Below are 72,089 nucleotides of genomic sequence, written 5' to 3'. Positions count from 1 at the left end.
TCTCCAATATTCAAAACCATTTAACTGGCCAGGAATGGCACCTGGCTAATGATACTTTAACATTCCCGGATGATGTGGTAGCAGTGGTTAGCGTATCTGGGTTTAAAAAAGCTTTGGACAAATTCCTGGAGGAAAAATCCATAGTCTACTATTGAGACAGACATGGGAAGCAACTGCTTGCCCTGGGATTTGTAGTAGGGAATGTTGCTACTCTGAGATTCTGCATGAAATCTTGTCACTCTTTAGGATTCCAGAATCTTGCTACTCTTTGGGGTTCTGCATCAAATCATGTTACTCTTTAGGATTCCAGAATCTTGCTATTCTTTGGAATTCTGCATGGAATCTTGCACTCTTTAGGATTCCGGAATCTTGCTATTCTTTGGGGTTCTATATGGAATGTTGCCACAATTTGGGTTTCTGCCAGGTACTTGTGACCTAGCTTGGCCACTGTTTGGAAAACAGGATACTGGGTTAGATGGACCATTGGTCTGACCCAGTATGACAGCTCTTATGTTCTTATGTTCATTCAGAGTGAGATAGCCGGTTATCTTGACTGAATGTTAGTACCGATATTCAGTGGCTGGACGGCTACGTTTGACAGCCAAATACGGCCACGTCAATAGGTAGAACCGGCCAAAAATAAACCAGATATTCAATGCCGGTCACCAGAAACATTCCGGCATTGAACATCCGGGCTCAGTGCCAACCTAACTCCTGCGGTCTGAATATCGGGCCCATAGTTGCCAGCACTGCATATCCCAGTAGGAAGAGAGGTCAGCACCAGCTCTAGCTGGACAGCGACAACATACAGCCTTTTACTCTCCTAACTATGGGTCCATTTTACTGACCAGCGTTAAAAGTGGTCTGCGCTAAACCAAGTGTGGGCCTTTACTGCGTGCTAAGGCCACTTTAAGCGCTGCTGGGAAATGGCCAATAAGCCACGTGCTAATTTTCCCATTAGCAGGTGGACTTCTGCGCGTGAACCCTTAACTACATTTAGGGACCCTTTTATTAAGCCGCATAGACGCCTACGCACACCCAATGTACGTCAATTTGAAATTACCACCCGGCTACCTCATGGCCCGGGTGGTAATTTAATTTTTTATGTGCATCCACTACGCATGCCAGAAAATAATGTTTATTTTCTGGAACACAGCGCTAACGGGCTGTAAAAGACATTCTACATGCGCAGAACATTAGCTCCCAGTTAACGTGTGAGACCTTACCACTAAGTGAATGGATGGGGGTAAGGTCTCAGACACAACATGGATGTGCACCAATTTTCATTTTGCCGCACGTCCATTTTTGGCCAACATTTTTAAAAGGCATTTTTTTACAGGTGCACTGAAAAATGGATCTGCGCACGTCCAAAACACACACTTATGCTAGGCCATTTCTCAGCACACCTTAGTAAAAAGACCTCTTATTTTCTAGGCAGTAAGGGCTCATGCGCTAACCTCGTACTAATCAGTTAGCGGGCAGCAATGTCGATTAGCGCAGAACACGCCTACTCTCTGCTCCTGATCCCGCCCCCAATGCTAACATATAAAAACAATTTTTTAGAAAACAGGTAGTGAATGTGCATGCCAAAACTACCACAGTAGCGCTTTTTCACCTGCAGTAAGCATGCATTAGTATAAGAAAGGGGTCTCAAGTGACATAGCTGGTCATCCAGCTAGCCGCTAAGCACTAATATTCAGTCAAGATAACCGGCTATCTCGCTCTGAATGAACATAAGAACATAAGAGTAGCCATACTGTGTCATACCAATGGTCCATCAACCCAGTATCCTGTTTTCCAGACAGTGACCAAGCCAGGTCACAAGTACCTGGCAGAAACCCAAATCGTGGCAACTTTCCATGTAGAACCCCAAAGAATAGCAAGATTCCGGATTCCTAAAGAGTGACTCCATGTAGAACTTAGATAACTGTCTTTGAATATCCACCCAGTCTTCTTTGGATCTCCCCTAAATATTGTCTCCACCGCTATTTCCACATAACAATTCATTTTGCACTGGCTCCATCTTCAAAATGTTAATATAGACTTGGAGAGTTAGTGACAGCGGTGGGATTGGAACCTGGATCTCCAGTTTGTTGCAGTTCCCAAAACAGAAGGCACTCACTCATTCAGGGCCATGGAGCTGACCTCTGAGAAGGTGTGTTCATTAAATTCACATAATATCGCTAGTAGATAAGCATGACCTGCACTTGCAGCCACCGTCAAACACCCGATGCAATCTCATGCTCTGACTCAACCTCCCGTGACCAGTTCATTATAGTGAGAAAGCAAGACTGGAATGCCACAAAACATGTATGGTTCGATTCTAAAGCTGTGACATGTCAGAGCTGAGAAAAAAACGGTGTCACCTCTGCTGAGACAGAAAACAGAAAGCAAAGCATCCCATGGACAGAGATAATATTGCAATACTGCCATGTCACGTCCTGCCATCCCCTGGTATCTCAGTTCCAATCCCCTGCACTGACATTCTGTTTCTGGCCTCAGGGGCAAATCATTTTATTTATGTGTTCCTTGGTTGTCAATCACAGCTTTGTTATTGACTTTAGGGTAGATATTTAAAGGAATTTAAGCCAGTTAAATACCAATGAACGACCCTAGAGCACAAATTCAGCAGTACTTAACTGGATGGTACAGTTAAATACCAATGGACCCTAGAGCACAAATTCAGCAGTACTTAACTGGATGGTACCACTGAAAATGCCCTCTGATTACCACGGAACAATCCAGCTACTGCTGAGATACCAGTCTGAATATTAGCTGATACCCGGATAAGTCCTAGCAGTTGGGCATAGCTAAATATTCAGCACTGGAATCCAGGTTATATCCGGCATTAAATATCCAAACATAAAAGCCCGTGGCAACTGACATTTAAGAAAACACTGACTGCCGACCGTTGCCAGTGAAACATCGAGGGTCTTTTTGTCTGCGATCTCGGGTGAGGTCATTTTATCTCATAAGAGCATAAGAACATAAGAGTAGCCATACTGGGTCAGACCAAAAGTCTATCTAGCCCAGTATCCTGTTTTCCAAAGTGTGGCCAAGCCAGGTCACAAGTACCTGGCAGAAACCCAGATCGTGGCAACATTCCATGTAGACCCCAAAGAATAGCAAGATTCTGGAATCCTAAAGAGTAACAAGATTCCATGTACAAGCCCAGTAACAAAATTCCATTCAGAATCTTAAAAAGTATCAACATTCCATACTACAAATCCCAGGGCAAGCAGTTGCTTCCCATGTCTGTCTCAATAGCAGACTATGGAATTTTCCTCCAGGAATCTCCCTGTGCTTCAGTTTAAAACCCCAGTGCTGCTGTTGACTCTATCTGTCTGACCACAAGGTCAAGTCACTCTAGGACTGATATAAAGCAGCGTCGCTTGCGGTAAAATTAACAGGACATCTTTATCGGGATAACTTTGCCTTATATATTCAGAGAAAAAATTGTCAGTTCATTTTTTTATTTCTGCCCTGTTTTCCCGATATCTGAACTTCTTTTTTTTTTTTTTGCTCCTTTCACCCATTTCACATTTTTACACATGCAATTTGACTTTGTGCATGTTAATTCATACATTAATAGATGTTAATTTGATTTTGCATCCACTAATATTGAGCCATGGTGCTCATCAATGTTTAGAAGTGGTAACACTTACCATTATCACCCAAAGGTCTTTCTAAAGACCACTTCCTTTAAGAGTTCACAAATTGTGGATCCAGATCTTTAGACACAAGCAACAAGTCTCCTGAAGAAGGCACCCTGAGTGCCGAAACATGATACCCTGTTGAGTCATCCCTCATTAAAGTTTTCTACCTACATCCAGCGTCTCCGGTCTTTTTGGAAAAGCCTGACTCCGTTCCTACTTCTTGAGTAAAAATGTACATACGCCTTTATCCGGTCACACTAGTATTCTATTATAAAAAAGTAGGCACCCCTTTATAGAATTATCCACCTTTCCTCAAATTCTATAAACATAGAAACATGACGGCAGATAAAGGCCGAATGGCCCATCCAGTCTGCCCATCCTCTGTAACCCTTAACTCTTCTTTTTCCTAAGGGATCCCACATGCTTATCCCACACTTTCTTAAATTCTGACACAGTCCTCGACTCCACAACCTCCACCGGGAGGCCATTCCACGCCTCCAACACCCTTTCTGTGAAATAATACTTTCTTAGATTACGCACACAATTTAATTGAATAACAAGCTAATGAGCACCGATAATCCATCTACATAGCTGACTGGAAAGTTAATCTCTAGACCTCATTGCTGGAGGGTGTAGTAACAGCAGTTAGCACATCTGGGTTCAAAAAAGTTTTGGTCAAGTTCCTAGAGAAAAAGTCCATAGTCTGTTATTGAGATAGACATGGGGGAAGCCACTGTTTGCCCTGGGATTGGTAGCATGGAATGGTGCTACTCCTTGAAGATTCTGCATGGAATCTTGTTCTTCTTTAGGATTCTGGAATGTTGCTACTCTTTGAGGTTCTACATGGATTGTTGTTACTCTTTGGGGTTTTGCCAGGTACTTGTGACCTGGATTGGCCACTGTTTGGAAAACAGGATACTGGGCTAGATGGACCATTGGTCTGACTCAGTATGGCTACTCTTATGCTCTAATCAGCTTGTTAACCAGTAATTATTGCCACTAATTAGATTTTTTAATAATGTTTTTATTTAGCATTATGCATTTTACAACATAGAAGAAAAAACAAAAGACAAAAGTCAAAGGAATAAAGAACAATAATAACAAGAACCCCCCCCCCCCCCCCAAGGTTAACAGCTGAATACAAACTGTCATTCTTCAGTACCTGGCTCACTATGCGAATACTCACCGGCACTAAGTAGATTTAATTGAAATTTATGCACATTCATTTAGGCACAGGATACAGGCCCAAGTTTTACATGCAAGCTCAAAAGGGGGTCATAGAAGAACTGGGGCATTCCTAAAATGTACACGTGTAGTACATGTGATAATCCGCACCACATTTCAATTGGTGCAATGATCACGCCTAAAGTTAAGTGTGATCCCCAGGTATAAACGCTATTTTATAAGCTGCGCCTAACTTTTAAGTGCGGTATATAGAATAGCGCTTTTTTTCGACACTGGTTTTATGGGCTTCATATATAGAATCCAGACCCATGTGTCTGACCTTGGGTCAAGGTCCCTTTTTTCCCTCTGTGTCTCAGATTCGATCTCCAGTTCTGTCAGGGACTGTGTGATATTGAGTGAGTCACTGTAACCGCCTAATACACAGAAGCAGTCGTTAAATAACAGAATAAATATAAATATTGAATATATCCAAAGCTGGTTTAGAAAGTGCCACGCACTCTGTGTATGTTTGTTTTATTATCTAATAACCTCCCGTGTTGTCACTTTTTCACTCTTTCTCCTCCTACACTTTATTATCCTTGGGAAATTGCCTGTTCTTCTTTGAGCTTCCTCCATTCTTGAACCTGGCCCGCTACCGTGCCACCCTAGCCTAAATCCACTCACAACACTCACCCAGGGATTTCCGGGAAGTTTCCAGGGTCTTGTTCAAAACATGCTGGCTTTTTCCGGAATCCGGAAGGTTTGAGACAAGCCTGTTGCTGGCAGGAAATGCTCCATTTGGGTTCACAATAATCTCTTCTGCACAGGGACAGGCACTGTGGCCTAGTAGTTAAAGCAAGGGACTGAGAAGTTTCAAGTCTCGCATCTGTCACTGACACCCCTCGTGAATTTTGGAAAGTCAGTTTGGGCTAAGCCCTGCTTAAAGTTAGGTGTGGTTTATAGAATAGCCGGTGGTGTGCCTATGGGTGGGCCTGGGTGGGCAGGAGCCCACCCAGTTTCACGTCAGGTCCTCCCAGTAGCGACGCACATCGTCCGTGTAGCTGACTGGGATCCCTGGGCCTTGCCAGTTGAAGAGTCCCTTCTGGAGTCCCCAGAGCAGTCTTATCCCCGTGGCAGTCAGCAGAGGGTTTCCAGCTGCTGACGTCGGCACTGGTCCCCCACCCTCCGCATGCTCAGTTCAAGAGGTACCCCTGCCAGCCAAGTTATTCATCTTTATGGGGAGGGGTGGGAACAGAGAGGAAATGTGAAGGTCATGCCCATCTAGTCCACCCGAAGCCCACCCAAAAATTGAGGTCTGGCTACGCAACTGAAACATGGTGCAAATATGCATGTCAGATCACGCGTAAATTTTTAGCGGCGCTGTTGCACCTAAATTTCCGTACATAAATGCTAATTAAATTTAATGAGTGCTAATAATTGCTTGTTAAAAAGCCAATTATTGGTGGTAATTAGAACATAAGAACATAATCATTGACATACTGGGACAGACTGAAGGTCCATCAAGACCAGCATTCTGTTTCCAACAATGGCCAATCCAGGTCACAAGCACCCGGCAAGATCCCAAAAGAGTAAAACAGATTTTATGCTGCTTATCCTAGAAATAAGCAGTGGATTTTCCCAACTCCATCGTAATAATGGCTTATGGACTTTTCTTTTAGGAAATTATCCAAACTTTTTTTAAACCCTGCTAACTCCATTCAATGAAACTGCACACACAAAGGCGGGCAGGGCCCAAATTTTTTTGGTGACTTTCATTGAATTAGGGGATTTGAGGATAATTCTATAATGAAAGCATCAAGTGTGCATGCATATAGCTTGAATATCAATCATTCACCCACGCCAATCCCAAAATTCTGGCTATCAAGAAAGGTACTAGATGTGTCATCTTTTCACACAGTCGGCCTCCACAAGCTTCATTCAAGTACCTTCCAGATAGCGGGACCCCAAATGTGGAGCACACTCTGCCTTAAGAATTGCCTAGTACATTTTGAAAAGAATGAAAAGCTAATCTATTTAAAAAAGGCTTTCTCTTTGGAGACCTCTACTGAAGAAATGGTGTCAAGATCAACATTATTAGTGACTGTCAACTACTAGCCCAATGGTACAGAAAGTGGGGAATGTGCACTCAACTCGCACCCCAGGATTTACACCAGGTTTTGGCTGGTGTTAAGTCCAGTGCCTGGAGTTGGGCAAGTGAATTCACTCTTAAGCACTGTTCTTTATCCTGATATCTATTTGAGGCATCCTTTCGAGAATTACCCCCTCATGCGAAAAAAAATGGTTTCTAAAATTATCTTCAGAATCTCCCATTGCCTCGGGCGCCCTGTTGGAATGTAAGCGCTCCGGAATGGGGACTTTTTGCACCCAAACAGTGCATAGTAGTGCCATAAAAATGATAAATATTATTATTACTGTCATTTAATGTGCTATGTGAAAGAATTTCAGTCCACAGGCAAATCCTCTCGTGCAATCACAATTTTAGTCCTGAGGAGTTACAAGTATGAGGTGAGTGCTAGAGAGCATTAACAAAAATACAGCAAATTATCTTAATAATAGTCTGCAATCAGGCCTCCACATTATTGGCTATTAAAATACATTAGTTCACAGCAATTGTCTTCCTCAAAGGGTAATTATCATATCATTCCTTAGTAAATGTCCTCATTTAAGATTCTGCGAGCACTCTGCAAGAATATGAGATATAGGGTAATGTTTGTTTTACCATTTTGCTTTCATGTTTGTACTGTGGATGTTCCACTGTACCTCACAGAGAACAATAGATCAAGCGAGTTATAAATTGTTTCAATAAATAAATAAATGCTCAGAGGCCTCATTCATAGGCATCAGTGGAAGGATTTTGTTAACCAGAAATGGAAACTGAAGTCTTTGCACGTTGGGGGTAATACTATAAGGGGTCAAAATTCAAAGTGATTTAACCAGCCAGACATAGGGGCCCCTTTTACTAAGCCGCTTAGGTGCCTACGTGCGCCGAATGCACGCCAATTCAGAACTACCACCAGGCTAACGCGTGGCTAGGGTGGTAATTTCATTTTTTACGCGCGTCCAGTAATTTAATTTTTTACGGTGCTAACCGGGCGGTAATCAGCATTGCATGCATGCTGATGATTACCGCCCGGTTAATGCATGAGACCTTACCACTAAGTGAATGGGGGGGGGGGGGGGTAAGGCCTCAGACCCAAAACGGATGCATGCCAATTTTCATTTTGCCGCACGTCCATTTTCGCCCCCCCCCCCCAAAAAAAAACCTTTTTTGCAGGCGCGCTGAAAAATTGACCTGTAGTAAATTTAAAATGAATCGGAGGGTGTAATTAAACTCTGGAATTTCTTGCCAGAGAATGTAGTAAAAGCAGTTAGCTTAGCGGGGTTTTAAAAAGGTTTGCATGGCTTCCTAAAAGAAAAGTCTATAAGCCATTATTAAAATGACTTGGGGAAAATCCACTGCTTATTAAGCAGCACAAAATGTATTGTACTATCCTGGGATCTTGCCAGGTACTTGTGACCTGAATTGCCCACTGTGGGAAACAGGATGATGGGTTTGATGGACCTTCGGTCTGTCCCAGTATGGCAACTTATGTACTTATGTTATGTATGTAACTGAATATCGACCTTTAAGTGAGCACCTAAATGCCCAAAGGGTGCTTGAAAAGTGCAAATTCTATAAAGTAAAGTAGGCACCTCCTTCCATTTATAGAATACTGGCTTAATCAGGTAAATGCGCACGTAAGTTTTAAGGTGCGATCTCTTACACATAGAGCTGGCAGAAGGGTGTGTGTCTATGCTTAAGATATATATTGTAACCTACTGCATCCTGTAAATTAAATGTACAACTGTGTGCCCCATCTATACCACACCCAGTCCACCTCTGTATATGTCAACCTGAAAACTACGCACTATTGGAGATACGAACATCGTCATAAAATAGTGCATAGGCTACATTCCAGCATATTCCACCTTGGGTCAATTTTTCCAAACAGGTGGTATATAAATCCTATAAAATAAATAAATACACACATCTGTGCACATAAGTATGCATCTATGCTAATATTTCAGTCCTATGCATGTCACTGGCACGTAAAGGTTAGCGTCTACTTTATAGAACCACCCCCACTGCATGTCCTTCCACCCCCATTGCGAGTCTTTCCACACCTGTTGTGTATCCTTTCACCCCCGTTGCATGTCCTTCCATGGCACGAGTAGAAATGATTTTGGAATTATGGAGTTTTTCGAGACCTCCCACATCCGGTCCTCAGATGAAATGGAAACTGTTGGCCAACATTCAAGGCAACTTGTGCATTCACCAGTGGCCAGTGAATGCATAACTTGCCTAGCCATGAATTATTGGCTGTCGTATGGATAGTATTGCTCAAAAGTCTAAGAGTCCCAATACTGTATGTACAGTAAAGGGGCAGAAGGAAGGTGGGGTGAGGGCAGGCAGTAAAAATTATCTGGCTAGTTATATACGTTGTTGAGGTTACGTGGAGGGGCGTAATCGAATGTCGCCGGCGAAAGACCCCGGTGAAATGTAAGGCATTTGGGCATGGGAGGAGCCAGCATTTCTAGTGCACTGGCCCCCCTGACATGCCAGGACACCAACCGGGCACCCTAGGAAGCACTTCTAAAAATTTAAAAACAAAATACAAATAGCTCCCAGGTGCATAGCTCCCTTCTCTTGGGTGCTGAGCCCCCCCCCCCCCAAACCCACTCCCCACAACTCTGCACCATTACCATAGCCCTTATGGCTGAAGGGGGGCACCTACATGTGGGTACAGTGGGTTTTGAGGGGGGTTGGAGGGATCAACGATTAGCACCACAAGTGTAACAGGTAGGGGGGGGGGTGGACCTGGGTCTGCCTGCCTGGAGTGCACTGCACCCATTAACACCTGCTCCAGGAACCTGCATACTGCTGTCAGGGAGCTGGGTGTGACATTTCAGGCTGGCATAGAGGCTGGCAAAAAAGTGTTTTATTTTTATTTTTTTAGTGTGGGAGGGGGTTGGTGACCACTGGGGGACTACGGGGAGGTCATCCCCCATTCCCTCCGGTGGTCATCTGGTCAATTGGGGCACCTTTTTGAGGTTTGGTCGTGAAAATTAAAGGACCAAGTAAACCCAGCGAAATACTGCTTAACGCTGCTTTTTTTTCCATTATCCACAAAACAGGCCATCTGGTAGCCACGCCCATGCCCGCCCATGTCCCGCCTTCGCTATGCCGCCGACACGCCCCCTTCAACTTTCGCCAGCGAGGTGACAGTAAAGCGGTGATGCTGTAAAAAAAGCCGCTTTCCATTATACCGATTTCGCCGCTTTTGAGAGATCGCTGGCCATCTCCCGATTTATGTCGGGAAATGGCTGGCGATCACTTTCAAAAATAAGCCTGATAGTAACATAGTAGATGACGGCAGAAAAAGACCTGCACGGTCCATCCAGTCTGCCCAACAAGATAAATTCACGTGTGCTACTTTTTGTGTATACCTTACCTTGATTTGTACCTGCCATTGTCAGGGCACAGACCGTAGAAGTCTGCCCAGCTCTAGCCCCGCCTCCCAACCTCCAGCCCCGTCTCCCCCCACCGGCTCTGCCACCCAATCTCAGCTAAGCATCTGGGGATCCCTTCCTTCCGAGCAGGATTCCTTTATGTTTATTCCACGCATGGTTGATTGCCATTGCTGAATAATGACTCTGTGCTACTCCCAGCTATGGTCTGTGACCACAGTCACAGAAGTCCAGGAAGGGAGGTTTACAGTGGTCATGTATTTAATATACCGCCTTTCTGTGGGTGCAGCCAAAGCGCTTTACATATATTATTTGGGGATGCGGTGGTCAGAATTGCACACGATGCTCACAGTGCGGTCTCACCAGGGAGGGACACAGAGGCATTGTAATATTCATTGTTCCTTTTCTTGCTCTTTTACATGGGTTGGGAGTAGGGTGCAGTACCCTGTTGTGAACACTTGGTGGACGTGGAGGGTATTGTTGGGGTGGGGGGTGCAGGACTGGAAAACCTGATAGGAGAAAGAGAAAAGGGGAGGCTGGTTAAAAGTTGGAAGACTGAAACCTGGAGAGGGGTGTGGGAATACTTGGGACTGGGACTTAGCGGAGATTGGGTGGCAACACCGGGTAATTGGGATGCAAAGCTAATGCTGGGCAGACTTCTATAGTCTGTGCCCTGAAAATGGCAAGGACAAATCAAGTAGCACATACAATGAGTTTATCTTGTGGGGCAGACTGGATGGACCGTACAGGTCTTGATCTGCCATCATCTACTATGTTACCACGTTATATGCAGGTACTTTCTCTGTCCAATCTACGTTTTGTACCTGGAGCAATGGAGGATTACGTGACTTGTCCACAGTCACAACGACCTGCAGTGGGAATCGAACCAGATTCCCCATTGTCAAGCTGCGGTTGTTGAATCCTAGCTATGGTCAGTGGCCACAGTCACTGCTTTGTAACACTACACATTGTATGGAGCTCGGTATCTTTCTGAGGCAGCGGCAACGACCAGCATATACTGGAAAGACTGGAACATTGGGTCTTTGTGGTCAGTGAGACCTGTGGCTGAGAACATAAGAACTGCCATGCTGAGTCATCCCAAGGTCCATAAATCACATCGATATCTGAAAATTAAACCCATAAAACTTCCCAAAGTACAAAATAAATTACTCAGGCGCAAACCAACTCCCCTCTTTACTAAGCCACGCTAGCGGTTTCCACGTGGCAATGCCGACACAGCCCATTCAAAGTGATAGCGCACCGGCAGCCACTAGCGTAGCTTTAGTAAACAGAGGGGAAAGTCTGATCTAACATGCAAAATAATTCAATGTTATGCACATATACTGCAGCATTTTTCTTCACTTTTGCTGCAGAATCTGGGTGCTGTGTAGAGAATGACACAGGGACAAAGTTTGTCTCCATCCCTGCCCCGTCCATGTGGGTTCTGTCTTTGTCTCCCCATCCCCACAGGTTCTCTCTTCATCCCCGCCCCATCCCCGTGGGCTCTGTCCTCATCTGCAAAAGCCTTGAACACTTATGATTTTATATATAAATCTTTTTATTAAAGTATAAAAAGGAACAATATGCTGTGCAACTGTTGTGTATAAATTACAAATAGAAAGCAATAATAACAGCGAGCAGCTATTATAACCCTCCTTCCCACCACCACCCTCTACCCTTCCAACCCAACAATAGCTGATTTCTACTACCCCAAGGAATCCTAATTCACACTGTTAAAATGTCCAGGGGAAAAATATGCCCTATAAAGCACTGTCATGTTTTTTTAATCTGTGGATAAATAAGAAATCATCAACAATCACAGGATTCAATCTAGCTCTCCTGTCTTCCACAGTCCTTCCTGGAATAAAAGTTGTCTTCTTAGAAGATGTGCTGGTAGCAGGATGTATAGGATCCCCCATGCAAATGTTGCTAGTTGTGGCCAGTATGTTTGCTTGTTTTTCCAAAAAATCAAAATATCTTTGTAGGCATCACTTAAACATAAATAACAGTCCAGTTCATTAACAGGCTTCAAAGTAGAAAATGACATGGGGACAAAGTTTGTCCCCTGTCCCCGTCCATGTGGGCTCTGTCCCCATCCCCGCCCCGTGCCCGTGGAATCTGTCCCCGTCCCCACCCTGTCCCCATGGGATCTGTTCCCGCCCCGTCCCCGTGAGCTCTGTCCCCGTCCCCATCCCCGCAGTTACTGCAGTTCCCCGTCCCCGTATCATTCTCTAGTGCTGTGACTGTATAGCAAAAACAGCAAATGAGTGACACCCAGTGGTAGATTGAAAGACTGCAGGGTCAGGAGTGTTAATCACATCAATCTATAATCACAAGGATACAACCCAGTTAAATAATTAGGACCAGGGCCCCTAATCTCCCACAATGCCATAGATGCAGCAAAAACCACTTTACGTCTATTACTTATAGAATAGCTTAAGTTACGCTTCTTTGTTCGGCGTTTAAGGCAACCACACTTAAACCAACTCTATGGCAGGTGTTAGCTTCATTCTGGCAATGTGTGAGAGGGTGTTAGCTGCGGTAAATTGAACCTCTTCCCTGAGGAAGATTTGAAACCCGGCCATGTCGATGGAGGTTCTCACACTGTGGAAAACAGCAGCAAGCTAAGTAACATTGCTAAATTTGGGATACGATGGACTATTTTTGAAATTCTAAAAAGCTGGTTGGAAAATCTGATAATTTTGAAAAATTGAAATAATAATTTTTTAAAATTGAAAGAATGGATCGATGAAGATGCATAGCATTGCTTTGAAGACTTTGGATTGCAATGTATTTGCTGTGAATTCTTGTGATCCTTTAAAAAAAATTTTCATAATGTTATTGTATTTTGTTATGTTTAGAACAGATTGATGCATCTATGTAAATACGTTTGAACTGTTGGTTATTCTGCTGGCACTTGAATCTTGAAAATATAGCTGCTTGGGAACTGGATTTGTGATGCCTATGTTACAGTCATGTATCTCACCTGTTACATAATAAATGCCTGGGAAAAAATATGCATGCTGTGAACCAGAGAATGACACAGGGACAAAGTTTGTCCCCATCCTCACCCCATCCCCGCAAGCTTTGAACCCATCCCCACCCTGTCCCTGCAATTCCATTTAAAATTGTTACCGTTACCACGGATTTAACACAGATTACTGCATGTCCCTATCCCCATGTTATTCTCTACTATGAAGTTTTCCCTGCAGTAAAATATGAGCAGGGTTAGGTTGGGAAGGGATGAGAATGTTTCAGTAGTTACTGAAGAGAGTGGAGGACAGGGGCAGACTGAGAGTGGTCTGGGTCCCCCTATCGCCATACTGCTGCCCCCCGTATTACCACAGCGTGTAATTAAACTCTGGAATTTGTTGCCAGAGAATGTGATAAAGGCGGTTAGCTTAGCGGAGTTTTAAAAAGGTTTGGAAAGCTTCCTAAAGGAAAAGACCACAGACCATTATTAAATGGACTTGGGGAAATCCACTGTTTCTGGGATAAGCAGCATAAAATGTTTTATACTTTTTCAGGAGCTTGCCAGGTATTTGTAACCTGGATTGGCCACTGTTGCAAACAGGATGCTGGACTTGATGGACCTTTGGTCTGTCCCAGTATGGCAATACTTATGTACTTATGTATAGACTTAAATCCTGCTGCTTCTCCTTATATACCTGAATGCAACTCACCTTGAGCTACTTACTAATAAAGGCGTGAGCAAAAATCCAACTGCCAGTGCTTCTCAGCCCAGTCCTCAGGACACACCCAGCCAGTCAGGTTTTCAGAATATCCACAATGAACCTGCATGAGGTAAATTGGCCTGCACAGTCTCCTTGGTATGCAAATCTATCTCATGCATATTCATTGCAGATATCCATGCAGTCAAAGACTGTTCCATCCCCAAAATTACCTTCCAAATCACCTGTAAATAAAACGTATAGGGTATCTTTCAAGTTAGAAAACTTGGGGAAACTCCACTGCTTATTTCTGGGATAATTGTACTTTTTTGGGATCTTGCCAGGTATTTGTGACCTGGATTGGCCACTGTTGGAAACAGGATGCTGGGCTTGATGGACCTTTGGTCTTTCCCAGTATGGCAATACTTGTGTACTTATCCCCCCCCCCCCCCCCACACACACACACACACACCCACACACACCCCACCACCATCATTATAGAGGTAGTGGAACAGTAATAAGCTCCCTGGACAAACCTTCCAATTTGCAATCCCCTCACTAACTTTCAGTACATCCCCCTTCCTCCAAGATTGTGATAATTTTATTCATTTAAGCGTAACAGCCATGATCGTCATAACACCACCCTCCGAACACAATCATCTAGAAATGCATAATTGGACACCATTCTTTCAAATATTAAACTTATATATACACACACACACACACATAGAATTGCATATTGAGATGAATTTCCAAAAGCCATTTACCTGAATAAATACATTGTCTAAAATGTATTCTTTGAGTATCAGGGCGTTGCAGGTGGTGCTTGAGTAACAATAGGTATGTCGAAGTTTTCCCATGTAGACGCAACAGTTCTGAAATGTTTGGTGGAGTCCTGAAGAGGTGCTGAGAGAGGACCTGCTGAGGGGAGGAAAAACTTCACTGGTGCATCTTACCTCCTGGAAATTGCATTCAAGCTTGGGAAAAGGTCGACTCGTGGTTGAATAGACTCCTGAGGCAGGTGTTGGTTGCCAAAACACCGAGACGTATCGAGTCTTATCCATTGTATTTTATTCACACAAAGATCAACCAATGTGAATATGCACAACTCGCCCATCTATATTCAGATCTGTTTCTTAATATCTGCTTGTATACTATTACTTTGTTTTATTATCATCATGCTGACCAAGACCCTGCAATACTAAATGTTTATTTACTAACATTCTTCCACTACTCATGATGTATTGTAAGCCACTTTGAGCCTGCAAAGAGGTGGGATACAAATGCAACAAATAAATAAATAAATTTCACTATGAAAGAATATTCCCTCCATCTCTCGTCTCCTTGGTCGTACTAGGAAGTGTCCTGTTGATCATGCTACTCCCCTAGTCTCTGAAGGTTTCCCATGTAACGCATTTCACAAAGAAGACATTTCAAGGTACTGATGAATTAATCCGCAATCAAACCTTTTCCGGAGACGGGAAGGTGGTAGAACATGAATTGGGTTTGAAGGGGGGCAGACTCAGGAGTAATGTCAGGAAGTATCTTTTCACGGAAAGGGTGGTAGATACGTGGAATGTCCTGCCACGGGAGGTGGTGGAGATGAAAACAGTAATTTATTTATTTATTTGTAGCATTTGTATCCCACATTTTCCCACCAATTTGCAGGCTCAATGTGGCTTACATTTGCCGTAATGGCGGTTGCCATTTCCGGGTAATGGAATTCAAGCATGCGTGGGATAAAGACAAAGGAATCCTGTTTAGAAGGAATGGATCCACAGAATCTTAGCGGAGATTAAGTGGCGACGCTGGTAATTGGGAAGCAAAACCAGTCCTGGGCAGACTTCTACAGTCTATGCCCTGATCGTGACTGAATAGATAGGGATGGGCTGGAGTGTAAATTTTAAGGGGCTTTGACGTTAGCTTCAGAACTTTTAGTACAAGAACAGTGCTGGGCAGAATTTTACGGTCTGTGCCCTGAGAAAGGCAAGGACAAATCAAACTCGGGTATAAAGTATCACATACCATGTAAAATGAATTTATCTTGTTGGGCAGACTGGATGGACCGTACAGGTCTTTATCTGCCATCTTTTACTATGTTACTATGTAGACTTTATTTTCTGAGGTCCATTTTATTTGAAGCAAGCCTTAAATATTCAGCCAAGACGTGCACTGTGGTCAGAGACTGCTATGTGGCATTCTACTGATGTAGCGGTTCGATTACACCAAGCAGATATACGAGCTTCAGCCTTTGTTTGGCTGGAATCTCCCTGTGGAATACACTATCAGCTTCGTCACTGTGGTGCTTGCCACAGTTAAAAAAAAAACTTCTGAAGACACGTTTGTGTGTTTTTTTTATTGCACATGGGTGATATGTTTATTGCTGTTTATTTAATATTGCATATATGTTTGTTTTGTTTATTTTATTATGAATGTTTTTTTAAGGACACCACTTAGTTATGTGGTATACAAAAGGGTTTTTTTTTAAATAAATAAATATTCCCGCTCCCTATAGATAAAAGTACCCATTGATAGATCTTAGAGTTTGTGTATTTGTCAGGACTTATTGTTTTGTTTTGACTGCAGCTGCTCTGTGCCGCCCCTAGAAGTAGTCACCCTAAGCAACTGCCTAATTTCAATTACAGTTGGGCGGCCAGCCCTGCCTCTGGGTACATTTAGTGATACACCATTGACTGCCAGTGGCTGATTGATTGCAGGACTGAGTCTTTGCTGTGCAGCAGTGACACCCAGTGGTTGGCAGAGAGATAGCAGCAGCTGAAAGGTCTTATTTTATTTTACCGTACCACCTTCCTATATTAATAGAATTTAACTAAAGCAGTTAATTATATATACTTATTTACATACAGCATATATAAACCATCTCTCCAGGATGAATTCTGTTCAAAGCCATGAACAAAGGTTATAAAAACCAATCGAAAAACACAACAGTAAAAATGAAAATATAATCAGAGCTTACTTATTTAAAAATCATAATTAAAAAAAAAAAAAAAGAATCCAAGAAATTACTGAAGTACAGACTTTGACCCTGAAATTCTGAACTGGCTAAACATCCAGACTTTAATCTTTATAAAGCCAAGATAACTTGTTCAAGAGGCCTGGCGTTGTGAGATTCAGTGAATAAATCCGTCAGCAGACCCAGTTCAAAATGGATAACAAGCCTGCATGATCATTTTAAAATCATCAGAGCACCGAAATGGTCAAAATGCATTAGATTTTGCAGTCGCCGTGGCTTAACATGGGAAATTAACACACGATAACTGCATAACTGATGTAGTAATTATTGGAGGTGTTGTCTGCATTTTTCAATACAGGTCTGCGTTAAAAGTCCCCTTAGCGCATGCTAAGGAGGTAAAAGTTAACACAGAACCACTTAGGGATGGATTCAGTAAATGATGCTCAAAAAAATCGGTGCATAAGTACATAAGTAATGCCACACTGGGAAAAGACCAAGGGTCCATCAAGCCCAGCATCCTGTCCACGACAGCGGCCAATCCAGGCCAAGGGCACCTGGCAAGCTTCCCAAACGTACAAACATTCTATACAATGTACGCGAATGCAAAGACTTCCTGTAACTATGGGAACTCCACTGGCCAAACACACAACCCACCCATAACAAAGGACATACACTAGACATCATCACCCACAAATTTTCACCAGAACCAAATATCACACTAATAGACACAAAATGGACAGCCAGGCCGTGGTCCAACCACTACAATGCAAACCTCTCCCTCCACTGGAGAACAAAAAAGACACAACAAAAACAACAAACCTATAGTACAAGAGGCAAAATAGACCCACTAACATTCTGGCAACAATTCTACACTGACGAATGGACAATACCTACAGACTCACCCCAATTTCTCCAAGATTGGGATAACAGATGCAGAATAATACTAGACATCATAGCACTACTTCAAACCAGAACCTCACATAGAAAAAACTCAATACCATGGTTCAATGAAGAATTGAAAGAACTAAAAACACAAGTCAGAAGATTGGAAAGAGCATGGAGCAAGAAAAAAGACGAAAACACACACAAAGACTGGAAACAACTACAAAGAAAATACAAATACACGGTCAGAAAAACTAAAAGGACCTATTACAAAACCAAAATAGGACCAAACTACAAGGATACAGACAAACTCTTCTACTCGTAAACAATCTTCTAAATACTAACAAAGTCACCTCCAACAACGCGGATACCCCAACAGCAACTAACCTTGCGAATTACTTCAATGAGAAAATCATAAAACTCCGACTCATGATACCCACTACCACAACGGAATACACAAATATCCTTGAATGTCTAGACCCAAATCCCGGAGAATACCCAGCAGATCGATCATGGACCGACTTTGACACGTTCTCATCAAAAGAAATCTCAAATTGGCTAGGAAAATACGCCAAATCGCAATGCAAATTAGACATCTGCCCTAACAGTCTAATAAGATCCGCACCCAAACAATTCAAAACAGATCTCACGAACCACATAAATTACAGGCTTCAAAATGGACTCTTTCCTATGGATAAAGGAAACATCCTACTCACTCCGTTACCGAAAGATGCTAAAAAAAGCACAATGGACATAACCAACTATCGACCAGTAGCATCTATTCCACTCATGACCAAACTCATGGAAGGCGTGGAGGGGCATAATCGAACGCGAACGCCTATCTCCATGGGCGTCTATGTCCGAAAATGGGTACGTGAAGAGGCGGGACAGACTGTATTTTCGAAAAAATGGACGTTTTTCAGCTGGGCATTTGGTTTTTTTAGCGATAATGGAAACTAAAAACGCCCAGCTCAAAAACGTCCTAATCTGAGCCATTTGGTCGTGGGAGGGGCCACGATTCGTAGTACACTCGCCCCCCTGACATGCCAGGACACCAACTGGGCATCCTAGAGGTCAGTGCGGTGGACTTCAGACAACGCTCCCACATGCATAGCTCCCTTACCACGGGTGCTGAACCCCCAACCCCCCTCCCCCAAAACCCACTACCCACAAATGTACAACACTACCATAGCTCTTAGGGGTGAAGGGGGCACCTACATGTGGGTACAGTAGGCTTTGGAGGCCTCCCATTTACCATTACAAGTGTTACAGGTAGGGGGGGATGGGCCTGGGTCCACCTGGCTGAAGTGCACTGCGGTACCCACTAAAAGTGCTCCAGGGACCTGCATACACGCAGGCCTCTAGGACTTGTTGCTGCTATATAACATTGGCACAGCAGTTGACACCTGAAGACTAATCTCTCCGAAAACATCCTTTATTGGAATAAGCACGCTTACTCACAGTTAACTGCAGATCAGAGGTTGTGCCCCACTGGCAACGAGTCTCCCTGGTACTGAGATGAGCAGTAGGTCAGAGCTGGCAGAATGCTGTACGCCCTCTTTCAGCCACATTAAGGTAAGAACTAAGTTCTGTAATGTTGCTGACCTGAACATGTATACCCTGGAGGAAAGGAGAAACAGGAGTGATACGATACAGACGTTCAAATATTTGAAAGGTATTAATCCGCAAACAAACCTTTTCCGGAGATACGAAGGTGGTAGAACGAGAGGACATGAAATGAGATTGAAGGGGGGCAGACTCAAGAAAAATGTCAGGAAGTATTTCTTCACGGAGAGAGTGGTGGATGCTTGGAATGCCGTGGAGATGAAAACGGTAACGGAATTCAAACATGCGTGGAATAAACATAAAGGAATCCTGTTCAGAAGGAATGGATCCTCAGGAGCTTAACCGAGATTGGATAGCAGAGCCGGTAGTGGGAGGTGGGGCTGGAGGTTGGGAGGCGGGGATAGTGCTGGGCAGATTTATACGGTCTGTGCCAGAGCCGGTGGTGGGAGGCAGGGATAGTGCTGGGCAGACTTATACGGTCTGTGCCAGAGCCGGTGGTGGGAGGCGGGACTGGTGGTTGGGAGGCAGGGATAGTGCTGGGCAGACTTATACGGTCTGTGCCAGAGCCGGTGGTGGGAGGCGGGGACAGTGCTGGGCAGACTTATATGGTCTGTGCCAGAGCCGGTGGTGGGAGGCAGGGATAGTGCTGGGCAGACTTATACGGTCTGTGCCAGAGCCGGTGGTGGGAGGCGGGGCTGGTGGTTGGGAGGCGGGGATAGTGCTGGGCAGATTTAAACGGTCTGTGCCCTCAAGAACACAGGTACAAATCAAAGTAGGGTATACACAAAAAGTAGCACACATGAGTTGTCTTGTTGGGCAGACTGGATGAACCGTGCAGGTCTTTTTTCTGCCGTCATCTACTATGTTACTATGTAACACGTGAAAGGGATCTAAAACTGGCTTACAAAAATGGCCACTACCTCATGGACTACCGGAAACAAAACAGGGCACACTCTGACCCAGTAAGCAGGGGGAAAAGCACCATGGGAGTAGAGCCTACCAACTACCAACATCGGGAGCATGTGGCACAAGCTAGTGGAATCACGGAGCCCAATACTCAACACCCACCACAATGCATTGCTGATGTGACTCTGCAGTGCGCTTAACAGAAAAGGTGTCACACTCACCCGAGAGCCACATCAGAACCAGGGAAAGGCTGTCACAGGATAGAACACATTCTGCTGTCATAGAGGTGGGTACGGCATTTGAGGCTGGCATAAAGGCTGGGAAAAAAGTTTGTAAAGTGGGTTTTTTTTGGTGGGAGGGGGTTAGTGACCACTGGGGGAGTCCGGGGAGGTCATCCCCGATTCCCTCCAGTGGTCATCTGGTCAGTTGCGGCACTTTTTTGGGACCTGTTCGTGAAAAAAAAGGGTCCAAAAAAAGTGACCCAAAATCGCGGTAAAAACGCCTTTTTTTTCGATTATCAGCTAAAGATGCCCATCTCTCCTCGGCCGATAACCACGCCCCAGTCCGCCTTCACCACACCTCCAACACGCCCCCATCAACTTTACCCGTTTCCGCGACGGATTGCAGTTGGAAACGCCCAAAATCGGCTTTCGATTATACCAATTTGGGCGCCCACGGGAGAAAGACGCCCATCTCCCGATTTGGGTCGCAATATAGGCGTTTTTCTTTTTCGATTATAAGCTGGATAGTGACGAAACAACTTACTGAATACCTAAATAAACACTCAGTTCTGCACGAGTCCCAATCAGGATTTCGGACGAATCACAGCACCGAAACTGTACTAGTGGCAGCAATGAACTCATTCAAACAAGCAATTGTGACTGGTAACAACATCCTCCTCCTGCAATTCGACATGTCCAGCGCCTTTGACATGGTTAGCCATGATATACTAATACATATACTAGAATACTTCGGAGTAGGAGGCACTGTTCTCAAATGATTCAAAGAATTCCTGACCACAAGATCATACCAAGTAACAACGAACGCGGACAGATCACCACCTTGGATACCTGAGTGTGGAGTCCCCCAGGGATCCCCTCTCTCACCAACACTATTCAACCTAATGATGATACCTCTAGCCAAGCTACTAGCTGATCAAAATCTCAACCCCTACATTTATGCAGATGATGTCACAATTTACATCCCATTCAAACATGATCTAAATGAAATCACCACCAAGATCAACCAAAGCCTCCAAACAATGCACACATGGGCAGATGCATTCCAACTGAAACTTAACACAGAAAAAACACAATGCCTTGTACTCACCTCACAACATAACACAAAAAACTTCAACACCATAATCACACCATACTGTTCCCTTCCGGTCTCACAAAATTTGAAAATTCTTGGAGTCACCATTGATCGAAACCTCACTCTTGACACCCATGTGAAAAACACAACGAAAAAGATGTTCTACACCATGTGGAAACTTAAAAAGTAAACCTTTCTTCCCGAGATACATCTTCCGTACCCTAGTACAGTCAATGGTAATAAGTCATCTGGACTACTGCAATGCACTGTTTGCTGGATGCAAAGAGCAGACAATCAAAAAACTCCAAACCGCACAAAATACGGCCACCAGACTCATATTTGGAAAAACTAAATATGAAAGTTCAAAACCACTAAGAAAGAAACTACACTGGCTCCCACTTAAGGAACGCATCGCGTTCAAGATCTGCACAATTGTACACAAAATCATTCATGCAGACACCCCAATTTACATGCAAAACCTCGTGGGCATACCTCCCAGAAACGCCACAAGATCATCCCGCAAATTTCTCGACTTGCACTACCCAAGCTGGAAAGGACTGAAGTACAAACAGATGCATGCCACTACCTTCTCATACATGAGCACGCATTTATGGAATGCATTACCCACAGACTTGAAAGCAATCAACGAAACGACTATCTTTCGAAAATCTCTGAAAACATTCTTCTTCAACAAGGCCTACAATGAGAACCTATAGCCCACTAAGTCACCTCACTAACTCACTCAATTATGAAAGCCTACCATCCTTAACTACCGTAATCACTCTCTTCCTGCTTCCCTATTCCCTTCCTTGATCGCTACACATCACTAACTGTATCTGATATCCTAATATGACAATGTTAACGAATCTATGTAAGCCACATTGAGCCTGCAAATAGGTGGGGGAATGTGGGATACAAATGCAATAAATATATACATGTTATTCCCGGAATTGTGGATTTTTCCCAAGTCCATTTAGTAGCGATTTATGGACTTGTCCTTTAGGAAACCGTCTAACCCCTTTTTAAACTCTGCCAAGCTAACTGCCTTCACCACGTTCTCCGGCAATGAATTCCAGAGTTTAATTACGCATTGGGTGAAGAAAGATTTTCTCCGATTTGTTTTAAATTTACTACACTGTAGTTTCATTGCATGCCCCCTAGTCCTATTATTTTTGGAAAGTGTGAACAGACGCTTCACATCCACCTGTTCCACTCCACTCATTATTTTATATACCTCTATCATGTCTCCCCTCAGCCGTCTCTTCTCCAAGCTGAAAAGCCCTAGCCTCCTTAGTCTTTCTTCATAGGGAAGTCGTCCCATCCCCATTATCATTTTAGTCGCCCTTCGCTGCACCTTTTCAAATTCCACTATCTCTTTCTTGAGATGCGGCGACCAGAATTGAACACAATACTCAAGGTGCGGTCGCACGATGGAGCAATATTTTTTTTTTTTCTTTATTTATCATTTTAAATAAATTTACAAGCCATTTTCATACTTGAATAGGAAATTCAGATATAAGAAAAAGAAAGATTACTTCATATACTTAAACATAAAGCAAAAATAATATATCTTATTTAGTCCACCGTTTAGAAGGGGCAGGAGCCAATATAAACTCAGGAGAGAGAAAAATAAGAAAACAATAAAGAAAGACTTAGCAGATTATCCACTATATTATTAATATATTCTCATCCTAGAAACAGCACTGTTAGAATACAATCTACATCATGACAATTTCTTCTGATCTATAAATTGTTTCAAGTGAACAGGATTAAGGAAAACATATTTAACATCCAAATATTTTATGTTGCATTTGCATGGATAGTTTAAGTTAAATGTGGCTCCCAGTGCCAATGTAGCTGATCTTAATGCTAAAAAGTCCTTTCTTCTGGTCTGTGTGGATTTAGCAACGTCTGGGAATACCCAGATTTTCTCTCCGTAAAAAGGGATTTGTAGATTTCTCAAAGCCAATTTTCTAACCAAATCCAAATCTTGTTGAAATACGAATGAGACCAGAAGTGTTTGTCTGTCCATTGTTGAAGATAAAGAAGTTTCTAAAAGTTCTGAAACATTCATATCTCTTTGAGGTTGTTGTGCAAGCGGTAAATCTTCACTTACTTTTTTAACAGGTAGATAATAGACTTTATTCAAAGGCGGGATATTGTCAGAGGTAAATTTTAAGTTTTCCATCAAGTATCTTTTAAATACATCCAAAGGAGAATATACTGAAGTACGGGGAAAATTTAACAATCGAAGATTTAATCTTCGATTGTAATTTTCGAAATATTCAAGTCTATTATGAATCTGAAGATTATCCTGAATCAATTTTGAAGTTATTTCTTTCATTTTCCTAGAATCATCGTTTAGAAGCTTAATTTTTTCATTTGTCTCAGAGCACATGGTAGTAAATGCAACATTTAAGTTCTGAACATTTTCTGAAAGTATATCAATCTTGCCTGATGAAGTTTTCACAGTGTTGTCCAAACACTGGAGCGCTTCCCATATCGCCTCCAGTGTCACCTTCGCAGTTGGGGCTTTAGATATCATAGGCCTCTCTTGCTGGGCTACATTGCCCTTCAACTCCGTTGTCTGGGGAGCTCCAGCAGAAACAACGATTTGCCGGCCCAGTGGTGGATCTGTTTCCCCGACTTCCGGGGTCAGCGTTCCACCCTCGAAATCGAGTACTGCTGGCTGCAAAGGCGGGAAGAGTATCGGGGGAGACAACGACGTGTCAATTCCCAGGCTATCGGCGTCTCCTAACGCCGATAGATCAGCGGGACCTCCCGAAACTTGCATAGTGGACTGTCGCGTGAGAAACCGTTCAATCGTCTGCTGGTCGGGCGTTGAAGTTAGGGACGGCGGGGCACGCGCCCTAACGGTCCCTTTTCTCTTAGTATGTGGCATTTTCAAAAGGTTTGAGGTAAGTTCAAAAAGAAATCACTAAGAGAAATCGTAACGTTCCAGCAGTGTTGGACTAGTTGCTAACGCGAACTGCTGGTACTGCCGCCATCTTGCTCCCACGATGGAGCAATATAACGGCATTATAACATCCTCACACCTGTTTTCCATACCTTTGCTAATAATACCCAACATTCTATTCGCTTTCCGAGCCGCAGCAGCACACTGAACAGAAGGTTTCAGCGTATTATCGACGACGACACCCAGATTCCTTTCTTGATCCGTAACTCCTAACGTGGAACCTTGCAAGACATAGCTATAATTCGGGTTCTTTTTTCCCACATGCATCACCGTGCACTTGCTCACATTAAACATCATCTGCCATCTAGCCGCCTAGTCTCCCAGGCCCCTGAGGAACCCCACTAACTACCCTTCTCCATTGTGAATACTGCCCATTTAACCCCACTCTCTGTTTCCTATCCTTCAACCAGTTTTTAATCCACAATAGGACTTTTCTTCCTATCCCATGACCCTCCAATTTCCTCTGTAGTCTTTCATGAGGTACCTTGTCAAACACCGTTTGAAAATCCAGATACACAATCCAGCTTATTTTCGAAAGAGAAAAACGCCTATAGTGCGACCTAAATCGGGAGATAGACGTTTGTCTCGCAAAGGCGCCCAAATCGGTATAATTGAAAGCCGATTTTGGGCGTTTCCAACTGCACTCCATCGTGGAAACGAATAAAGTTGACGTGGGCATGTCAGAGGCGTGGTGGAGGCGGAACTGGGGCGTGGTTATCAGCCGAGGAGAGATGGGCGTCTTTAACTGATAATCGAAAAAAAAAAAAAAAAAAAGTGGGAATTGAACCAGCAACCTTTTGATTACAAGCTCAGTGCTCTAGCCAGTGCACCACTGATTAGACGTTCGGAAAAAAAAAAAAAAAATCGCGATAAAAACGCCTCGGAAAAAAAAGGCGTTTTTATCGCGATTTTGGGTCACTTTTTTTAGACCCTTTTTTTTCACGAACAAGTCCCAAAAAAGTGCTCCAACTGCCCAGATGACCACTGGAGGGAATCAGGGATGACCTCCCCAGACTCCCCCAGTGGTCACTAACCCCCTCCCACCAAAAAAACCCCACTTTACAAACTTTTTTTCCAGCCTGTATGCCAGCCTCAAATGCCGTACCCACCTCCATGACAGCAGAATGTGTTCGATCCTGTCACAGCCTTTCCCTGGGTCAGATGTGGCTCTCAGGTGCAGTACAGGGGCACATCAGCATTGTATTGTAGTGGGTGTAGGGTATTGGGCTCCGTGATTTCATTAGCTTGTGTTACAGTCTCACGATGTTGGTAGTTGGTAGGCTCTTCTCCCATGGTGCTTTTCCCCCTGCCTACTGGGTCAGAGTGTGCCCTGTTGTGTTTCCTGTTGTAGTCCATGCGGTAGTGGCCATTTTTGTAAGCCAGTTTTAGTTCCCTTTCCTGTGTTAGCCACGTTAGACAACTTAGTTCTTCCCTTGAATATGGCTGAAAGAGGGCATTGTACAGCATTCTGCCAGCTCTGACCTACTGCTCATCTCAGTACCAGTTGCCAGTGGGGCACAACCTCTGATCTGCAGTTAACTGTGAGTAAACGCGGTTATTCCAATAAAGGACGTTTTCGGAGAATTTAGTCTTCAGGTGTCAACTGGTGTGCCAATGTTATATAGCAGCAACCAGTCCTAGAGGCCTGCGTGTATGCAGGTCCCTGGAGCACTTTTGGTGGGTACCGCAGTGCACTTCAGCCAGGTGGCCCCAGACCCATCCCCCCCCCCACCTGTAACACTTGTGCTGGTAAATGGGAGGCCTCCAAAACCCACTGTACCCACATGTAGGTGCCCCCTTCACTCCTAAGAGCTATGGTAGTGTTGTACATTTGTGGGTAGTGGGTTTTGGGGGAGGGGGGTTGGGAGCTCAGCACCCGTGGTAAGGGAGCTATGCATGTGGGAGCTTTTTCTGAAGTCCACCACACTGACCTAGGGTGCCCAGTTGGTGTCCTGGCATATCAGGGGGGCCAGTGTACTACCAATCCTGGCCCCTCCCACGACCAAATGGCTCGGATTAGGACGTTTTTGAGCTGGGCGTTTTTAGTTTCCATTATCGCTAAAAAAAACAAACCCCCAGCTCAAAGACGTCCATTTTTTCGAAAATACGGTTCGGCCCGCCCCTTCATGGACCCGTTCTCGGAGATAAACGCCCATGGAGATAGGCGTTTCCATTAGATTATGCCCCTCTATATCAACCGGCTCCCCTTTGTCCACATGTTTGTTTACTCCTTCAAAGAATTGAAGTAAATTGGTCAGGCAAGATTTCCCCACACAAAAGCCGTGCTGACTCGGTCTCAGTAATCCATGTCCTCGGATGTGCTCTGTAATTTTGTTTTTAATAATAGCCTCTACCATTTTCCCCGGCACCGACGTCAGACTCACCGGTCTATAATTTCCCGGATCTCCCCTGGAACCTTTTTTGAAAATGGGCGTTACATTGGCTAACCTCCAATCTTCCGGTACCACGCTCGATTTTAAGGATAAATTGCATATCACTAGCAGTAGCTCCGCTTGAAATATCATTTCTGACACCGGTATCCCACCCAAATCTTCCTCGGTGAAGACCGAAGCAAAGAAATCATTCAATCTCTCCGCTACGTCTTTATCTTCCTTGATCACCCCTTTTAACCCTCGGTCATCCAGCGGCCCAACCGATTCTTTTGCCGGCTTCCTGCTTGTAATATACTGAAAAAAAATTATTACTATGCTTTTTTGCCTCTAATGCTATCTTTTTTTCATAATCCCTCTTGGCCTTCTTTATCTGCGCCTTGCATTTGGTGTTCAGTGCTATTTTGTAAAGGTCGCTTTGACTGCACATCCTTTGTAAAATAGGGCAGTGGTTCCCAAACCTGGTCCTAGAGGCACCTCAGTCAGTCAGGTTTTCAGGATATCCATAATGAATATTCATGAGAGAGAGTTGCATGAGTGGAGATAGTGTATGCCAATATCCCTCATGAATATTTATCTGCCGTCATTTACTATGTTGCTATATAGAATTCGGGGTATAGCTTCCCTTTGAAAATTAGATACAAACAAAGTCAGTGGGTGATTGACACCTAGGTGCACTTTTTGAACCCCCCACTCCCTCCCCAGACAAGCTGTGTGAAACACAAGATGGATTTGATCATGGCTTGAGGGTCACTATTTTGCAGTACAAGTGAGGCAAGAGGCAGAGGACTCAGGGTGTGGCACCTTTTTCATCTCTCCTAGTGGGAACAGAGAAATGCAGTCAAGCTGCCCATAAAAACAGATAATAATATCAGCAGTTGTGACTCCTGGTGTTGGTGTTTACCAGGGGCAGGGCACAGAGGCTCAGAATAACAGCCTGTCAAAAGCCAAAAATTACAAACAGGTGGTTTTTGCTCATAAAATCCTGCTAAACTCTGCTCAGTTTGGAATGGGGGGGGAGGGGAGTTAAGCACCAGTAGGCCACCCTCCCATGGTCATGTTGGGGGAGTCGTAAATATCAAGTCCCCCTTCCAACCCCTGATTTTACAGTAAATGGCAGCAAGGTTAGAAGGAAGGCTTGTGTGTTGTGTTTTGAGTCTGGCACTGAGCCCTGGGGCTGCTGCTTCTGCCTGGGAGGTGTGACAGGGCATGATCTCTGCCCACTGTGTTGGGGGAGGGGGAGAAGAGGGTGTTAGAGCAGAGAGTCTCTTCTCTATCTCACTCTTAGAACGGAGGACAGAGAGAGCCAGGCTCTGGATTCTCCTGCTGTCCCTTCTCCACCATGAACAGTCAGATCCTGGATCTCAGGGTTCGAATTTCTGATGTCTTCTTCCTGGCTGCTTCCCTCCACCTGTCAGGTAAGGTTCATGGTTGTCTCCTCATCCCTTCCCCATCAGGCTCTCATCAGGGAACCATCACACACAATTTCTCTCCTCACCCTTTCCTCATGTGGCTCCCATTAAGGGTACTCTTTCCTCACTTGGTCCTCATCAGGGAATCATCACACATGGCCTCATCCTTTCCTTTCATTAAATGGCTGTTATCAGGGACCCATCACATACTACCTCTCTCTTCATTCCTTCCCCATCCAGCTGCCATCAGGGACCCATCACATGTTTCTCTCCCATCATTCCTTCCCATTCCGTGGCTATGCCAGGAGAGGGCCTCGGGGGCCTTTGCTCTCCCAGTTGGGGCTCAGGTCTCCTTCAAAAATTGCAGCACCAGAATCATGGCTAGCGGGGATGCTCAAGATTTGCAGCCCATACCTCTGCCTGTACTACCTGAGCAGCAGGAAGCTGGCAGGGTGCCAGCTTTCTCACTGCTTCTGTAGCATGGAGGGGGGGCTCAGGCAGAGAATCTCTGGTTGGTGGGGTTTGAGCATCCCTGCCAGCAAAAGTGATTCAGTGGTGGCGGTGGGGGGAGCATGAGGTGACACATGTGGGTGGAACATGGGGATGACACGTAGGTGGAACATGGGGGTGACGTAGGTGGGTTGAAGCATGGGGCAACATGTGGGTGGAGCATAGGGATGACACATGGATGGAGCTTGGGGTGACATGTGGGTGGAGCATAGGGATGACACATGTGGGTGGAGCTTGGGGTGACACGTGGGTGGAGCATGTGGGTAGAGCACGGGTGTGTCATGAGTGCATTGCCAGGCGACACACACAACCTATAGAATACTATATCAGTTGTGCACATTGGGCTAGATTCTATAAATTGCGCCTAGAAAAACCAAAGCTGAAAAAAAACGTGCTTAGCATTATTCTATAAACCTCGCCTACGGTTAGACACAGTTTATAGAATATACATAGCACCCGTCCCCAGAACTTAATTTAGTCGCAGCCATTTACACCAACTTAAACCTGGTGTAAATGCCTAACTTTGGTGCAACTCGGGCGTATTCTACAACAGGGTGCGTAAAAGTTTAGGAATGCCCACGTGACCTGCCCTCGCCCCTCCAGTGGTCACATCTCCTTATGAGATCTGCACGCTTAGCAAGTTGTGCATGTAAATTCTAATTAGCGCTGATAATTACATGCGAGAGACCAATTTTCAGCGCCGATTGGCTTGTTAATCAATTAAGCTACGTGTGCAATTTGGCCACATGGCCAAAATTGCATGCGGAACTTTAGTTGCCATATATAAATTCCCCTATTGCATGGCGCACTTAGACCAACCTACATTCACCAGCTATTCATCATTACGCGCCTCCTTAAGAAGTTACAGAATTGGCACTAATGCGGCGCCAATTTATAGCATCGCAGCCATTGTGCCTAATGTCCATCGTTGCCCCCCCCCCCCCCCATGCCTGATGCCCTGCTTATACCCACCCCCTCAGTAATTTCTGGAGTATTTTTCTCCATTACTTTTTTGCTTTATTCCAGATCACTTTAGATGCATTTTTTCCGCCTGGTGCGTTTCGCCCCACTGCCTCGCACTGTCCCTGCACATCGAATTGTGTTCTACTAGTGAGGAGTACGGGGCCTATAGCATCCAAGGCTTTTCTTTCAGGTAATAGAACTCAGCACTGAAGGAGGTGTAAGAGAAAGTAACCTCCAGGTTGGGCAGCAGACTTTAGAAACAAGATGGCTTCCTTTGAAGGGGGCTCTTAGCTGTTACTTGGTGCGGCCATTTTGTTCAGTCAAGGGCAGAGCAGTCAGTGATATCATTACCTTTCTCCAGCTTTCTAAATGGCTGCTGCTGGTACTAAGAACATTTATTTTATAACAATAGCAGTAGACAAGTCAATGATGTCACTTCCTGTCCCCCAGAGACCTACAGTGAGTAACTCACCTAAACCCAACGATATACAAGTTTTTAAAAAGTTACAAGTTCGGGTACAAAGCTTAAGTCATGGCTTTGCCTGCCTCTCCCTACTTTTTATGATTCTTATACTCTCTAAGTTTGCTGTTCCTCTCTTGCTCCTGTCATTGAATGGAGTTCTTTTCCTTTCCTTTGAATTTTAATTTATATAAACTGCCTTTTTGTGCTGTCCGAAAAGGTGGTAAATTAAATTCAGTAAACAAAGAATCATATCTTTAAAAGCTCATTCATGTAATAGTGGTTATCAAAAAAGCTTGGATGAGGATGTGATAGGTTGATTAGCTATGTAGTCATCTTTGACCTTAGGGCCTTAGGATAGAAATACAGGCAATGGTCTTGAGTTCCCTTGACTACTGCAATGTGATTTATATTGGGATTCCTAAAATGTTGATAGGTAGAGCCCAAACAGTTCAAAATCTAGCATCTAAAAGCACAATGTCTCATTGGGTTGCTTCCAAATTATATGTCCAGCATTTAAAATGTTTTATCATTTTGGCTACTCTTATTTGGGGGGAAAACTTGACTCAGGATCAGCTTTCACGGGCTCTTAGATCAAAGTCAGGCTGGAAATGTTTCTCTCCCATGAGCCAGGGCGTTTCATTTCCTCAGAACATAACAAAGAAGCTTTTCATGAGTTGCACCAGTATTGTGGAACCGTCTACCGCAGCTAAAGATAACAACTTATTTGGCCTTCTGTCGTCATCTAAAAACCTGGTGTTTTGAATCAGTGGGAGTTAAGTCATGAAGTAGACCGCAGTGTGGAGGTTCTCAGTGACTATTTTTAACTTTTGTTATCTGAATGTTTGTTTTTGTTACTTTGGTTTTCTGTCAGGTGTTTGTGGGTTTTTTTTAATACATGAGATTTTGTATTGTATTAATTTTGTTCTGTGTTTTGTACATTCTGGAGAATAGAAAGGTAGGGTCCAATATTAGGCTCCTAAATTGACCTCTTTGAAAACTTACTAGGGCTGTGCATCTAACTTTGTATGTAAAATTTCACTAAACTCTTAAATTTAGGACTATAAAAGGTGGGTGGCAAAGGGGCGGATTTAGGACATGGACAAAAGGAGCTTAGTATAATTTTTCAGTACTAGACTCATCCATTAGACTCATAAATCTAGGGAAATGAATGCAGGCCTAATTTATAAGAACATAAGAGTAGCCATACTGGGTCAGACCAATGATCCATCTAGTCCAGTATCCTGCTTTCCAAACAGTGGCCCAGTGGCGTAGGGAGGGGGGGTGGCGGTCCGCCCCGGGTGCACGCCGCTGGGGGGGTGTCGGTGCCTCGCTGGTTCCTTGCTCTCTCTGCCCCGGAACAGGTTTCTTCCTGTTCCGGGGCAGAGAGAGCAAGGAACCAGCGAGGCACCGACACCCCCCAGCGGCGTGCACTCGGCGGATTGGCTCTCCCGCCCGCCCCTCACCGCCTTCCAGGTATGTTCTCACAGGGGGGGGTTGCGCTACGGAGGGGGGAGGGTGCGTCGTGCTGCACCCAGGGGGGTGCGCAGCGGTGACCCGCCCCGGGTGTCAGCTGCCCTCGCGACGCCACTGCAGTGGCCAAGCCAGGTCACAAGTACCTGGCAGAAACCCAAATCGAGGCAACATTCCATGTAGAACCCTAAAGAATAGCAAGATTCTGGAATCCTAAAGAGTGACAAGATTCCATGTAGACCCTCAAAGAATAGCAAGATTCTGGAATCCTTAAGAGTGACAAGATTCCATGTGCAACCCCAAAGAATAGCAAGATTCTGGAATCCTTAAGAGTGACAAGATTCCATGTGCAACCCCAAAGAATAGCAAGATTCTGGAATCCTATAGAGTGACAAGATTCCATGTGCAACCCCAAAGAATAGCAGTGCATGTTTTGATGTGCGCCAAGGCCCCCTTTTACCGCAACTGGTAAAAGACAGGTCTTTGTGTTATTCAAGTAAAGCACTTTCCAGGTGGCCATTTCGGAGGGGAGCACTTTCCGCCACCCATTGAGGTGGCGGTAAGGGCTCCTGAACTACCTCGACAGTAACCGGGCAGTGAGCGGCATTGCCCGATTTCCACCAGGTACACACCGGCGCTACAAAAATTGAAATATTTTTGCAGCGTCGGAAATGGCACATGCTGGGGAAGGAAGCTACTGCCGGGCTGATGCAGTAGCCTGGTGGTACTTCCCTTTTAACGAGCAGTGAGCCCACACTGGGCTTACCACTGCTTCGTAAAAGGGCCCCTAAGTTGCATGTGTAAAACCCAGAATATGACCGGATTTGTGTGCGCAGCTTAAATCGGGCTGTATAGAATTCAGGGGTATGTGCTGACCGTGAAATTTCAGCGGGAGATAGTCAGCTATTCCCCACTGAATACTCACGAATAGCTGGTTAAGTGCTATTTAACTGACCAGGAGCCATCTCTGGCTGGTTAAATAGCACTGAATGCTGGCCAGTAACCTCTTAATTCTACATAATGCACCTCAAGTTAGAGCCAATTAAGCACCTAACTTTAGACACTGAATCAGAAATTAATCCCCCAAATGGAGTAAATGACAGACAGTTGCGTAGCCTAGTGGTTAGTGCGGTGGACTTTGATCCTGGGGAACTGAGTTCCCTGTGACTCTGGGCAAGTCAGTTAACCCTCCATTGCCCCTGGTACAAATAAGTACCTGAATATATGTAAACCGCTTTGAATGTAGTTGCCAAAACCTCAGAAAGGCAATATATCAAGTCCCATTTCCCTTTCCCTATTTGAGATTCTACGTGGAATGTTGCTACTATTGGAGATTCTAGATGGAATGTTGCTACTATTTGAGATTCTACATGGAATGTTAATGTTGCTATTCCACTAGCAACATTCCATGTAGAAGCCTGCCCTTGCAGATAAGCAATGCGGCCGCGCAGGCTTCTGTTTCTGTGAGTCTGACGTCCTGCACGTATGTGTAGGATGTCAGACTCACAGAAACAGAAGCCTGCGCGACCGACCGCGTTGCTTATCTGCAAGGGCAGGCTTCTACATGGAATGTTGCAAGTGAAGGAGTAGCCTTGTGGTTAGTGCAGTGGACTTTGATCCTGGGGAACTGAGTTCAATTCCCACTGCAGCGCCGTGTTACTCTGGGCAAGTCACTTAACCCTCCATTGCCCCTGATACAAAAATAAGCACCTGAATATACTATGTAAACCGCTTTGAATGTAGATGCAAAAACCTCAGAAAGGCAGTATATCAAGTCCCATTTCCCTTTCCCTAACTGCACTAAGGCACAATTCTGTAAGTTACCACCCAACCCCTGGATTCTATAAACACTGCCCAAAATTGCATGCGATCCTGAGATTCACACACAAATAAATTAGTTAACAAGCCATTGGCTATCAGTACTTGGCTGTTAACAATTCATTATCGACGTTAATTGGCATAATTCCCAGGTGTAAGCATTACTCTATAAATTGCATCTAACTTTAAGCATAGCGCTGATTTTATTGGCACCATATATAGAATCCAGTCCTATCTGTATTTTAATTAAATTAAAATGACTGTTCCTGGCAGTAAAGGCAGCAACTGACCCCTCATTCTCTTTTTCAAAAAGCATAGTTCCTGATTCTATACTCTTTCAAGAACAAATACCATCATCGGTATTTTAGTAAAGCTGTATTATTACTGATACTCTACCGTGCTCTTAGTTTTAGGAACTGACGCTCCAGTAAAGGCAGCTAAAGGCACAGCTATCCCCTTAGTGTCCGTGAATGCTACAGAGGCTCGCAGCCTTGGCCTTGCTCTACCCGCCATCTTTGCAAAGACGGAAACTGCCAACCCTTTTCTGACCAAAGCTGTGACAGAGACAGGACACCTCTCCCTTTCATCACTTGCCACAGCCATTGTCTCACTCTCCAGGCCAGCTTTGGGAAAGATCTCTTCTTCTGAATTTTTGGAGAAGAATTCCACTGTTCGGAAAGTCATCAACACTTTTCTGACCACACCTGCAGCCATCTCCCCACCAGCAAAGTTGGACATGAAATTTGCTTCCTTATTGGCCGCTGAAAGACCCACCCCCTCACCAGCCTCAAATGCCATGCATTTGAACCTTTCAACTTCCGAGGGTACCACTGCCCAACTCACATCACAGATGGAGGTAGAGGACCTGGGTGAAAATGTGAAGGCAGATGTCGTATCAGTGATGAGGGCATCGAAAAGTGCTAAAGAAAAGATGGTCTTTCAAGAGACCACAGGAAGTAGAAACATCAGGTCGTCAACTGAGATACCATCAGCTCCAGGTATCTCCAAGGTCTTCTTGGCACCCACCATTAGAACCAAAAGGACAACCAAACCACCCTATGCACCTGCTGTCAAAAGCCCAGCAGTGAGTAAGTATCTTATCCACTAATTCTATTAACAAAAAGGGTTTTGTGCATTTTTGAAAATATGCTCTGTTTCTTGATATGCCATCAAGCAAACAAGTGTCTGAGCAATTTACAATATACTCAATCAATACAATAAAACAATAATTATCATAATCAAAATAACATAAAAACATAACAGTAATAACATAAAAGCATATTAAAAAAACATCATGTACATTTTTTAAAAACAGCATAGGCCCAAACTAATTAAGTGTAAGAACAATGCAAACTCTTTGCTGTGGCTGATACAGTGCTCTCAGAACAAGACTAACCAAGTGGAAGTGGATCCATTATTTTCTGAGCAGATTGAACCTGACCTGGGTTTACTCCATCTTGCATGTATGGATTTGTGGCTGTTATTTAATAAAAGCTGCATCTGCCTGTATACAATGGGACAAAGCCAATATTGGATTGGTCAGTCCTGAAATGAAGGAGCCAGTTGGTGACTGTCTTTCTTTGCGTTAAGGGTGGTGGATATTATCTTCTTGCTTAAGAAATCAGATAAAATTATGAATTATTTTATTAAGCTTCATTGGCTTAATGTTGAGGCGGGGATTATGTTCAAATTAGGATGTCTTTTGTGGAAGATAACCCAGGGAATAGTACTACAATATATGATTTTCTCTGGTGCATTATTATCTAACAGGACGATGCCATAATACATGCAAGCAGCTCTCATTTACTTTTCCAAGTCCCTGGGGCATCACCTCCAAGAAACTTTTATCAGGTTTTCTTGCATATCAGGCAGCTAAATTCTGGGAATTCTTACCACCAAGTTTGAGATTTTTACCCAGTTATGGCCTGCTTAAAAAGAATCTTAAAACTTTACTGTTCAATAGATGTATGATTAACAAATAATTATATATAGTTGGAAATTTTAAGAATGAGTTTGATCTTCTTTCCTTGCCAAATTATGACCATCTGGGTGAATTGTGCCCTATTGTCTTGCTGTAACCTGCTGTGAACTATTTGATATGGTATTAGCGGGCTATAAGTGGTTTAACTGTAACTGTAGACTGTGGAAGCGGAAGTGACGGAGGCAAAAACTGAATTCAAGACACCAGGGGATAAGTTCAGAGGATCCTCAGCAGTGAGGGAGTGAAGGGTAAAGCCTGGGATGGACAAGGAGGATCCTTAGCTATGAGGGAGTGAAGGGTAAAGCCTTGGATAAGTACAGAGGATCCTCAGCGATGTAGGAATGAAAGGGGAAGCCTGGGATGGGCACAGAGGCTCTTCAGTGGAGGAGGAATGAATGATGAATAACCTTAAGTCAGGAACAGTCAGTCATATTACTGAAGGAAGGGTGGAAGGGGCAGGGATGGAGAGGTCTGAAGCTCTGTTCTCAGCCTCCTGATCAGGATTGTTAGGTTGCAGCTTGAATCCCGACAGCTCTTGGGGCATAGGCACCAACATTTCCAAACACAATACAAATCACCCCTCCCTGGACACAAATGAAGGCGTTTGCTCAATATTGAGGGGTTCCTATGTCTGAGGTGGGGGGAGTCTGCTTCTGGCATCATTACTTAGAATTTTTGATTTAATTACTCATCACTCCAAACCTGAGGTCAAGGAAAGTTACAGTCAGGCACAGAAGATGTTCCCTGAGAGCTTATGTGTATGTAAATGTACAGGATACCAGCATTGCTACAGAAAAGTGTCTCCTTACGTGGGTAAGTGACAGCCAAATCACTCCAGGTGCCTGAATGTGGCAAGAGTGCACATAAATTACAGTGTTCTGTAAGCTCCGCCCATGCCCCTCCCATGTTCCACCTCCCTGCATTTACACGTTATGGAGGGCATTCTATAAATAGCGCTGAGATTTCGGCAAAGAGAACACCTCTGGATTCTATATATGGTGCTGAGATTTTGGCACCAAAATTTGCACACAGATCAAAGATCTGCACGCAAATGAATTAGCTTACGAGCCAATTAATTGCAATTACTTAAAGTGGAATTCTTTACCTTTGGCCATGTGCCATCTTGTTTCTATATCCCAATTCAAGAAGCAAGTAAAACCCTGGTTGTCAGGGCCGTGCCGATGCGGTAAGCGAGGTAAGCACTGCAGGAGGGCGCCCACCTCTGGAGGGCGCCGCCGCAGTGCTTACCCTCGCCCCGCGCCGCCGAGGCCTTTAAATCTTTTACTTGCAGTCGCAGCAGCATCTGAAAACGGAGCGCTGCCAACGTCTCCCTTCCCTTGCACTCGTTGGTTCCCTCAGTGTCCCGCCTTCTTCTGACGTCAGAAGAAGGCGGACACTGAGGGAACCAAGAGCGCGAAGGGAAGGGAGACGTCGGCAGCGCTCCACTTTCACAGACGCTGCTGCGACTGCAAGTAAAAGATTTAAAGGCCCCCAGGGCACGCAGCGATCATCTTCACTGGGGGGGGAGAGGGGCGCGCGCGCGCCAACTGTTCTTCTGCGGGGGGGCGCCAACTGTTCTTCTGCGGGGGGGGCGCCAACAGTTCGTCTGCGGGGGGGCGGCATAGACCCTTGGCACGGGCCTGCTGGTTGTTTTGTAAAGCATTTGGCTGATGGGTGGGTTTTGAGGTTTTCTAGGTCTTTGCTGCTTGTATGGGTTTTTTTTGTACTGTTTGTGCATTTTATGAGTGTTTTAATGTATCTCGCCTAGATGGTTGGGTAGGCAGGTTATTAAACTCTCCACCCTGCAGACTTCACTTATCTAGGAACCAAATGGTGGAGCTCCTTATCACCCAAAATAAGAAATATACAGGAATATAATAGATTCTGCAAAATCCTCAAATTCTTCCTATTCAAACAAACCCTCACAAAGAGCAACCATATCTCAAACAATTAATTATTACCTGAATTGGTTATTACTCTATTTACCATTAACTTTCTCTTTGCTTCAGGTACAATTTCTCATTCATGATAGATTTTCTAAATGTTAAACTTCCATAGTTATCCCAGTATGTTTATGATACTGTATTGTAAAATTGGATTCTTACAACAAATTACTTTCTTGTGCATTATTCTTGGTTATGTATCCTACACTGTTTATTGTAAGCCACATTGAACTCAAACTTGTTTGGGATAATGTGGGATATAAATGACACAAATAAATAAATAAATGTATTAAATAAATAAATAAATGTTAACAAGCTATTATTGAAGTTAATTGGCAATAATTGAAATTTGCACACGCATCTCCCCACCTCCTATTCTATAAACCCACAAGTCTGAATCCCCAGCACACGACTGAAAAGGGGATGTGGCCAGGGGAGCGGCAGGGGAGTTCCAGAAAGTTGCATGCATAGCCCCATTTCCTGGACTTGGGTGCTGGCGTTTACACCAGGTTTCCGCTGGCGAAAATACTGACGCCCAACTTTTGGCTTGGAAATGGAATCTAAGCGCTATTCGATAAATGTATTCATCCTGAAACACCGTTTATTGTGCCGAAACCTCAGCGCTATTTATAGAATGCCCTCCATAGCGTGTAGATGCAAGGAGGCGGAACATGGGAGGGGCATGGGCGGAGCTTACAGAACACTGTAATTTATGTGCACTCTTGCCACATTCAGGCACGTGGAGTCACGTCCGATCTATGGCTGGTGTAACCGCGAGCACCTAAATATAAGGCGTGCCAATGGCGAATTACGCTATTATTTGAAATATGGCTGCCCAGATGCCAGTGTATAATATAAGCTTCACCCGCAGCACCTATGAGACAGTGAGGGGCATAATCGAATGGGGCGCCCAAGTTTTCCTGAGGGCAACCTCGCAGAAAGTCCCCGCGAAGGGGCGGAGAAACCTGTATTATCGAAACAAGTTGGGTGGCCATCTTTCGTTTCGCTAATACGGTCGGGGACGCCCAAATCTCAACATTTAGGTCGACCTTAGAGATGGTCATCCCCGGTTTTTGGCGATAATGGAAACCGAGGATGCCAATCTCAGAAACGACCAAATCCAAGCCCTTTGGTCATGGGAGGAGCCAGCATTCTTAGTGCACTGGTCCCCCTGACATGCCAGGACACCAACCGGGCACCTAGGGGGCACTGCAGTGGACTTCAGAAAAAGTTCCCAGGTGCATAGCTCCCTTACCTTGTGTGCTGAGACCCCCAAAACCCACTCCCCACAACTGTACACCACTACCATAGCCCTTAGGGATGAAGGGGGACACCTAGATGTGGGTACAGTGGGTTTGTGGTGGGTTTCGGAGGGCTCATATTTACCACCACAAGTTTAACAGGTAGGGGGGGATGGGCCTGGGTCCGCCTGCCTGAAGTGCACTGCACCCACTAAAATTGCTCCATGGACCTGGAGCTGGGTATGATATTTAAGGTTGGAAAAAATATTTTTTAAAAATGTTTTCAGGGTGAGAGGGGGTTAGTGACCACTGGGGGAGTAGGGGGAGGTCATCCCCGATTCCATCCGGTGGTCATCTGGTCATTTAGGGCACATTTGTGTGGCTTGGTTGTAAAAAAAAAAGGACCAAGTAAAGTCGGCCATGTGTTCGTCAGAGACGCCCTTCTTTTTTCCATTATCGGCCGAGGATGCCCATATGTTAAGCATGCCACAGTCCCCGTGAACTTTGGTCATCCCCGCAACAGAAAGCAGTTGAGGATGCCCAAAATCGGCTTTCAGTTATGTTGATTTGGGCGACCCTGGGAGAAGAACGCCCATCTCCCAATTTGTGTAGAAAGATGGGCGCCCTTCTCTTTTGAAAATAAGCCTGAATATCTACTTGCCCCTGGATTCTATATATGGTGCTCAAATTTATGTGCCCAAGATGCTTGTGTAAATTAATTAACAAGCCCTGAGCTAATCGATAATTCAGTGCTATCAACCAATTATCGAAGTTAATTGACACCACTGAGGATTTGCATGCGCATCTGGTTCACGCTATTCTATAATACACAGCACCTCAATCTACTAGCATATAACTCAAAAGGGGGGGTGTCGGGGCATTCTGAAAAGTTGCGTGCATTGTTATAGAATATGGCCTCAGTGCACCTGTCTTGGAGGCCAACATTTACACCAGGTTTCAGCAGGCGTAAGTCTGTCGCCTAGAATTAGATGAGGGAATTGCCACTTATAGAATTGCATTACCCCATAATTCTGTAAAAGTTGTCAAAAATTGTGTGCGCAAATTTGGGCATGCGCAATTTAATTGAATAATATGCTAATTAGTGTCACTAATTGACTTCTTAACAAGCAACTATTGGCACTAATTAAAGTTAATTGAACTTTATGCGCATATATTTAGGCGCGGAATCTGCACCTAAAATGTAGGCGTGATCTGAAAAAGGGGATGGGAGGGTCATGGAAGGAACAGGGGTGTTCCTAAAATTATTGTGCGTTGTTATAGAATGACAGAGGCACATTTGCACCACATTTCAATTGGTGCAAATAGCTGGGCCTAAAGTTAGGCACAACTCCCTGGCTAAACTCTATTCTATAAACTGAGCCTAACTTTAAGTGCGGCCTAAAGAATGGCACTTTTATCAGTGCTGATTTTTTTCTCACCATATATAGAATCTAGCCTTAGTGCTGATTTCTTTCAGTTGCTGAATTTTGAGTACCATTTACTGAATCCAACTGTTATAGAATTGTCCTGTAAGTTAATATATAAGGATTAAGTGACTCCCCAAAGTCACACAGAGCAGCAGCAGTGGTGGGATTTGAACCCTGGCTACCCTGGTTCTCAGTGTGTTGCTACCACTAGTCTTCACCTCTGGAGTGAAGGAATTGCCCAGTGTACCACAATCCCATTCCGATATATATCCCTAGGAGTTTGAAGCTAGACCAGACTGGTATTTTGCCACCCATTATCACTGGTACCCTGGGCCAGAGCATCACATGGTCCATAGGTATGCCTATCTCTGTCTCATCTGATGTGTTATGTTAAGTGTTGGAAGGAGGGCTGGAGACAGGAAAGTACTGCATAAATTAACAGTGTTATAAACGATAATGACGATATGACTCCTGAACATGATACATCTTGAGAGCAGAATCATGAAGTGATTGCGAAAGGCACAGACAAAGAGAGGTCAATAGGGACCCAGCCTCCACCCCTCCTGAAATAACAGCATACATGCGCTCTAAAGAGTTATTGGTGGAGGAAAGGAGAAATATTTTTACACATTTACAAAAACATTGCATGAGGCTGGAAGATCTGGTTCCCATCTTGGGAAACACAGATTAGTCATTGGGCATCAGGTTTCTATTTCAATGGTACAGACATGACCAGCAGACACCAGTCTCTGAAAAGGGATTTTCAAAGTCTATAAATGGGGTTTCTCTTTTCTGATCGTGACTGGGAATAGCCAACTGCGGTATGATGATAGTGAGACAATGACCTTAAGAACCAGATTTACGTCTTTGACACCTCTTGGCATTGGAGCCCCTCTTCAAGGAAGCAAAGATCAGGGGTGTTCCTACTCTTTCCTGCACCCCCACTGAGGACACGCTACAGTGAAAGGGGGTACCTTCTCCTCTAAAGGGTGGCTCTCCCTCTAGAACAGGGGTCCTCGAGGCCCACAACCCAGCCTGACTTTCAGGATTTCCACAATGAATATGTATAAGATCTGCAATGGAATGCAGTGAATGCAAATAGCTCTCGTTCATATTCATTGTGGAAATCCTGAAAACCAAGCTGGGTTGTGGACCTCGAGGACTGGATTGCAGGACCCCTACTCTAGAATCTTTCAAGCCTGACTCAGTCTGAGCAGCAGTGTCCCGTCAGATTTCTCCCCTTAAAAGGAAAACACCAATTATACAGTGCTTCAGATACCATTGGCCTATGCTTGTGTCTTTAAGGGGCCGGGTCTAAAGAGGGAACTGCAGCCATTAGACTTTGAATGCCATTGGCCCAACCTTTTGCCTTTAAGGGGACAAGTCTGAAGAAATGGGAAAGCGCGGGGTACAAATGTAACAAAACAAAAAAAATGTTGCCGCCATCAGACTTGTCCTCTAGAAGGGAAAGTGGCAATTGTATCTTGCTTCAGATGCCCCTGGCACATTCCTGTGCATTTAAGGGGGCAGGTTTGAAGGGACGCTGCTTCTCAGGTTGAGTGGTACTTAGGAAAAAGTGTCTCCCGAATGGAGTAGGAGACATTTCTTTCCGTCAATGCCCTTTTCAGCTCCATGCTGCCTACTTTTTCTAAAGGGAACTATGATTCTGACAATTGCCAGGAATGGCTGACCATGATGCAGGGTCAGAATAAGGCCAACTGATGCCCTAAGCACTGTCCAACAATAGTGCCCCTTGGCCCTTCCATTGCTTAACTGACAAGACATTAAGGCTCGATAAGTGCTGAGAAATATCATTATTGTACGAAACAAAACATCATATATATTTATAATGATTATAAAAACACTTAAATTCATGTTGGATAATGCGTGTAGCAGGTGGCAGTGAAAGAGTTAAGGGCATGATAGCTAGGTGAAAAAACTCTGTGGTACCCCCTTCCTTTGGTGCCTAAGCACATGCTGATTTTGCTTAATTGTTAATCCAGGGCTAAATTGAGGGGCATAATCGAACGGGGCGCCCAAGTTTTCATGAGGGCGTCCTTGCAGGACGGCCCCGTAAAGGGGCAGGGCAACATGTATTATCGAAACAAGATGGATGTCCATCTTTTGTTTCAATAATACAGTCAGGGACATCCAAATCATAAAATTTAGGTCGACCTTAGAGATGGTTGTCCTTAGGTCTTTTTTGAGATGGTCATCCTAGATTTTCGGCGATAATGGAAACCAAAGACGTCCATCTCAAAAACGACCAAATCCAAGCCATTTGGTCATGGGAGGAGCCAACATTCATAGTGCACTGGTCCCCCTCACATGCCAGGACACCAACCGGCCACCCTAGGGAGCACTGCAGTGGACTTCAAAAATTGCTCCCAGGTGCATAGCTCCCTTACCTTGTGTGCTGAGCCCCCCTAACCCCCCCCCCAAAACCCACTCCCCACAACTGTACACCACTACCATAGCCCTTAGGGATGAAGGGAGGCACCTAGATGTGGGTACAGTGGGTTTGTGGTGGGTTTTGGAGGGCTCACATTTGTTGGAATGTATTGTATTTTACATGCATTGCCTGTCACCAATTTTTCTCTGTGATTACTCTGTGACCTCTGATGTGAATTACTTAGAGAGGTCACAGCTATGCAACTTCCTGTGGGGGTTAGGCACAGCACATGGAGCTCATGATCTCTCCTACCTGAGAGGATCTATGGTGGTGTGAGCATCCATTACCATCTAAGCACATGGAAAGAGCTGATAATCCAAATGTATAGTATTATGTATATATAAGCCTGTCTGAATATAATCTAACTACAAACTGTGAGTAAACAGATGTTTTGTTACTTCAACTTTAAAGTGACTCAGCAGTGAATTATTCAGGGGTGTATGAGAGAGATGAAGAAAGAAATTAACATTTCTAAAGCTGAAGCTGTGTGTATAAAATCTGCTAATTATTTACTACAAATAATCCAACAAAAGGGTTATGGGCCCAGGGCCCAGGAATTGAAAAAGAAGAGAAATATTACCAGGCAGTAAAAAAGCCTCATTTTTCTCTTAAGTTTTAAAAGAAAGATTCAGTCTGTCTCTCTCTCCCCCCACACACCAAACAGAAGGCTAAGAAAATGGCTGAGGGAGGAAATTCACCATTTTTCTACTCTCTCAAGGTGCCTAAATTAACTGAATTTAATTATCAGCAGTGGGAACTAAGATTCATATGTCTCCTTCAAGCAAAGAAATTAAATATATGCTTAGACCAAAACAGAACAGCTGAAAATATGGCTGAATGGGACAATGCAAACTATTATGTGAAGTGCATGTTTTTGGAAGCTCTCTCAGAGAAACAAGCCATATTAGTGGAGGCAAAAGATACAGTGAAGGACATTTTACATAAACTGAGAACTATGTATGCAACTACATATGCAAAACAGCAACCAATTTGGTTAGCAGAGTTGAATGAAACCAAATTAAGGGATAAAAGTAAATGTAATGATCACATTATGCATCTTATGTCTTCATTTCAAAAGTTAGAACTTTCTGGAATTCCCATGTGTGATGCATTGAAAAGAGCATTTCTTTTTACCTCACTATCAAAGAAGTTTGATGTTTTTAGGTCTGTAAATGAAGCCATTGAAGGGCAATCTTTTGAACAGGCAGCATCAAAACTGAGGCAGGAATGCATAATTAATGATTCTGAGGAGAAGTGTTCTCAAAGTCAGTCAGAGAGAAATGAAACAAATTTCTTGGCAAAGAACAGAGGAAGGCGGAGCTATGGGAAAACTCCACCCAAGGGCAAGCTGATTTGCTACTCATGTGGAAAGGAGGGACATGTATCTAAATGGTGTAAGGAAACACAAAACACTCCCTCTAGCTCACCTAAGTCAATGGAACAAAAGAATTCTCCAACCAGGAAATGTATGAAGGACAATAATAAACATAAGAGCTTTCTAATGGCAGAAAAATCTTTGACTATGGTAAATAATAATTCAAATGAAAGTACTTGGATTTTGGATTCGGGGAGCACATGCCATTTAACCAATTCTAAGGATTTCTTTCAGGAAATGAGTCCAGAAGAAGGTATTCTTAAAACTGCAAACGCAGGGACTACTCAGATCCAAGCAAAAGGCATTGGATTCTTAAAATGCAAAGTGTCTAATGAAGTTAAAGAAATTCCTGTAAGTGATGTCTTGTATATTCCCCAAGCAGTTTGCAATATGCTTAGTGTATCTACATTAGATAAGAAGGGATTTGTGATTCATTTTGAAAACAGTAAGTGCACAATCTCTAAAAATGATGAAGTGTATGCTGAAGCTTTTATGCATAATGATATTTATAAACTGAGCATTTCAGGTGAAGCCTCACATATGGCGCAAGTAAGGAAGAATGATGGTAAATGTAGTCTGGAAATCTGGCATCGCCGCCTGGGACATCGTGAATTTAAGGTGATCCAGGATCTTCACAGTGGGCAACTAGCCACTGGCATTGAAATAAGTGCAGATACTGGTAAAATGGAGAAATGCATAGACTGTGTTACTCAAAAAGGTGTGAGACCCTCATTTCCTGCATACACAGGAAATAGGAGTAATAAAGTACTGGACTTAATACACAGTGACTTATGTGGACCGTTTAATATCCCATCATTGGGAAATAACAGATTTGTGCTAATATTCTTGGATGATTTCTCTAGATACTGTGTGGCCTATTTGCTGAAAGAAAAAAGTCAAGTCACAGACATGCTGAAGAAATACGTAGCCATGGTGAGCAATAAATTTGAAAGAAAACCAAAGGTTCTTCAGACCGACAATGGTGGTGAGTTCACTTCACAAAGCATTCGCACATTTCTACAACAAGAAGGCATTCAGCATATCACAACAGTAGCTTATACACCAGAGCAAAATTCTGTTGCAGAGAGAAAATTTAGGTCACTTGTGGAAATGACCAGATGTATGCTGTCAGATAGCAATCTCCCTAAAAGACTATGGGGGGAAGCCATTCTCACAGCAGTGTACCTACAAAACAGAATGCCAACTAAAGGCGCTGAGCGCACACCACATGAGACATGGCATGGTAGGAAGCCAAACCTGTCACACATAAGAACATTTGGAAGTACAGCATATGCTCATGTACCAAAGCAAAGAAGGCATAAGCTGGATTCCACAACAGAAAGGGGCATTTTAGTTGGCTATGCTCCAGGACACAAAGGATATAGAATTTTGAATCTGAAAACTGGCATTGTTGGCATAAGACATGTTACATATTTTGATGAAAACAAAAGGGTTGATAAAGGCTGGATTATCCCAGATGAGCCTTATCATCCAGAATATGAAACTAGAACCATAATAGACATGCCAGTGTATATAAATGCCATACCAAGGCAGATGTCTGAAAGCAACTCACCTGTATCTAACGAGGAACAGGCAGAGGAAGCAGACACAGAAAGGATCATTGCAGAAGACAGTACAGTTGGAGAAGGGGAATCAATTGGAGAAGAACTCTCAGATTTAGAGGATGCGGAAAGGTCAGACCAACCTGTTGTCAGACGCTCATCCAGGGAAAACAAAGGTGTTCCACCCCCAAGACTGTCTTACCTAACAAAGTCAGCAGAAGCTCAAGAGCCCTTAACATGGGATGAGATTGAGAAAATGCCAGCAGAAGAAGCTGCTGAATGGCGTAAAGCTGCACAAGAAGAAATTGATGCATTGGATAAAAATAATACTTGGATTCTTACAAAATTACCTCCTGGCAAGAAAGCTATAGGATGCAAATGGGTATTCAAGTTAAAAAGGAATGCACAAGGAAAAGTGGAAAGGTATAAAGCCAGATTAGTCGCAAAGGGATATCTTCAAAAATATGGAGAAGATTTTGATGAAGTGTTTGCACCTGTAGTGAAACACACGACAATTAGAACACTTCTGAGCATTGCAGTCTCAAAAGGCATGCAAGTCAACCACATTGATGTGAAAACAGCATTTCTTCATGGAGATATAACTGAAGACTTGTACATGGAACAGCCAACAGGTTTCATAAATACAAAACAAAGACAGCTAGTGTGTAAATTAAACAAAGGTCTTTATGGATTAAAGCAAAGTGCAAAATGTTGGAATGACAAATTGCATGAAATATTGACAAATTTAGGATTTAAGCAAGGTGAAGCAGATAAATGCTTGTACACTAGGTGCAGAAATGGACAATATGCATACATTTTAGCTTTTGTTGATGATCTGCTCATTGCAAGCGAAAGTGAGCAAGAGTACAAGGACATTGTAAAATATTTAAACCAGAATGTTGAGATAAAAGAACTTGGTAATGTGTCATACTATCTTGGTATAGAAATTGAGAAACAAAATGATGGTTCTTATCTTCTAAGCCAGAAGCAGAAAATAAATGAGCTTATTGAAAGTTTAGGTATGCAAGATGCCCAAATTGTAAGCACTCCCATGATCACTGATTTTCTGAAGAATGAAACAGTAAGAGAACCTTTACCAGATAACATCCAATATAGATCAGCCATAGGTAAGCTTTTATATCTGACTACCACATACAGGGCTGATATAGCAAATGCAGTAGGAATTTTGAGCAGAAGGGTCAGCTCACCTACCAAATCAGATTGGACTGCAGTTAAAAGGATGGTAAGGTATTTAAAGGGTACCATTGATTGTAAATTAAAGATTTCAGCCAATAGTAATCCAAAACTAATATGTTACTGTGATTCAGATTGGGCAGGGGATCATTCTGATTATAAATCCACAAGTGGATATGTGTTTATGTATGGAAATGTACAAATTTCTTGGGCCAGTCATAAACAAAGTATTGTGAGTCTGTCTTCTACAGAAGCTGAATATGTGGCTGTATCAGAAGCATGCAGAGAACTGATGTGGATTGAAAAACTTTTGCTGGATTTTGGAATAGATGAACAGAGACCAATCCAGATAATGGAAGATAATCAGAGCTGCATCCGACTGTCACAGAATGACAAGGTTCAGTCACGCACCAAGCACATCGCAACGAAATACCACAACGTGCGAGAGTTGGCAAAAGAAGGGGTCATCAGTCTAGACTATTGTCACACCAGTGAGATGACAGCTGACATCATGACCAAACCGTTACCCAGAGAACATTTTGTGAATCTGCGAATAAAGCTTGGACTTTGTATGAATTAATAATTGCATGACAGTTATGCATGAGAAGGGGTTTGTTGGAATGTATTGTATTTTACATGCATTGCCTGTCACCAATTTTTCTCTGTGATTACTCTGTGACCTCTGATGTGAATTACTTAGAGAGGTCACAGCTATGCAACTTCCTGTGGGGGTTAGGCACAGCACATGGAGCTCATGATCTCTCCTACCTGAGAGGATCTATGGTGGTGTGAGCATCCATTACCATCTAAGCACATGGAAAGAGCTGATAATCCAAATGTATAGTATTATGTATATATAAGCCTGTCTGAATATAATCTAACTACAAACTGTGAGTAAACAGATGTTTTGTTACTTCAACTTTAAAGTGACTCAGCAGTGAATTATTCAGGGGTGTATGAGAGAGATGAAGAAAGAAATTAACATTTCTAAAGCTGAAGCTGTGTGTATAAAATCTGCTAATTATTTACTACAAATAATCCAACAACATTTACCACCACAAATGTAACAGGTAGTGGGGGGGATGGGTCTGGGTCCGCCTGCCTGAAGTGCACTGCATCCACTAAAACTGCTCCAGGGACCTGTATACTGCTGCGATGGACCTGAGTATGGCATTTGAGGCTGGCATAGAGGCTGGAAAAAAATATTTTAAAACTTTTTTTATGGGGGGAGGGGGTTAGTGACCACTGGGGGAGTAAGGGGAGGTGATCCCCGATTCCCTCCGGTGGTCATCTGGTCAGTTCGGGCACCTTTTTGAGGCTTGGATGTGAAAAAAAATGGACCTAGTAAAGTCATCCAAGTGCTCGTCAGGGACGCCCTTCTTTTTTCCATTATCAACCAAGGATGCCCATCTCCTAATCACGCCCCAATCCCGCCTTCGCTACCTACTACTACTACTTAACATTTCTAAAGCGCTACTAGGGTTACGCAGCGCTGAACAATTTAACATGGAAGGACAAGCAATTGAGGGCACCCAAAATTGGCTTTCGATTATGCCGATTTGGATGACCTTGCGAGAAGGACGCCCATCTCCCGATTTGTGTCGAAAGATGGGCGTCCTTTTCTTTCGAAAATAAGCCTGATTACACCATATTGGATGGTATTGCTCCCCTCCCTTTGGTGTCCTAAACACATACTTATTTTGCTTAATGGTTAATGCAGGGCTACTATGATGTGACAAGACTGTCACTAACTATTCTAGTGCCACTGTATTCTCATGCGGTCTCTCTCTCTCTCTCTCTCTCTTTCTCCCTCTCTGTCTCTCTCTCGCTCTCTCTCTCCTCCTCAGCTATGGCAGTGCTACGGACAAAGATCAGAACCTTTACTTCAGTCGACATGGACAACCCCAATGACATCGAGAAGTTCCTGAAAAAGGTGACAACCGCGTGATTGCATATTGTAGTCCATTTCCTGAGTCATACTCCAGAGCTGAGAACCGCTAAATGGTCTCACCCTGGTCACCCCTGGTATATACCATTACATGTTTCCACTAGACATATCCATTACCAAACCAGAAGGGAAAAACAGCTGTGGAAATGATCAGTCATGCAGATAACTTAACCACCTTTGATTGTGTAGTATCAGTAGAGGAAGTTCTTTTCGGGTGGGTGGAGCACAGAGCGGTGATGCCCGATCTGCTAATGGGGAAGTTTATTTGCTCTTGATATAGATGTTGAAACATCTTCAAGACAGGCATGGTTTTTGAGATTGCCTCAGTTTTGTTTTCCCAGACTGACGACATTACTCAGATCTAAGACAGGTAGAAATCCATGGGTGTGTTCTTCATAGACTTTGCGCTTTATGAATGAATTTCTTCATAAACGATAATGATTAATCTTATCATGACTGTCTTCTTTTTCACAGATGTTGTTCCTCAGCTTTCCTTAGTATCTCAATACTCATGCATGATATTTAATGTGGGTCTCTTTATTCGGTACTGCATATCTACCAACAACACCAGTACCTCCATTGCCAACCATACCACCACTAACAGAACCACTGTCAACACTAGTCTCAATGGTTCCATGCCCCACTTGATTATCACTGCTAGTAAGAGCTCAGGTCAACCCACTATTAACTTAATCACCAATTCCACAGTAGTGTTATCACTATTGAGTAACTGAAAAATGTACTGATAGTAGAAAATATTCACAACATGATTAACTGAGCCTCTATTCTAGTGTCCTCAGTGGTTGGATGAGTACATTTGGGCCTCTATTTTAGTGTTCCCAATAGTTCAATAAGTACCTTGGGTTTCTATTCTAGTCTTCCTAATGATTTAATAACTTCAAAAGAACTCTTACACTAGGGTTCTCAATGATTTGATGAGTACATTGTGCCTCTACTCTAGTCTTCCCAATGGTTTAATAACCACCACTGAACTCCTACTCTAGTTTTGCCAATAGTTCAATGAATACCACTAACCCTCTGCCCTACTGTTCTCAATGGTTTGATGAGTACTGTGGATCTCTACTCTACTGTCTCCAGTGGTTTAAATAATGAGTATTATTGAGTTTTTAGCATTCCTAAGTGTTTAATAATCTCCACTGATTCTCTATTCTAATGTTCTCAATGGTTTGATGAGAGTTTTCTCCACTGAACTTCTAGCATACCAAAGATTTTAATTATCTCCATTTAGCCTCTTCTATTGTGTGCCCAGTAGCATTCTCAAGGATTTAGTAAGCTCCTCTTCCTGTGTTCTGCGTATCTTAATGAGCTCTATTTGACTTCTTATGAAGTGTACCTAAGGGTTTAATGAGGAACACTGGGCACCTACTGGAGCATTCTTCATGATGTAATAAATACCATTGGGTTTTTACTGAACTATCCCAAGAGCTTTGTCGACATCATTGGACCGCTATCAGTTTTTCCTCACTACCAACATAAAACCAAATATGTTGATACTGGTTTCTTTTCTTCTTTCCCCCACCTCACATTTCACAGGTCTGTCAGATGCTGAAGTCCATACTGCCCGTTGGAGACTGTGAACCTACATGGCGGCCAACAGAAGTAGTCCAGATTTTGGTCAATCCTGAGAACGCTGATGCTGACTAAAAACCCAAAGATTATAAGGTGGGGACTGCTTGAGATTTTGATGAGTAGTCTTCTTCAGGAGAGGATCTCAGTCCTTTGAGCATACCCTTTTTCAGACTCCTCACACTTGGGTCAACGATATGTTTGTGGTGATCCAAAAGAAGACAAGATTTGCTTTTCCACCTCTTTTCTTTCAAAAAGAGCACACCCAAAACAGACGCCCTCTATTCGTAATATCATGAGACAGTCTCTCCTCTGTTATTTCTCATAAATGAGACGGCTTCTCTATGCTGGTATTGCCTTCCCACTTGTTTATTATTGAAACAGTCCTTCTTTGTTAAGATATTGAAAGGAGTGCATTATTAATTTCAACCACTTCACTATGAAGTGGGCATAGTGGTCGCAAATACTGATGTAGGGCATTTTTTGTAATATCATTTGATGAAGCTCTAAAAACAAAATTGCCAGTTACTGATTTTCAGCTGTAGTATTTGCCTGGATATTCAGTGCAGATATCCTGAGAATGGCCAGTGTTGAATATCCAAGGACATTGCTTTGAACACATTTATTTTTTCTTAAACATGAGAGTGGTTTAGTATGATTTTATATTGTTTTTAGGTGATTGTTTTATGGTAAATTTGTTTACTTTTAAAGTAATATTTTAAACCATCTCGAAAGTATAATAAATCTTTTATAAACAAACAGACAAATAAATATGTTTAATCACTACAGAAAGCATTGAACAGAAACACCAACAGAGTAAACCTGGCCTGGAACATGGTCTTTGTTGAATCTTAGCTGTCAGAGAAATATTTCCCAAGAGTTATGGCATGCATGGGGAGGGGGGGAGTTCATACTGCAGTCTCCCAGTATGGACCAACCTACTGATGCCATAGGCAACGTTCTTGATGAATCTCTTCCCACCCCACCCAGCAAGTCTGGCATCCCTTCCTTCCTCTGCTGCCCCCCTCCCCCACATGGATCCAGCATCTCTCTAGCCATCCCTCCTCGCAGTCTTCCATCTCTTTAGCCCCTCCCCTCTCCAAGAGTTCTCCAGGTGCCAGGTAAGTTGTCAGAAGAGGCAGCCTCAAGCCAGTCCTCCATGGCAGAGGCGTAGCTAGATGGGGCACCAGGGGAGTGGCCGCTCCCCCAAATGGACTTCCGATGGCGACGGCGCCTAGTTTTCATGCAATCTGTCACCTTTAAAATATGCATCAGCACTGTTGGCAGTCAGGTCTCTGCTCCCCCTGTACCCTCAACCTGGCTACGCTTCTGCTGCAAGGGCTGTTCTTCTGCCATGTCCTCCTGCCTCTCTGATGCATAGTAACATAGAGGGGCATAATCGAACGTCGCCGGTGATCTAATTTGACAGCGGAGCAACAGCTGGCCAGAACCATATTTTCAAAAAAGGCCGGCCATTTTTTTTCTATAATACGGGTTAGCCTGGCCAAATGCCAGAGTTCACCGGGTTTGAGATGGCTGGTTTTGTTTTTCAGCGATAATGGAAAAAAATGCCGGCCATCTCAAACCCGGCAAAATCCAAGGCATTTGGTCATGGGAGGAGCCAGCATTTGTAGTGCACTGGTCCCCCTGACATGCCAGGACACCAACCGGGCACCCTAGGGGGCACTTCTAAAAATGTTTTTAAAATGCACAAATAGCTCCCAGGTGCATAGCTCTCTTACCTTGGGTGCTGAGCCCCCCCCCCCAAATCCCCCCAAACCCACTCCCCACAATTCTACACCATTACCATAGCCCTTATGGGTGAAGGGGGGCACCTACATGTGGGTACAGTGGGTTTTGGGGGGGGTTGGAGGGCTCAACACTTAGCACCACAAGTGTAACAGGTAGGGGGGGGGTGGACCTGGGTCTGCCTGCCTGAAGTGCACTGCACCTGTTAAAAACTGCTCCAGGGACTTGCATACTGCTGTCTGGGAGCTGGGTATGACATTTGAGGCTGGCAAACAGGCTGGTAAAAAAAGGTTTTTATTTTGTTAGTGTGAGAGGGGGTTGGTGACCACTGGGGGACTACGGGGAGGTCATCCCCCATTTCCTCCGGTAGTCATCTGGTCAGTTGGGGCACCTTTTTGAGGGTTGGTCATGAAAATAAAAGGACCAAGTAAACCCGGTGAAATACTGCTTAACGCCGCTTTTTTTTCCATTATCGGCGAAAGCCAGCCATCCGGTAGCCACGCCCATGCCCACCCATGTCCCGCCGACACGCCCCCTTGAACCTTCACCGGCGCGGTGACGGGAAAGCGGCGACGGTGTCAAAAAAGACGCTTTCGATTATACCATTTTTGCCGCTTTTGAGAGATCGCCGGCCTTCTCCCGATTTATGTCGGAAGATCACCGGCGATCACTTTCGAAAATAAGCCTGATAGTAACATAGTAAATGATGGCAGATAAAGACCTGAATGGTCCATCCAGTCTGCCCAACAAGATAAATTCATTTTACATGGTATGTGATACTTTATACTCAAGTTTGATTTGACCTTGCCATTCTCAGGGCATAGACCGTAGAAGTCTGTCCAGCACTTTTCTTGTACTAAGTTCTGAAGCTAACATAGAAGCCCCTTAAAATTTACACTCCAGCCCATCCCTATCTATTCAGTCATGATCAGGGCGTAGACCGTAGAAGTCTGCCCAGCTCCCATTTTCTTTCCCAGTTACCAGCGTCTCCACCCAATCTCCGCTAAGATTCTGCGGAACCATTCCTTCTAAACAGGATTCCTTTGTGTTTATCCCATGCATGTTTGAATTCCATTACTGTTTTCATCTGCACCACCTCCCGCGGGAGGTCATACTACATATCCACCACCCTCTCCGTGAAAACGTCCTGTGGGCAGGTCACCACGCATGAAAGGCCCTGGTGGGGCTAGCTGGAGGCAGCCTACTTTCTTTGTTGTCTCTGCTGGAAGCCTGCTATGCATTTGGAGTACCACAGGGGGTGGGGGGCTACAGAGAGATGTTGGACCCATGTGGGGGAGTAGGGAGAGATACTCTGGACTTGGGAGGGGGAAACAGTGGAAAGAGAGAGAGAGAGAAGGAAGGAGACCTGGAGCAAAGGGAGGGGAAATATTCTGAACCTGCAGGATGGGAAGAGAGGGGTAGAGATGGTGGACCTGGGGGGGAGCAGAATGAAGAGAAAGAGACAGACCTAGAGCAAAGGGAAGGGGGAAGGGCAGAGATGCTGAATGGAGAAGGGCAGAGGGAAAAGTGAGAGGGGGTGGTGACTGGACTGGGAGAAGAGAGATGGTAGACCAACAAACAGAGGGAGAGAGAGATGCTGGACCATAGGGAGAGAGAGAGGGGGTCAGGGGTGGGGGATACAGGAGGAAGGGGAGAAAAGATGTACATAGGGAGGGAGAGGGATATAGAGAAAAGGTGGTATATGTGGAGGGAGCTAAAGACAGAGTCACAAGGGGAGGGATGGGGATACAGAGGGGGGTATTGGACAGAGAAAGAAAGAGACACAGAGGAGAGATGCTGAATATGAGGGCAGGATAGAGACACTGAAAGGGCAGATGCTAAATAAGGAGAGTGGATATGGACAGGAACATAAAGGGGAAATGCTGGACAGGATGAATAGGGATCAAAAGGAAAGATGAATGGTGGACATAGAGAGTGAAGAAATGCTAAAAGGAGACCCTGGAAAGACTGTTAAGAACAAAACATAGAAAAGCAGAAAAGAAACACAAGGACCAAAGCAATGTTCAGACAACAAAGGTAGAAAAAAGGGTTTTTTTCTGAGTTTAATTGTAATATGTCAGCTTTGGGAAATGTGCATGGCTGATATCATGCATTTCAGTTTCTATTTCTATTACTGTGACAGGTTTTCTCTACAGGTCTGGAATGTGTTTGCTTTCTGCAGAATTTGTTTACTAGAGCTTCTTTCCCCCCCCCCCCCCCCCCCCCCCCCCCACCACCACCACCACTTCCCTTGGGTGAGATGGTGGCGTAGGGGGCCCATCTTAATTTTTCCACCCGGGGTCCATTCAGTTCTAGGTATGCCACCGGACCTACAAATGTATACAAACTCTTTTCCTTTCCCCAAACTATACATTACGCCTCTGCAGAATTTTGACTGCCCTGGAGAGGGTAATTTTGAGCCAGGCCAATTTACCTTGATAAATCCCTCTTTACACACATAAATGATTTTGAAAATTGCTTTCCTTATATCTGTGACACTGAAAAAATCATTTTAGATTTAAATCTTTTTTAATAAAGTTGATAGGTCCCTCTCGGATTGGCTCAGAGTGATCACACAGATGCCGCTGGGCATATTTGTGGGACGACAGGAATCCTGGCAGGTTTTTTTTACGCTTTAATTTCTGTGTTAATAACAGGATTCTCCAGGACATTTAGTATCATTAGGTTGTGCCAAGAGAGGATAATTGTTAACGTGATGTCTATTTATGTTGCATTTGTCATGTTTATTTATATAGTCTTTCATCTAAAGCACATTTTGAAATGTATGGTCAGAGAGGAGGAGGGAATGAGAATCAAAGACAGATAAGCTGGGGATGGGGGGAGGGGAGTCCTGCTTTTTCAGGTCTTGTTGATTTAAACACAAGGGGTCTATATTCAGAATGATTTAATTGGGCAGAAGAGACTCCTGCTAGTAGCTAAATTGGTCATCCTCCAAAAACTCCCAGCAAAATCACAGCTGGGAGGAACTAGTCTAAACAAAAGTAACGTGAGAAACTAGTCTAAACAACAATTCATCACTTATCCACAGTATATTGTGAATAGGACCCTCAGAGGTGGCATTTTCAATCAATGCAGAACATACTGCTCGCTGCTCACCTGTATCATCATCGGTCCTTTATATTTTTTATAACTTTTAGTGTATCTTTTTACAACTGCTTTTCCAGGGTCATAAAAATCCCTGGGACTCTCTAGGGAAGGGGTATTTTTTTTATATATTTACATTTATTTATAGTTGTTTAATACAGCTTTATATATTTTTGTTTTTATTTGTTAACATCACATTTAGCAACCATTAGTTTTGTTGAAGATTAATGGTGCGGGGTTTTGGGGAACCTCTCAAGAATTTTCAATTAGCCTTCCAGTCCAGTCTTTATTAGCTTATTCTAGCTTATTCCTGTTTGGATTGCACGCATACTAAGTTTTTTTTTTTTTTTCTTTTAACTCTTTTTTGTTTGGATGATTGTTTACTTTTCTATTTATAATGGCCTTTTTCATGATTTGATTTTATGTTATTTTGTATGTTATATTGTTAATCGTTATGATCTATATAAATACGGTATATCAAGTTTTATCTTTTTTGTTTGAATGATTGTTTACTTTTCTATTTGTAATGGCGTTCCTTTTTTATGATTTGATTTTATGTTATTTTATATTGTTAACCGCTTTGATATTCTTCTATGTAAAGACAGTAGATCAAGTTTTAAATAAACATAAACATAAACAATAAGACTGGGTAAAGTTAATCTGTAATAAATGAGAGTCGTTGCTTTTCTGTACTCAATACAAATTTGCAGTGGGGTTTAGGTCATTTTAGCTGTCTTATTTAGCGATTTGGGAGTGAAGAGTTATTGAATTGGGTAGGGGTGGTTTGGCTATATTGGGGAAGGGGGAGAGGGGTGGGTTGTTTCTGGGATCTATTTTATTCAAAAAAAACTTTCCTAAAATGGAAATCATTATTTTGCTGCTAACTTTAAGCAGCGCAGTTTAATTTTGGTTAGCTTTGACTGGTACTTTTCCATTTTGTACTGGGTTTAGTCTTTAATTCCCACTTCTGTTTGTTCAGCCTGTTGTTACTGTTTTGAATGTTGTAATAAATGATTTCTATAAATAAAAAATACAAATATTTAAATAAAAGATTAATTACATGAACCATATTGTCGTAAGCCATATTGGTTGGCTCTCACCAGAAGGGTAGAATAGCAAATTCAGGGGTCCTTTTATGAAGCTGCGGCATAAGGGGGCCTGAGCTGGCGTTGGCACGTGTTTTTGACGTGCGCTGAGGCTCCCTTCTACCACAGCAGGTAAAAGGCAGGTTTCCCTTTCCTTTAAGAAATGGCCATATGGGCTTCCTCTCATTTGCCGCACCGAGAATCGCTAGCGCGACTTTGTAAAAGAGGCTCTGTGTGATTTGTAGTGCCCAGTGCTGCGAGTCCCATAATGCACCAGGATGGGGGGCGTCAGAAATCCAGGACTGTCCCAAAATCTCCAGCCTGGAACTGGGTAACTTGGCATCTCTGCAAAGTTTCTGCGGTGTATGTGCCTCTCTTTCTGATAGGAAGTCATTAGAGACAGCGGCACTCAGCAATGTTGGATCAGTGGTGGTGGCAGACCTGGGGGAAAGGAAGGTGGCCATGGCAGCAGGAGCAGTGGCAGTGAGCCAGGGGGGAGCCACTTCATAGCTGCAGGAGACACCACCAACCAGCCTGTGCTAACTTAAGCCTCCTGCATTTCTTTACATCAGCCATCTCTGTGTGCTGAAATGATCGTAAGCTCCACTGATCAGGGACTCTCTCTTGTGTCTACCTGTACAGTGCAACATAAAGCTGCAGTCCTGTAAAAATGAGAAGTAGTAACTTAGGGAAGCAGCTACTGGTTTATTAAACACCCCTAAAGGAGTCCTGCTTTCCCAGCTGTAATCCTTTATGCAGTGTAAAGGAGACCTGCCTTCTCAGGCTGTGATCCTTTGCCCAGTACAAGGGAGACCTGTTCAGGCTGTGATCCTTTGTGCAGTATAAAGGAGACCTGTCTTCCACTCAAGCTGTGATTCTTTGTACAGTGTAAAGGAGACCTTCTTCCTACTAAGGCTGTGATCCTTTATACAGTGTAAAGACCTGTCTTCCACTCCAGGCTGTAATCCTGTGTGCTTGTTAAGTACAGGAAAGGCAGGGGATGAAAATGCTGCAGGTTCTTTCCAGTTGTGACTTAACCCATGAACCATTCATCACCTGCTGCTCACACTGCCCACTGCCTTCTCCACCTCCTCCTTAGCAGAAACCTGGCACTGAGCTTATAAATTATAAAAATGGCATAACAATTAGCCCTGATAGCTCTCAGCCACACCTCCTTCTGCCTCCGCAATTTGGTCGTGGCTGCCCACTATTTTGGATACAACAGGTGTGGCCAGATTTGGGAAGCTCAGCCATGCTATAAAACTCCAGACCTGAGCATCGAGAGATGAGGTGCGACCACAGGCGTACAGAAGCTGGACAGACGTACAGACAGAGAGACACCTGTCAACATGGGAAGCAGAAAAGCTGTTCTTATCACATCCTCCTGTCTTCTTGTCCTTGCACTCTGTGGAGGCCGTTCAGGTGAGTCTATGGCCTTTCTCTGATGTTTTTTATGGTTTTATGCACAGCTCTGGGAAATGTATTGATTTACTGATTAGGATTTATTTACCACCTTTTTAAAAGAAATGCATCAAAAAAGCAAAGCAGCAACAGTGTAAGCTTTGTATGTACAAACAGGCACTAACCCATCACAGAACAGATACAGGACAGGCAGCAGGAGTGCAAGCTTCCCTCACACACACTGCCACATCACAGAACAGGCACAGCACAAACAGAAACAACACAAGCTTCTCGCCCATCACAGAACAGGAGGAAATATTTTTTTTCACTCAACGAATAGTTAAGCTCTGGAACTCATTGCCAGAGGATGTGATATCAGCAGTTAGTGTATCTGAGTTTCCAAAAGGTTTGGACAAGTTCCTGGAGAAAAAGCCCATAGTCTGCTATTGAGATAGACATGGGGAAAGCCACTGCTTGTCCCTGGGATCAGTAGTATGAATCTTGCTACTATTTGGGTTTCTGCCAGGTACTTGTGACCTGGATTTCCCACTGTTGAAAGCAGGATACTGGGCTACATGGAGCACTGGTTTGACCCAGTATGGCTATTCTTATGTTCTTAACAGCCACAGCCCTACGGTGGCCATAAAACAAGTTCGTAAAAGGGTTGACAATCCCTCTAAGACATCTGCATATGAGTACTATATGACATAAAAGAGTTTTACAATTGGCTCCTTTTCCAGCATCGAGGTATAGAATACACACAAAAAGCAACCTTCTTATAACTAGGGCAATTTTCAAAGGATCTTATGCACAGAAATGGGGCTTTTGATAATCTCCCAAAACATATGCACATCAGTATAGATATATGTAGCAGGGAGGTGTTACCCAGGGGCAGTCTTGGAGTGTAAAGTACACTTATATGCCTGGAAAATACCCCCCACTTCTAAACAGCAGATACAAGTCCATTTTCAAGGGGAAATTATTTTCTTTGAAAATCAAGGTAAAGTCTGCGTGCTTGAAAGCTGACTTATAAGGAGTCTTATTCCCCACTTCTTTCTTCAAATCTTAACTGTAATATCTCATCTCCTCTCACAGATGCATCAGCAGTGAAGGGAAAACCCTGCTATGACCCAGTGAAAACTCCACAGAACCCAGGTATATTTCTTCTCATGATCTGACTGACTTCTGACTGGGGTCATTGATCACGGCTTGGAATGACAGTCTGTCTGAAGTGACATTTCAGCTCTTAAACTGGTTTCAGAAGCTCCCTCAATAGTATGAAGAGTTCAGTAAGATGATATTGTGGCTGTGGTCATTGACCATGGCTGGAAATAGCTGACCATAGTGTGTCAACATTGTTCTCGTAGCCACCGAATGTAGCTGGGATTGGCAAACCCTAGTATGAAAATGCTGTGACTATGGTCATTGACTGTGGTTGGAAATAGCTGACCACAGTTTGAGAACATTGTGTTCGTGGTCATTCAATGTGGTAGGGATTGACTGACTTTGGTCTTTGACTGTGACTGGAAATAGCTGACCATAGCATGACAACACTGTGTTCGTGGTCATTGAATGTGGCAGGGATTGACTGACTGTGGTCTTTGACTATGACTGGAAATAGCTGACCACAGTATGAGAACATTGTGTTTGTGGTCATTCAATGCGGTAGGGATTGACTGACTGTGGTCTTTGACTGTGACTGGAAATAGCTGACCATAGCATGACAACACTGTGTTCGTGGTCATTGAATGTGGCAGGTATTGACTAACTGTGGGCTTTGACTGTGACTGGAAATAGCTTAACACTACTACTACTACTACTACTTAACATTTCTAGAGCGCTACTAGGGTTACGCAGCGCTGTACAATTTAACAAAGAGAGACAGTCCCTGCTCAAAGAGCTTACAATCTAATAGACAAGTGAACGGTCAGTCCGATAGGGGCAGTCAAATTGGGGCAGTCTGGATTCACTGAACGGTAAGGGTTAGGTGCCGAACGCAGCATTGAAGAGATGGGCTTTAAGCAAAGACTTGAAGACGGGCAGGGAGGGGGCTTGGCGTAAGGGTTCAGGAAGGTTGTTCCAAGCATAGGGTGAGGCGAGGCAGAATGAGCGGAGCCTGGAGTTGGCGGTGGTGGAGAAGGGTACTGAGAGGAGGGATTTATCCTGTGAATGGAGGTTACGGGCGGGAACGTAAGGTGAGATGAGGGTAGAAAGATAGTGAGGGGCAGCAGACTGAGTGCATTTGTAGGTAAGAAGGAGAAGCTTGAATTGAATGACAACACTGTGTTCATGGTCATTGAATGTGGCAGGGATTGACTGACTGTGGTCTTTGATTGTGACTGGAAATAGCTGACCATAGCATGACAACACTGTGTTCGTGGTCATTGAATGTGGCAGGGATTGACTGACTGTGGTCTTTGACTGTGACTGGAAATAGCTGACCATAGCATGACAACACTGTGTTCGTGGTCATTGAATGTGGCAGGGATTGACTGACTGTGGTCTTTGACTATGACTGGAAATATCTGACCACAGTATGAGAACATTGTGTTTGTGGTCATTCAATGTGGTAGGGATTGACTGACTGTGGTCTTTGATTGTGACTGGAAATAGCTGACCATAGCATGACAACACTGTGTTCGTGGTCATTGAATGTGGCAGGGATTGACTGACTGTGGTCTTTGACTATGACTGGAAATATCTGACCACAGTATGAGAACACTGTGTTTGTGGTCATTGAATGTGGCAGGTATTGACTAACTGTGGGCTTTGACTGTGACTGGAAATAGCTGACCACAGTGTCGTGGCAGACATCAGCTTTGAGAGAAGGTCTATCTCATGAGTCTAACACCCCTGAAACTATTTCCTGTAATAGGGTTTAAATTCTGAAAATATCTCAATTTCTCTTGTTGTCTCCTAGGGTTGTCTGGAATTAAGGGTATTCCTAATCTTCCACCCTGCGACTCTCTCCAGGATTCCAAACATCTCCCATCCTCCATTTCTGGAAACTCTGGTAGGTCTGTCCTCACCAAACACGAACAATGCAATCAACATTCAAATGTGTGAAGGGATGAGAAGTTGGGGGGGAGGGGGAGGGATAAAATGCCACCTTCACAACTAGGTATATGAAATGTACTGTATTATTAGGAAAGGAATGGAAAAAAATTAGGATGTTATAATGCCTTTGTATCGCTCCATGGTGCGACTGCACCTCAAATGTTGTGTTCAATTCTGGTTGCCGCGTCTCTAGGGGGATATAGTGGAATTGGAAAAGGTGCAGAGAGAGGCGATGAAAATGATAAAGGGGATGGGACGACTTCCCTATGAGGAAAGGCTAAAGCGGCTAGGGCTGTTCAGCTTGGAGAAAAGGCAGCTGAAAGGAGATATGATAGAGGTCTATAAAATAATGAGTGGAGTTGAACGGGTAGATGTGAAGTGTCTGCTTACACTTTCCAAAAATACTAGGACTAGGGGGTAACAATAGTAACATAGTAACATAGACTAGGGGGTATGCGATGAAGCTACAAAGTAGTAAATTTAAAACGAATTGGAGGAAATTTTTCTTCACTCAACGTGTAATTAAACTCTAGAATTCGTTGCCAGAGAATGTGGTAAAGGCGGTTAGCTTAGCGAGGTTTAAAAAAAGTTTTGGATGGCTTCCTAAAGGAAAAGGCCATAGACCATATTAAAATTGACTTGGGGAAAATCCACTGCTTATTTCTGGGATAAGCAGCATAAAATGTTTTGTACTTTTTTGGGATCTTGCCAGGTATTTGTGACCTGGATTGGCCACTGTTGAAAACAGGATGCTGGGCTTGATGGACCTTTGGTCTTTCCCAGTATGGCAACACTTATGTACTTGGGATTCTGAATGGAATCTTGTTACTCTTTGATGTTCCACATGGAATGTTGCTACACTTTGAAATTCTGCATGGAATCTTGTTATTCTTTAGAATTCTAGAATCTTTTTTACTCTTCAGGATTCCAGAATATTGATATTCTTTGGGGTTCTACATGGAATGTTGCTACTCTTTGGGTTTCTGCCAGGTACTTGTGACCTGGATTGGCCACTGTTGGAAACAAGATGCCAGGCTTGATGGACCTTTGGTCTTTCCCAGTATGGCAATACCTATATACTTATGTACACTTTATACTGAAAGCAATTTCCAAAGACATTTACAAACTAGGGACTAGATTCTATAAATCAGCACCAAAAAACACACACTTAGCACTATTGTATCTCCCCTAAAGTTAGGTGCGGTTTATAGAATATGCGTAGCAGCTGGCCCCGCAACTAAAATGTAGGTGCAGCCATTTACGCCAACTAAAATCTGGTGTAAATGTCCATGCCTAATTCGGATGCGGATCAGGAATATTCTAGAACAATGCGCGTAATTTTTAGGAACACTCATGACCTGCCCATGCCCCTCCCATGGCCACACCCCCTTTTGGAGATCAGAATATTAGAATTTATATGCACCCTTTTACAGAATACGCTTACAAAGTTGCACGTATAAATTCTAATTTTAAGGATAGCATAATATTAGTCATAAAATAGTAAATGACGGCAGATAAAGACCTGAACAGTCTGTGGTCAGAGAAGTTGTCTTCCCCTCACACTCTAAATTACACTCCTAGCATATGACATGAATGTGATATAAATACGCACATTTGTTCTTGATTCTGTCTTTGCTATTTTGGGGTTACAGCCCACAGAGGTCTACTTGGCAGTGGCCTTTCTGAGTTTTAAAAGGGTGGGAGGCACTGAAAGCAACCGTAGCCTGCAGAACTGCTATCCAGTGACTGCCCTGGGTTGGTCGTGGTATTAAGGGAGGGGAACAAGTTATAACAATTGTTAACACATATCTCCTTCCTTATCTCATGCAGGCTCTGTGACATCCTATCCTGGGGCAGCCTCCCCAAATTCCTCCATTCTTTCTTCTAATAGCAACGTAACTCCACAAAACACTAGCAACACATCTGGAGTCTTGACTCAAGGTAACAGCATATCTGGAGTCCTGACTCAGAGCAACAGCAGCACCACTGGAAGTGCACTTCAGTTGGGCAGCAACAGCACATCTGGAGTTCTGACTCAGGGCAACAACAGCACCACTGGAAGTGGACTTCAGATGGGTAACAGCAGCACATCTGGAGTCCTAACTCAGGGCAACAGCAGTACCACTGGAAGTGCATTTCAATCAGGCAACAGCAGCACATCTGGAGTCCTGACTCAGGGCAACAGCAGCACATCTGGAGGCACACTTCAGCAGGGTTCTGGCTTTTCACCTGGAAGTATGACTCAAAAGACCTCCAACAGCACATCTGGAGTTGCAGGTAAGAGTTACAAAGAGGCAGTGGATATTTGTGGGAACATGCTTGAAGTAGTAGTGTGTTTGTGGGGCTAAAGGAGACCTGCCATTTTCTCAGAGTGCCTAAAGTGGAACTGATCCCTTTCTGAGAGTTAAATCATAGATCCCATGGACAAAGAATGGGAATCAAGATTAATTAATTGAGTTACTTTGATTGATTAATTTCATTTGATTAGCCATCTCTCACCCAAGAATTCATTTATCGCCTCTAACAACCAGACCCAAAGCAATTTATAACAGAAAAAAGCATCAATTATAATCAAAACATCAGAAAAAAAATCTTATGTAAAACCAAAAGTTTGAATTTCCCTAGTTCTGAGGTTAAAATGGTCTAAGTCTCTTCGCCTCCTTGCAGTCGTCTACCTTGCAACGTCTGGGCCAGAGGAATCCGTAGTGAAAGTACCAACACCTTCTGATGATTCCGTGGAGTCCCTGGTATTCATACTGGCTGAACAGTCAAATGTTCCTTCCGCCGATGACGACAGCATGCCTGACGGGGGCTGTGGTTCCAACTCGGACGCCACATCTGGAGAAGTGCCTCAGCAGGGCTGTGACTCCACATCTGGAAGCAAAGGTACGGACCAATGGATTAGGGCCACCAGCTTCAAGAGCTTCACTACTACTACTACTACTACTACTTAGCATTTCTATAGCGCTGCCAGGGTTACGCAGCGCTGTACAAGTTTAGACAAGGGGAAGGACAGTCCCTGCTCAAGAGAGCTTACAATCTAAAGGTAATAAGCTATGTAGTCAGTGTAGGTATCAGGAATGGGGAAGGTGGTTAGGCGCCAAAAGCAAGGGAGAAGAGATGGGCCTTGAGTAAGGACTTGAAAATGGGCAGGGAGGGTGCACGGCGTATGGGCTCAGGAAGTCTGTTCCAGGCATAAGGTGAAGCGAGGCAGAAGGGGCGGAGTCTGGAGTTAGCGGTGGTGGAGAATGATACAGATAGGAGTGATACAGATAGTGTCCTGAGAGCGGAGGTTACGGGTGGGAACATACGGGGAGAGGAGGGTAGAGAGGTAATGGGGGGGGGGAGGGCTGCAGATTGAGTGCACTTGAAGGTCAATAGGAGAAGCTTGAATTGTATACGGTAGCGGATCGGGAGCCAGTGAAGCGACTTGAGGAGAGGGGTGATATGAAAGTATCGGTTCACGCGGTAGATAAGACGTGCGGCGGAGTTTTGGACAGATTGAAGGGGGGATAGATGGCTAAGCGGGAGGCCAGCGAGGAGAAGGTTGCAATAGTCAAGACGAGAGGTAACGAGCGAGTGGACGAGGGTTTGGGTGGTCTGTTCAGAAAGGAATGGGCAAATTTTGCTAATATTATAGAGGAAGAAGCGACAGGTCTTAGCTGTCTGCTGGATATGGGCAGAGAAGGAGAGGGAGGGAGGAGTCGAAAATGACTCCGAGATTGCGGGCTGAAGAGACGGGGAGGATGAGGGCGTTGTCAACAGAGACGGAAAGTGGGGGAAGAGGAGAAGAGGGTTTGGGTGGAAAGACGAGGAGCTCAGTCTTAGCCATGTTCAGTTTCAGATGCCGGTTGGACATCCAGGCAGCGATGTCAGAAAGGCAGGTCGAAACTTTGGCCTGGGTTTCGACTGTGATGTCGGGAGTGGAGAGGTAAAGCTGGGTGTCATCAGCATAGAGATGGTACTGGAATCCATGTGATGAGATCAACGAGCCCAGGGAAGAGGTGTAAATCGAGAAAAGAAGCGGTCCAAGGACAGATCCTTGAGGGACCCCGACAGAGAGTGGGACGGGGGTGGAAGAAGAGCCATTAGAAAATACTCTGAAGGTGCGTTGGGAAAGATACGAGGAGAACCAGGAAAGGACGGAGCCCTGGAATCCAAATGAGGACAGTGTGTCGAGAAGTAACTTATGATTGACGGTGTCAAAGGCGGCAGATAGGTCGAGGAGGATGAGGATGGAATAGTGGCCTTTGGATTTGGCAAGGAACAGGTCATTGCAGACTTTAGAGAGTGCTGTTTCTGTTCAGTGTAGTGGGCGAAAGCTGGATTGAAGCGGGTCGAGGACGGCCTGAGAGGAGAGGAAGTCAAGGCAGCGGCTGTGGACAGCACGTTCAAGTAATTTGGAGAGAAAGGGTAGAAGAGAGATGGGGCGGTAGTTGGAGGGACAGGTGGGGTCAAGTGATGGTTTTTTGAGAAGTGGTGTGACTACAGCGTGCTTGAAGGTGTCAGGGACAGTAGCAGTGGAGAGAGAGAGGTTGAGGATGTGACAGATTGAGGGGTTCACAGATAAATGCTTTAGTAAAACTCAGCACATTTCTCTTCATTCTTGTTTTTTTGTAATAAAATTGTTTTCCTTGCTCAGCGGGTCAGGGTCTATCCCTAGGGGGTCTCAGGAGGCAGTAAGTGAAGTCATGTTAACTGACAACTGTGTTTTATGTACCCCATGCTAACTGCTATATGCTGTCCACATCCAATCTCTGCCCACATCCCACCTAGTTCCTACCCCTTCACAGAATATTTGATAGGAAAGGGTACATTATACATCAATTTTCATAATATCAAGAAACGTTTTTCCTCTAGAGAGTTGAGAAAGGAAACATTGGCAATCAATAATTGTAATCTACTATAATAAAACGCACCCTCAACGTTCTGAGGACACTGACGTCACTGCAGGCACTCACACACAGGTTCGTAACTTCATGGTGGTGAAGCCACAACACTCACCATGTCGGCAGGCCCCGCCCTCGCGTCAGACGTTATGACGTCGAGGGCGGAACATGAAAAAAAGGCAAATCAACGAACGAGGAACAGTAGGGAAACAAATCCCAGCCGCAAACGCCGACATGACCAGCACCCCGGCCCCTTACAACACATCGCCCCGCCCCTTTGAAGGTACCGGCCCGCCCCCCGGTAACACACTCTTCCCCTCAACACCTTCCCTCCCCCCTGTCACCGCCCATCCCCTTACATCACTATCCCTGGTGCTCTAGCGGTACCTGTTCGCTCGGCCAGGAACGAAGGAAACCCCGCTATCCTGCCCGGAGCGCTGCTGCTAGCTGCCCGGCTGCATCGTGATTGAGTCCGGCTCTCGGCGAATCAAAATGGCTGCCGAGAGTTGAAGCTGCCTCGCGAGACTACAACTCACGGCAGCCATTTTTAAACGCAGAGAGCCAGACTCCAACACGATGCAGCAAGGAAGCAAGCAGCACCGCTACGGGCAGGAAAGAGTGGGCTCTTTCTTTCCTGCCCCGACCGAACAGGTACCTCTAGACCACCAAGGAGACAAGCGTAAGGGGAGGGGAAGGGAGTCCGGTGCCAGCTAGGGCCCGTTTCATCACCGCCAGAAACGGGCCTTTTCCACTAGTTAATTAAATAAGCCTCAGCTGCCCTGGGAAAAGTCATAGACTTTTACAGTATGCAACCCATCAGGGCTTTCTCTCATCGGCTTAGAAGAGGACTAGAACATAAGAACATAAGAGTAGCCATACTGGGTCAGACCAGTGGTCCATCTAGCCCAGTATCCTGTTTTCCAAACAGTGGTCAAGCCAGGTCACAAGTACCTGGCAGAAATCCAAATCGTGGCAACATTCTATGTAGAACCCCAAAGAATAGCAAGAATCTGGAATCCTAAAGAGCGACAAAATTCCATGTAGAACCCCAAAGAATAGCAAGAATCTGGAATCCTAAAGAGTGCAAGATTCCATGCAGAATCTCAGAGTAGCAACATTCCATACTACAAATCTCAGGGCAAGCAGTTGCTTCCCATGTCTGTCTCAATAGAAGACTATGGACTTTTCCTCCAGGAATTTGTCCAAACCATTTTTAAATCCCAGATACGCTAACTGCTGTTACCACATCCTCTGGAAAAGAGTTCCAGAGCTTAATGATTTGTTGAGTGAAAAAATATTTGTTCCTATTTGTTTTTAAAGTATTTCCATGTAACTTCCTTGAGTGTTCCCAAGTCTTCGTACTTTTGGAATGAGTAAAAAATCGATTTACTTCTACTCGTTCTACACCACTCAGGATTTTGAAGACCTCCTGAGTGGTGTAGAACGAGTAGAAGTAAATCAATTTTTTACTTGTTCCAAAAGTACAAAGACTGCAGTGGAAAACAACTCTAAAAATAGAGAAAAAAAACTAGAGAAAAAGTCACTACAGAAAAAAGCCAATTATTAGCACTCATTGACTCATTTTTGGCAACCTTTTATAGGCTCGGGACCATATGATTAAATACTGCTGAGGGTCCCTGGTGTCCCGAGGCTCTCACTCACCAGCTAGTGCTAACTCATGTGTAAATGTGCTTTTACCTCTTGACAGGTCCTGTAAAGACCAGACCCCTTGGGATCAAAGGTCTCCTGTTCCCCCAACCCTGTCGCCCCACTCAGGGAGATGGATCCTCCTCAGACAGCAAAGGTGAGCATCAGAGGACACTACAGGGCAGTGTTTAAAAACAAGGGAGACCTGCCTTTCTGTCAGCTTGGAATCAGTGTCTGTGTGGTGTTAAAGGAGACCTGTCTTCTCCTGAGGCTGGATCAGTGTGTGTGTGTGTGTGTGTGTATGTGATAATTATAGAAATATGTTGCAGCATATGGGAGCAGGATCATCCCAGATGAGTGATGTTATGGTCACTGAATCGAAACGGTACAGATATATCTTGTGAATTCAACACAAATGTATGGGCACAATAAAAAAGGTCTGTTACTATGATATTTTATGGTCCTTTTCTTTCAGGTTCCTCTGTATCCAAGGACGGCACACTTTTTCCCCTCTGTGGAGACTCCCAAGACCCTCAGCAGGACTCAGACTCCACCCTAGGTAGGCATGGCCATGAGTGTAGGGTAGAAGGATTGATTTTCTCTTTGGGGTTAGGAGAGTGGATAGTGACTCTTCCAGGATGGTTGGTCAGAGAGGCTACGCTCCCGGCCGAAGGAGCATTGTGAGACCACTGGTAGTCCCATTATGGTTGCACTTGGGTTTACCCTGGTTCTGGTGGGATACCAGCACTAATTCGACTTCACCCAGTCTGAACTGAGTGCTATAGGGACAGAGGAACATATTTCATTGAAGAAGCCAAATGAACCAATCTCAAGCCCCGACACAAGTTCTCTAATTTCTTTTGCTGTTTAGCAAAATATTGGCGAGGTCATGGCCCCTGTGGCCCACCCCATTCTATAGTCTTTGGGGTGGTGTACCTCTATTACGAGTACAGTTGGTCACTTTGGGGTCAGTTGTTAAAAATTACTCAGTCTCTAAATTGGGTTTCTAAATTTAGGAGAATTTTTCAGCTTAACTTAGAAATAAGTTCTTGGATGAACATCAACCTACATATAGGATGTTAAAGTTCTGGAACCCATAACTTTAGGGCTGCATTCAACTGTCTAGATTTCGGAACCCAACTTGGGTCCCTGGTGTCGAAAATCAGTGCTAAGTTCCTAACTTTATTACCCTGCCCTAACTCCAACTCCTTGGGCAATCAGTTTCTAGGCTCCTAACCAGTTTCCAAGGCTGAATTAGGGACCTACCTCCCAAAGATGGACATCTACACCATATAAAAATTGATCACCATATGCTTTTCTGGCCATCTGTCCTAGGTCACCATGAATGGGCTGGACGATGGCATCTTCACATGCGAGGAACAATTCTAAAGCTATGTACGCCATCCCCCTAATTCCATAACAGTGGCCAAACATTGCACACACAATTTAATTAAATAATGAGCCAATTAATGCCAATAATTGGCCTTGTACCAAACAATTAACATGTGCTTGCGTAAATTTAGGCTTATGATCCGTCCCTAAATTTTACGCACCTCCTGGAAAAGGGGGCACAGAAATGCAAGGGTCATGGGCATTTCGGGATGGAACGTCGGCGTGGATTCAAGTTATGTGGGCAATTATAGAATAAGGGAGTTCTGCGCATAAATTTAGGCAGGGGCATTTGCCCCACGCTTTTATTGGTGCAAACAGGCATGCCTAAATTTACACATCACCCCTGTGCTTAAACGCTATCCTATAAACTGCAAATAACTTTAGGCGCGGCTTATAGAATAGCGCTAAACGGGGTTTTTTTCTATGCCGATTTTTTTTTTTGGCACAATTTACAGAATTCACCCCATACGCTCCTATGAGCTGAGATAATTAGCACTGATGCATGTATGTGTACTGCACTATTGTATAAACTGCAATACACGTGGGCGGGACATGGGTGGGTCATGGACGTTATCTCACACATACGTGTGTAACTTTACAGTATACTATGAGTTATGCACATCATCTGTAGTGCTTAGGTGCAGTCACGCCTGCCACTGATCTGGCGGGAGCGCTACTAAAATAGTGCGTAAGCCAGTATTCTATAACGCTATCTGTACACACACGTGCCATTAGTGAATTGGTGCTCAGCCCTCCCTAACATGAAGTGACCAGTTTACAGGGTACCTGGTCAAAATAGCCCCAACAAAAAAAAGCTCCAAACAAAAAAAGCTCCCGACATAATAGTCCCTGACATAACAGCCACTGTCAAAACTAATATGGCATTGCATTTTTTTCCTAATAATCTTGCCTTGCCAAACAGGATAAGGTTGGTAAGACTATGAAAATGATGACAATATTGAGGGGTTTTTTTTTAATTAGCATGGTGATGGAAGAATCTTAGAGGGCTGTTTTAAGGGGGCTATTTTGTGTAGGGGCTATTTTGTCCAGGGTTGTTTTGTGGGCGGGGCCATTTTGTCAAGGGCTATTTTGTTAGGGTGTGAAATGTCAAGGGTTATTTTGTTACAAGGCTGTTTTGTCAGGGCTATTATGACTGGGTGCCCAGTTACAGAATTGCCCCCATGGAACAAGTCCATAGATGGAGAAAGCGGGGAGGGGTAAAATCAGGTCCGGCTCAGCCTATCTCTGTTAACCTGCAGATACCTGGGAATTTCTCTGCCTGTCCCTCCCATTCACCTTTTTCAGAGCCAAACTGGCATGTCCAATACCAATAAACCTGGCTGGATCCTCACATGGTGGTCACGTTTTTGCTCTTATTCCTCAGTCTCCTTCATTTTTGTTCTCCCAATAGATTTACTTTACCTCTAGCACATTGTTAAAATTTTGCTAAGATCATGCCTCCTGACCCGTCTATGCAGATTTAAAAATTCTCCTTCCCTGAGTGATCGCAGTCTTGCTGGCCCTGCAGTGATGAGATGTATCCCTGGTCCTGCTCCTTGTAAAAGACACTATATTAATTGAATTCTTCCTTTCAGATTCTAACCCAGCTTCTCTACCTTCAGACTCCTTCAATGTCAAGAACCCAGGCTCCGTCAGCCGTAACTAGAAATCTGAGACAGAGCTCATACAGTGCAGGTGGGCAAAATTAGTTCTGTCCTCCCTCTGGGTCTTCAATTGACTTGTTCATGGTGACCCTTCTATGTGTGTCTTTCTGCCCTGTGACCTTTAGATGATGTGTGTGTGTGTGTGTGTGTGTGTGTGTGTGTGTGCCAATTAGCACAAAATAATACCACTTTAAGGGCTATTATTGGTACCCAAGGTCAATAAACGCCTAATTTAACAATTAAGTTAGACCGCAACTGGCTCTATTCTATAACTTGCATGGTAGTCGGAAATTTGAGCCCACAACTTTTTAGAATCTGGCCCTTTGTGCCCCTCGCCTATATCAGGGCTTCTCAGTTTTGTACAGACTTTCTCTAATGATCTCATTTCTATTTGTTCACAGATTCTGAGTACCAAAGTTTCGAGGGTGGATCTAAGGAGGACCGAAGGCAAAGAATGGCTGCTTTACTGCCCGAGGTTGAGGGCCTCTTCCATAGGAGTCCAACTTTTCAAAATTATTGAGGGTGCTAAACCCAACATAAATGACTTCACCTGGGACACAGTCAAGGAGCTTGTTCAATATTAGGGGGTGCTGAGGCACCCACAGAGCTGGCTCCTATGACCTCTTCCATGATGGATCTCCAACATCCACCCCTCACACCCCATCATCATTTCTCCTCCACTCACAGGCACTTCCAGACCCCCCAAGCCATCCGAAGCTCTTGAGCTCCTCAAGACCCCGGGACCTTGACAGAGAGATCTCCTGCAGTGAGAAAAAGACCGATTCATGAGTCATTTCCTGGATCTACCTAACCTGCACCCACCTCCTGACTCATGGTATTAACATTGCTGTTTTGAAGGAGATGTGATATTTGGGGATTCAGCTAGATTCTTCCTTTCCTTTTCACACCCATTTAAAAAATTGTATTTTAGAAGCTAAAACTTGTTCACCATTTCCATGATTTTCTGGGCTCTGATCATTTTAGGTCAGTGTTTTGATTGTGCTCTATCTGGACTACTGCAATACATTTGATTTCGGTGTACCGCTGTACTGTCCTCATGCACTGCAAGTAGCCCAGAATGTTCCTGCTCAGCTGATATCAGGTTTGTCTCGCTACAATCATATCAATCCTGTGCTGGCAACATTACCTTGGCTACCTGTATTGTGGCGTATTTCTTAACTTAATTGCTATTTTTTTAGTGGCTGTTTTTGATTTATGTTGTTTGATTGCTTTATCTGTCTTAACTGTTACCCACAAAGAACTGTAGATTGATAGGCTGTACATTTTTTTAAATAAATAAAAAATAAATAAAAAAGATTTGATCCTGTCTGCGACAAGCTATCAGCCCTAGTCTGTGCCACCTGGCACTCGTGGTGCAGACCAAAACATGTTGGAGTGAGAAAAGTCAGTAAATAGGCATGGTAACATAGTAACATAGTAGATGATGGCAAAAAAGACCTGCAAGGTCCATCCAGTCTGCCCAACAAGATAACTCATATGTGCTACTTTTTGTGTATACCTTACCTTGATTTGTATCTGTCTTTTTCAGGGCACAGACCGTATAAGTCTGCCCAGCACTAGCCCCGCCTCCCAACCACCAGCCCCTTGATTTGTATCTGTCTTTTTCAGGGCACAGACCCTATAAGTCTGTCCAGCACTAACCCCGCCTCCCAACCACCAGCCCCGCCTCTGCCATCCAATCTCCGCTAAGCTCCTGAGGATTCC

At 44.1% G+C, this 72,089-nt stretch overlaps 2 protein-coding genes across 5 annotated transcripts; both read left to right on the top strand.

The window, feature by feature from the left end:
* Positions 1–28,330: 28,330 nt before the first annotated feature.
* On the top strand, positions 28,331–51,765 carry LOC115464950. Of its 2 annotated transcripts, XM_030195341.1 has the most exons (5): positions 28,331–28,447; positions 29,978–30,104; positions 34,073–34,753; positions 48,688–48,773; positions 50,343–51,765. In XM_030195341.1, exons 1-5 carry the CDS (start codon positions 28,412–28,414, stop codon positions 50,451–50,453), a joined length of 1,041 nt encoding a protein of 346 aa, XP_030051201.1. In that variant the 5' UTR covers positions 28,331–28,411; the 3' UTR covers positions 50,454–51,765. The 2 variants fall into 2 exon arrangements, with proteins under 2 accessions (XP_030051201.1, XP_030051202.1); XM_030195342.1 differs by lacking the exon at positions 29,978–30,104.
* Positions 51,766–57,579: 5,814 nt separating this feature from the next.
* Positions 57,580–71,832, top strand: LOC115466253 (P17/29C-like protein DDB_G0287399). 3 transcript variants are annotated; one of them, XM_030197394.1, is made up of 9 exons: positions 57,580–57,736; positions 58,811–58,870; positions 60,636–60,728; positions 62,603–63,049; positions 63,440–63,658; positions 67,370–67,465; positions 67,784–67,867; positions 70,296–70,395; positions 70,766–71,832. In XM_030197394.1, the coding sequence occupies exons 1-8, from the start codon at positions 57,664–57,666 to the stop codon at positions 70,364–70,366; spliced, it is 1,143 nt and encodes a 380-aa protein (XP_030053254.1). In that variant the 5' UTR covers positions 57,580–57,663; the 3' UTR covers positions 70,367–70,395; positions 70,766–71,832. The 3 variants fall into 3 exon arrangements, with proteins under 3 accessions (XP_030053254.1, XP_030053255.1, XP_030053256.1); XM_030197395.1 differs by having other exon boundaries at positions 70,323–70,395; positions 70,766–71,830; XM_030197396.1 differs by lacking the exons at positions 67,370–67,465; positions 67,784–67,867; positions 70,296–70,395; positions 70,766–71,832 and adding an exon at positions 65,332–65,696 and having other exon boundaries at positions 63,440–63,696.
* The last annotated feature ends 257 nt before the right edge of the window (positions 71,833–72,089 follow it).

The sequence above is a fragment of the Microcaecilia unicolor genome, chromosome 3, assembly GCF_901765095.1.
Source record: "Microcaecilia unicolor chromosome 3, aMicUni1.1, whole genome shotgun sequence".
In the NCBI taxonomy this organism is placed as follows: Eukaryota; Metazoa; Chordata; class Amphibia; order Gymnophiona; family Siphonopidae; genus Microcaecilia; species Microcaecilia unicolor.
The sequence above is the reverse complement of the archived record's forward strand: the minus strand, read 5'-3'. Positions and strand labels throughout refer to the sequence as shown.

Coding starts and splice junctions, on each gene's coding strand:
- LOC115464950 (XM_030195341.1), top strand. CDS start 28,412: ATGTCTTCTTCCTGGCTGCTTCCCTCCACCTGTCAG. Junction 34,754..48,687: donor TGTCAAAAGCCCAGCAGTGA/GTAAGTATCTTA, acceptor TCTCCTCCTCAG/CTATGGCAGTGCTACGGACA. Junction 48,774..50,342: donor TCGAGAAGTTCCTGAAAAAG/GTGACAACCGCG, acceptor CACATTTCACAG/GTCTGTCAGATGCTGAAGTC.
- LOC115466253 (XM_030197394.1), top strand. CDS start 57,664: ATGGGAAGCAGAAAAGCTGTTCTTATCACATCCTCCTGTCTTCTTGTC. Junction 60,729..62,602: donor CTCCATTTCTGGAAACTCTG/GTAGGTCTGTCC, acceptor TATCTCATGCAG/GCTCTGTGACATCCTATCCT. Junction 63,050..63,439: donor CAGCACATCTGGAGTTGCAG/GTAAGAGTTACA, acceptor GCCTCCTTGCAG/TCGTCTACCTTGCAACGTCT.